The following is a 60,948-nucleotide window of genomic DNA, read 5'->3' as shown; positions in this document are numbered from 1 at the left end:
TGACCTGGGATCTTCAAGTAGGAGAGGCCAGAGTCATCCACAGGGAGCCCATGACAGTAGACCGCTCCCAGAATGTTCCCTAACCCCCGCCCAAGGGGGTTTCATGCTGGGGTGGAGGAACTAAGGTAAGCAAAAGCAGATGTGGTAAGCACTAACTTAGTCCAGGAACAATGCCATGGGCTTCAGCCATTTGCTTGACCCCCACACCTTGCCAGTCCTCTCCCATGATGTTTTGTCTCAATGAGGGGCTTTTGCAGTTTTGCAGAGGAGGGCAATTGGGGAAGGTCCCACAGAGCTTACTCCCTCCCCTATATACATATCCCTATAGAGAGACACGCTGCTGCTTGTCATGATCAGCCACTTTCTGCTTCCTGCCATTTGTGGAACCAGAGAGCAGAATTAGGCCCTGTACTCCCCCAGATCCCTGAAAGCACATGCTGTTTTTATATGGTTGCACATAGGAGAGAGGCAACATTCTGGCGGGGAGCTCTGTATGATGTGTGTCACCAAGGATGGAGGCTGGTCTCTGTCGCTGGGGCTGCTTGTCTGTACTGAAATCATTCAAGCAGGCTAACAAGCAGCCTGAGTAGGAGCGAATAACCTACCGAGTATCTGTCTTTATTTCCCAGACCTGCAGGTTCTGTCACATGAATCAGTTGATTAAAAGGAGAAAATAGAGATCTGATGTTTGGTTTTGTTCTTTAAATGCCCCTTGCTCCCTCTCCCAGTCTGGTGGGCTCACGCTAACAGCATTTGTTCTACAATCTGCCTTCCAACGCCACGTCCCTGAACCAGTGGTCTGTTTCAGCTGCTACCCCATCCGTGCTGCGCGGAGCTGCACAACTCTCGACCAACCATGTTGTGTCGACATTCTTCCTACGGAAAACTCCTTTCAGAAAGTCCCTCCAATTCAAACCATTTTCTGTGGATTAGCCAGATGCCTTGGGGGGGGGGGCTGGATTTCCCATTGGCTGGGCTGTGCATCAGGCTGTGTTGCTCTCCTGCAGATTCCAGGTGTGGATAGAAATGGCGTGGACAGACCCCAGGATGCCCTTTAGGGGGCAGCTTGAAGCTGAAAGCCAGAGAGGTCATGGTGTTCCAAACCGTCCCGTTGAAATGAATGGGAAAGCAGCACTAGCCAGGATGCAACTCTTCCCCTCTCACAGAAGGAAAGAGGAGCAGCAGTGCTCCTCTCTGTAGCTGTGTGTCAGACCCTGCTGCCACAACTCCAAAAACCAGGAGTCTCAATTTCCACTGCGGTGCCCCCGCCCTCCTCAGTGCTCTCCGGGTCTCCTCAAATGTTTGCAGATGCCTTGGGTGCTGCTGAGCCTCTTGCTCGTGACTGCCTTTCCACCAGCCTTGCTTTGCTCAGCTGCATTTTGTGGGTGTGTGCAAACTGCTGAGCCGGGGGGGGAGGGGTGGGGGTGTCTCGTTTTATTCTGTGGCCGCCATTTCCTCAGCAACTGCAGAAAGGGATCCCAGAAGTTCTGGAAGCAGGAGGCATGTTCAGGGGTTTTCCAATGCCTGGCCATAAAAGTTAATTGAAGCAAACGCCCGCTTTTGGCACGCAGCCTCTAATAAGGTCATAGAGAACTGTGGGGCAGGTGCTCCGGTCTCCCGTTAACCCACCTCATGGTATTAAAGGGAGCTGGCGGGGTGGAGGTGGGGAAGCAGGCAGCTGTTTTCCAGCTGCAGGGCAGATAAGTGGAGGGGAGGCTTCCATCAACGAGGCCCCGGAACCCATATCTGTGTTGAGATTTAAAGCAGAGTGGGGCTGATGGTGGAGATCAGTACATCAGCGGGCCTTTAGCTGTCCCGCTAAGGGGCTGTCATCCTGTGAGCGCTAATAAGCTGCACAGGTTGGGCCTACTCAGCATCTGGATACGAGAGAGATTCTCTTCCCCCGCTGGAAAATGTGGTTGCCAAGAGTGGTGTTGGTGGCTCAATCAAATGTGGTCTTAATCGGAGCCAGTATGGAGTCCGTGCCCCAACACTGTAGTGGAGGTGCCCCGCTGCCTGTTGTATAAGTTGTGATGCCAAGTTCTTGGCCATACATGATCATGTGAACCCCCGTGGATCTAAGTAAGGGTTTTGTATTGCTCCTCAGCACCTTCCATGCACAATGGGGGGGGCAGTACCCAAATCCCAAAGTAGTCTCCTATGGAATTGCTAACTCTTCTCCCTCTGCTGTGTGGGGGTGTGTCTGTTTTGGTTGGTTTGTTTGGGGTCTCTTTTTAGGTTTTTGTTTAATAACAAAATGAAGCACAGCGGTGTGAACCCCAGTGTTGGGCACATGGGGCTGTATGGTGAGCATTTTAATGGTGGCCACAGTGACAAACGAGGGGGGTGATCTCTATCATCCGTTGCAGAGCACTTGCTGCATGCTAGGTGCTGTATGGACAGCAGAGAAACCACAGTCCCTGCAATGAGAGGCTTACAGTCTAAGCAGGCTGCACCTCAGCACTGGGTGAGATGCATCACAAAGCACGGCAAGGAAATGGGGGCATCTGACACGTAACATCTTGGTTTTGTGTCTGTGCACTGGGACCCTGCCTTTGCAGCTCTGAAATAAGTCACTTCGCTAGCCTCTTTCTGCCCCCCCCCCTTGAAAAAAGGGAAACCACGGCGTGAGCCGGCTGCCTTCCATCCGGTGGCTCTTGCAGGGCTTGGTGGCTGCAGCTGTCTGAGGAGAACTTCCTGCCACTTGCAGGGGAAGGACCCGTCTGCACCTGTTTGTAATGGGGTCTGTCCAGCGCTCGGCCGCTTTGCTTCTCTTCGTCCTCGGTGAGTGTCGTGGAGCTTGTTGGCTTTCCTCTCCATTCAGCACTTGAGAGGGTGGGGGTGGGAGGGAGTGTAGGCAAAGGCCAAAGGGAGGGCTTAGACGTGCAAGCCATCCATCCCCCTTCTCTGATTTTCATCAAAGCCACCCACTCCTTTGGCTCCTCTCAGGGAGGGGACTCAGCCCCTGGGGTTCTGGGTGTATCTGGGGTTCTCTGTCGCGCTGGCCACTGAGCTGGCAATGAGGTGCACTAGGGCTCAGTCGTGGACAGAGATGCCCCCATGTCAGTGGCTTAGCATGGCCCATAGGGGTGCTGAGAGCACTGTGGAGGTACGTTAGCCTGGACAGGTGGGGCTGCTTTCTGTCACTCTCCTTTTAGTTGCTTCCTCTTGCTATGCTCCCCTGGCTGAGCTACTCCTGATCTCCCCCTTCAATGTTCCCGCTCCCTTCCCTTTTCTGTCCATTTACCTGGTCCCCTCCCAACTGAAAAAGCCAAACCAAAAACTTGTGGCGCTAACATGATATTTGCTGCCATCCCATCATTCACGCTGCTTGTGTATGACAGCCCTTCCCCTGCCCTGGCTTGGCTATTTGGACTGGAAGCACTCCAGGGCAAGACCCCCTACTACTCTCTCTGTACAGTGCCTAGCTCAATGGGGCCTTGTTCCTGGTTGGCCCTTGATTAATATGATGACGATCTCTCCAAAATAAATGGCAAAAACTCCTGCCTGTTTCACTCCATTTTGTACAACTGCTGAATGCCCGACTGGCACACGTTACATCACCTTACTGCATACCCCCATTTATCACTAGCTTACACTGGATCTGCATGTTGCACCATAAATTCCATCCCAACTTAATTTGGCCCACAGCCTCCCTTGGGAGCTGCACCTGCTGTTATTGGTCCTTTTGCTTATGGTGCTGTTTGTACTTTACTCAGGAGACTAAGGGCTTGTCTCCAAGGGAAGCTATTCCAGTATAGCGCAGGGTGTGACTATAAGGGCTGTAGTTATACTGATATAACTCTCCAGGTGGACACTGTGTTCCAGAATACAAACATCTTTCTCTGGGTTAGTGTAATCTACTTAATGGTCATTCTGGTCAATGTCTCTGTGTAGACAAGCCCTTTTTGGGACTCTCAAATAAAATGTAGATTAAAACCACTTGCTCTGTGAACTCCACTTGTAATGAGGGGAGAAAAACTACCAGCTGAGTAGATGACCCTGTTGCTTCCCATTCCCACTCCATTCAGGCCCCATGCAGACAGAAGGAGGATGGGCCATACAGCTGAGGGGTGAACCGCCCTTGCAGACTATTCACCTCTGCTGGGATGTCCTTATCTGTCTGCTCTGATGAGGCCTCCTTTGGCACGGCTCATCACCTGACATGTTCCTATAGCTGTTTTTCTAATGGCAAACCAGCCTTATCCCCCACTGCACTTGCAGCCCATCAGATGTGCATGCTGGCTAGTGAGATCAGTTTTTTCTGCCCTCTTTCTAACATCCCTTATGATACTGATAGGAAATTCGGATATCCACTCACCCCAGCTGTGTTATTCACAGGCTAATCACGCCCAGTTCTCTTAACCTCTTCATAAGACCCTACTGAAACCTGTTATCTTCTTTGGTGCTCTCCTCTGAACTGGCCCCACTTGGTCTCATTAGAACTGTGGGGCATCCATCTCAACCCCATGTCACTCTGCTCTCCCCTCCAAACAGAGATCTAAGCAGCACCAAGGTGGGCAGAATAATCATTAAAAGGACGCCATTCCTTAAAATGTGAGGCTCTCGGTTTGAACATGCAGTCACTGGAGCTGTATGTGCCACCTGGGTATCCGCACTTGTAAATGACAGTTGCGCTGATACTTGATACTTGATACTCTCGCAATTGTGGTAAATGCACAAGTGACTTAAGCCTGTGACTGCAAGCACCCCACTTCTACAACTCAGATTCCAGGTATTTTTAAATCCCAAATCCCCTCTTTTGGGATGTGCCTCTAGAAGAACTTGCATTGCCGCATAACACTACTGCTGTTTCATTATTCATAAGCAGGCCTCTGCGTTGGCCAGAGAGTAGTGCTGGTTCAGAAAGGACGTCTTTACCGGGCTAGAGGTTATCACATCACCATCTGGTGCAAGGTCAGTGGCTACCAGGGGCCCTCAGAGCAGAATTTCCAGTGGTCCATTTACCTGCCCTCTGCCCCAGAGCGGGAAGTGCAGATTATCAGCACCATGGATCCCTCCTTCCCTTACGCCATCTACACCCAGCGTGTGCGGAGTGGAGAGATCTATGTAGAGAGGGTACAGGGGGACTCTGCCCTGCTGCACATCACGGAGCTCCAGGATCGGGATGCCGGCGAGTATGAGTGCCACACACCCACCACCGACGAGAGGTACTTCGGGAGTTACAGCGCCAAGATGAACCTCTCAGGTAAGAACTAGAGAAGGTTGCTAGCCTCACACTTGCCATTCGGCCACCTTCTATCGGCTGCTCTGAGGCACTGGGTGAGGGTGGCGAGATAGGACGGTTCAGGTTTTGCTTTTCTTTTGCTGTTGACGCTGTCCAGCTGTGGCGGTCCCAAGTTGGCAGTGAAACCCTGTATGTCAGCATCCCATTTAGTAAAGGGAGAGGCCAGTGAAGTGCAGGGTCTAAAAAGCACAGAGACATCAGATGGCTGTTCTCCCCACCTCCTCAGAGTAGATGGAGGGACAGGTGTCTTCTTCCTTGAAGGGAAGGGGCAGATGGTGTGGTATTGGGAGAGGAGGTGAATAGGGTCTCTTAGCTAGGCCTTTCTTTCTTCCCCATCTGGGGCTTTTGCTGCTGCTCCACCCGGGGGACCCCTCAGCCAGTCACAAACCCCTCCAGCGGCTCCCACTTCATGTTCCTTTCCTGGTGAATCCTCACTTCCAGTAGGGAGGAGGAGCTGAGCTCCCCCCCCCCAGCCAGAAAAGGAGAAAGGAAGGGGAGCTGCCGCTCTGCTATTAGTTGAGGAAGGGGAGCCGTGTTCTCCACACCTCATTTCTTGAACCCCTAGTCATGACAGAGCTCTAGCAGATCACATCAGAACATCTCCATGAATACAAAGGCCCTCAAAACTGACCCTCAGCATCCTTTAGGCCATGCCGATAGGACACAGGGTCACTCTGACATACGTGGGATGCCCATAGATGTTCCGGAAAGGGTGACCATCCTAAGAGACATCTTTGGGAAGCGGGGAGAGAGCTAGGAGGGGGAAGCATGACTGGGTGGGAGAGGCAAAAGAAAACGCCTTATTCTGAACTCTCCTATGTAAATGACAGTGCAGCATTCCCTAGAGGGAGATGCTCTGTGGTAACTTTGGTGGGGCCTCTGGGGTACCTCCCCCTCCTCCACACACGTTTTCCCTTTATCCTTGGGGTGTACCAGCCCATACTCTTTGGCCTACACCTGATTCTCTTTGGAGTCAGTTAACACTGGCTCACGTTGACTGAAGAGGGCGCAAGAGAGCGTTGCAGCAAAGGAGACATGCTCTGCCCACCCAGGTGCTGAGCCCCTTTATGTATCGGTGGCAATCAGCAGTGAAAGCTGCTAATGCCACAGAGTGGAAATCCCTGCACCAGGAGGAGGGCATGGCTGATAAGCAGGGTATCTATGTCTAGACAGAGAGTTGTTCCACTTGTGACCAGCATGGCTGTGTTTTTGTTGTGTTTAGTGATCCCTGACACCCTCTCCGCCACCATGACACCGCAGGCCCTCATCCAAGTGGAAGGAGATCCACTAGAGCTCACCTGTGAGGTGTCAAAATCCACAGCTCAACACACCCACCTTTCTGTTGCCTGGTACCATCTCCAGGGATCAGGAGATGGTCAGGCCATGGTGGTCCTTTCCTTGTCCAAGGATTTCATCTTGACTCCGGGCTCCTCCTACACGCAGAGGTTTTTGTCAGATGTCCGGCTGGACAAGGTTGGGGACACCACATACAAGCTATCTATTGGCAGAGTGCAGCCCTCTGACCAGGGCCAAGTGTACTGTGAGGCGGTTGAGTGGATACAGGATCCTGATGGGACTTGGAAAGACATAGCTCGGAAAAAAACGGAAAAGACATCGCTGACCATCAGAAGCCATGGTAAGATGCATACAGCCCATTGGTGAGACGCACTGTCGTTATAAAATACCTCCGCTTCCATCTTAGGGACTGCAGAGGGATCCTAACTCGTGCTTACCCTTTCTACAAAGATGCCTTTTATGTAAATGAGAGTCAGGATTGTTGTGTGTCTCTAAAGCCTCTTCATCCACCCAGTCATTAAGCCACTGCACAAAATGTCATTTTACACAACAGCATTAATGTGAATGAGATTTCTGAAGGTCTAGGTCCTGTAACATTTGACTGACAGGGGCTCTAGACAGGAGACAGAATGGCTCCAGATGTACACAAATCCTGTGTGTGATGATCAGAAGTGCTTAAGGGAGGGATGACTCAATATTGCCTGGCCCAACTCTCCCATCATTAGTTAATCCCTGACAAATTTTAAGATCATCTTAAAAATCATGACATTTTAAAACAAACTTTGGGTTCTTATTTTTCTTTGGGCATCTGAGCCTTTAGGGTTCAAGTTTTCAAGCTTTTCTCTGCAACCATGAGGGCTAGAAACACTGTTTTTTTTAATTGAAAACTGAGATTCTCATATAATCACCTGACTCCACTAAAAACACCCAATAGTGTGAGACTTTTCATAAAATTGTGAGAGTTGGCAACACGAACACCTTCCCAGATACAAATGTAGGCAATACTCCCATTGACTGCAGTGGGTACAGCATTGAGGCATTGGTGACCAAGACAAAGGGGATTATAGCAAGCACAGAGGTAGCATGGAGGAAGGTGGGAAGGGAGCAAAGGCAGAAGGTTAGGCCTGGGGTGGGGTAGGGAAGTTAAAGCAGTGAGAGAGAAAGGAGCTTAATGGAGGATACTGGCCCTGGCGAGGACAAGGAGCTGGAGCGAGCCGGGGGATGCAGTGAAGAGGTCTGACTAGAAAGTGATGTGGTGGGAACGGTGCACAAGGAAGGCTATCACAGAAATATTTTGGGAAAGGGTGGCTGATTTGAGATGTAAGGGGGCCAGAGGAAAGGAGGATGTTGATCGCTGAGGTGAGAAATGACCATGGTTTGGGCCAAAGTTAGTGGCCTGGGTGGAGAGGAAAGATCGGGTTTTAGAGTGTGGGGTAAAGGAAGCTGGCATCTAGTAAAGACCCTGATTCAGAACAGGAAACCAAAGAAACAAATAGCTAAATCAGTGTTTTTCAACCTTTTTTCATTTGCAGACACCTAAAAAATTTCTAATGGAAGTGTGGACCCATTACCAGGGGTCCACGGACCACAGGTTGAAAACCACTGTTATATGGTAACAACTTTTTGCGGACCCCTGAGAAACAGTCTGAGGACCCCAGAGGTCTCTGGACCACAAGTTGAAACCCACTGAGCTAAATGGTTCAAACAGTTCATTAAGCTGTGGGCAAGATTCCATGCTGTGCACCCGTCAAACACTGCAAAAATTCTCTCTTCATGACCATAGATTTTAATTTGGAATGGCTGGCAGGTTTGACAACGTTTGTACCCCTCGTTCCCATTCATAGGAGAGGTTTTTGTGTGCACCATTGTTTGGAGAACAGCTGCAGTTCATATGAACATTCATAGCAGACAAGAATATTTGCTTTTCATTATTCTCCTGTTTAAAGTTTCGTCATCCAATCAGAAAGCAGAAACAATACCACGTAACTTCAATTACCAATCACATGCTATGATTCATGAATAGGGATTAGTCAAAGTAAAGAGTTTTGAAACTCCCTATAGGCTGAGAATTCTATTCTACTTAGATTAGTGTATTATACTCATCACCCAGGTACCTGAACAGTTTACACCATTGTGTGAACGTGGAGGCCTCTAGATCTCATTATGCCTATAAACTATTCAGCCAATATTTGGGAATACCAAGCATATGTGCAGGAATCAGGATGTTTCTTCTTGAATTGTTTATGAACCAAACATTTAAAACTGTAGGATAACTTATTTGCAATAAATACTTAAAGCAGCTGTAAATCTCAGGAGTTACTGTATTTTTACCTTTGGATGATAATGTATGGTATTTCCCCTGGAGCTAGGTGTTGTCTGTGTAGTATTAATCTAAGGAGTCAACGCAATGGTCATGTAAAAATGCGACCAGTATACAGACAGAGATATGTTCTGCGTTTGATTTTTGCGCAGAATTCTCATTGATTTCATTAGTTCCATGCATGGGAGTTTGGTAGGGGATCTTATTCCCTGCTCACTCAGCAGTGACCAGTTTCTATTAAAATCTTGTCCTGAATCACCTTTTGGGGCTTTGGTTCAAATCTAAGAATTCCTGGGAGATGCCTCAGCAAGGATGGAAGTTGGTCTACGTTGTACTAGACCTAAAAATACTTTGCCCTCCAAGAAGGGAGAATCTTATCCAAAGGAAATGGACTAAAGGACCCATTTGATAGAGGTCCCTTCTGACTCCAATGAAGCTAGTAATAGGAAGGGATGATTGAACAGGGCCTCTTGACATACACTTGCCTTGCTTTTGTTTTTCTACAGACAGAGATTTCCAAGCTAATATTGCTGCTGTTGAAAGTTCCCTTGCAGAAGGGGAGCCCTTGCAGGTAAATTGCTCTGTGAAAGCCCAGAATAGCCAAAACCGATGGTTCCAAGTGGTTTGGCTCTTCAAAGGAGTAGAAGTAGCTAGGATTGACCCACATGGGGTACTGGCCTTGAAGGAGGAGTATGAAGAGAGAGCTGCCTTGGGACATCTCCAAGTGGTGAAGAAAAGCAATGAACTGTATATCCTCAAAGTATACCAGGTGGAGTTAAAAGACAAAGGCACATACAGCTGTAAGGTTTCAGAGATGGAGAAGGCTTCCACAGGCTTTTCCACCACCCAGTTCAAGACATCGTCAGACATTGATGTCAATGTGATGCCAATAGGTCAGTGAAACTAAATGCCCTTTCTTCTAAGTGAAATCTGAAAAAGGTCCCTGGTCTGGGTTCCACTGCTATTTGGCCTCCTGCCTTGGCACAAGTAAGCCGTCCCCCAAAAGGGGTAGGTGGGCTATAGTGCTCGGTACAGTGATAGAAACCAAGGTATTCACACTGGCACACGTAACATTTCTACTGTAGCAAGGGAAGTGTGCGCTCTAATTCACTGTCTGCACCAATTCACCGGGTCACCTCCACAGAGTGTCCAGATGACCTGCTTCCTCTCTCCAGTAGGCATAAGAGTCTTTTCCCTCTCACCTACAGTCCCTCTTGCAGTTTCCACCACCTCTTCTGAGGCAGCTGCCTGTGCACACAGGGTGACTGAGATCCTACATTTGGTAGGATCAGTCCCAGTTTCATCAGGGCTCTCTACTTACTGCCTTTTTTATTGCCTATGCTTATGCATGGTACAATTAGTGCTTAAAATGTGGGGAGATGTGGGGGGAGAGGGCAGATTCCGCCCCTCCAAAGAAAGTTCAGGTCAAGCTGGGCTGTTGAGAGATGTACTTTAAGCACTGTCTTACCAAAGGTCCTGCTCCCAGATTGAGCCACCCCATTCCCCCCACCCCATACACATACTTTTCGCAAACCGCTTTAAGCATTGGCTACAATAGCCTACATGGTAATGGTCCAAAGTCGGACAGCTTCCAGTATTAATACTGCCGTGTTGGGGCTATTATAGTAGAATACTGCAGTATTTTTTTTAAGGCCTGGATGGCTAAATGAGCTTTACTGACACTCCCAATGACTTCTCCTACCATGGCATGCTGTTCTACCCAACATTGCAAAGGAGACAACCATCACCATGGTGTTCCTGTGAATAAACTGTCAGGGGTGGTTACAACATTGGACTGGGGCTCAGGAGATCTGGATTCAATTCCCTGCTCTGCTGCAGTGACTTTAAGCAAGTCACTTAATCTCTCTGTCCCTCAGTTTTCTATCTGTAAAATGGGGACAATAATACTACTCTCTTTCACCCTGCATTTGCCTGTTTAGATTGGAAGCTCTTTGGAGAAGGGGCTGTCTCTTACGCTGTTTGTGTGCGTGTGTGTATGTGTGTGTACGTGTGTGTACGTACACACAGGAGCACAATGAAGCCCCTGTCTTAATTGAGGCTTCTAATACTACTGGAACACAAATAATAATGAAGGTCATGCACATATAAGTCAGGAGTCCACTCTAGAAAAATATCCAAGCTAGAAGAGTTCTTACTGTTTCTGTATTACTTGGTTTTGTTCATACAATGATGCTGTGTGAATTTTTGGTTTCAGAGTAGCAGCCGTGTTAGTCTGTATTCGCAAAAAGAAAAGGAGGACTTTTGGCACCTTAGAGACTAACAAAGCATAAGCTTTCGTGAGCTACAGCTCACTTCATCGGATGCACGCATCCGATGAAGTGAGCTGTAGCTCACGAAAGCTTATGCTCAAATAAATTTGTTAGTCTCTAAGGTGCCACAAGTCCTCCTTTTCTTTTTGTGTGAATTTTGCAACTGTGCTAGGTGAAAAGAGGTATCTGACTGACTGATTTTGCTTTGACCATCCAGTTGTGCTTGGGATGCACCCTTTACTCCTTTTCATCCTTTGGTGTGTCTGCAAGTATTGACTACTTTTCCCTCATCATGGCTTGGCCCGACTTGTCCTTCCCTATTATCTCAGCTCCTTCTCCAGAGGACACCTCACTTTCTGTTCCAGTTCACCCATGCTCTTTAAACAGAGGCAATTGCTCTCGCCTCAGAGGGTGCTACATGCATTGTGACATGTAGGTAAAAGCTGGCGTGTGGAGTAGAAAGAACAGGAGGACTTGTGGCACCTTAGAGACTAACCAATTTATTTGAGCATAAGCTTTCGTGTGCTACAGCTCTCTTCATCGGATGCATACTGTGGAAACTGTTGCAACAGTTGGCCCAGCTTGATTATCATACACATTGTAAGGAGAGTGATCACTTTAGATAAGCTATTACCAGCAGGAGAGTGGGGTGGGAGGAGGTATTGTTTCATGGTCTCTGTGTATATAATGTCTTCTGTAGTTTCCACAGTATGCATCCGATGAAGTGAGCTGTAGCTCACGAAAGCTCATGCTCAAATAAATTGTTTAGTCTCTAAGGTGCCACAATTGCCACAAGTACTCCTTTTCTTTTTGCGAATACAGACTAACACGGCTGTTACTCTGAAACGTGTGGAGTAGGTGTTTTACTGCAGGCCTCTTTTAGCCGTGACAGCTCATACGTTCTATTTAATACCCACAGGTGCTCAAATGCCAGGGTGATGGGCATAGCACAAGAACCTGAAGAGAATAATTTGTTTTCTTTAATATATTTGTCACAACTCTTCTTGTGTCTTTTTAAAAAAAAACCCTTTTAAAATGAAAGTTAAATGCATCTGGCTCAGTGGTGAAGAGCTGACGCGATGTGTCCGCACTGGAGCCCAGAATTTGCCTGTCTCAATGCAATAGGCAAGACTCTGCCAACTGAGTGTATTCACTGACACATTCCCTAATGCTACCACTCCAGGAATGCCACTGGCAGAAAGAAATGTACTTCAGGGTACTGAAAAGATGGCTCCAAATTTCAGGACAACTCCCCCTACCCTTTACATTGAGATTTACCTTGTCACGAGAATACTCCTGACTAGCTTGGAAAGATAATTGCTGCTGCTGTTGTTCACAGAAAGCCACATGCATGTGTCTGTGCTCGGCGGTGAAAGTCAGATAGTGGAAGGAGACACCTTGATCCTTCACTGTGAGGTGAGTGGAGCAACAAGCCCACTCTTGGTGAATTGGTGGCACCTGCGAAAGAACGGAGATCAACCGGAGCACATAGTTGGGATGGAACAGGATGGCATGCTGAGGCCAGGCCCCTCCTACCAGGAACGCAGCGCTAATAGGGACCTCCGACTAGAGAAGATGAACTCTACCACGTTCACTCTGGCAATCTACAACACTTCAGCCACCGATGATGGAGGGTCTTACAAATGTGAAGTGACAGAGTGGTCCAAGGACAGGAGCTGGAAACAGGCACAGGAAACATCAGTAGCCATTAGCCCTCTCAGTAAGTTGATAGAATCCCTTCCTTACGTTAAAGTTGGATGACCTTCTATCATAGGTAGGGTGGTCTACTGGTTAAAATACGGGCCTGCGAAGGAAGAGACCTGGGTTCTGCTCCAAGCTTTGCCGTTGACATATTATGTGACTGCAGAGAAATCGCTTAACAGTTGTGTGCTTTGGTTTCCCCACCTGTAAAATGGGGGGATACAACCTGCCTGCCCGCCATGCAAGCTGTTTTGAGAGGTTATCAATGAACACTGGTAACGTGCTCTGAGACCCCTGAATGCCAGGCACTGTGTAAATACCAATTACTACTCAGCAGGAACCCTTTTGGATCGTCAGCTTCTTGAAACGAGAAGGGATTAATCTATTGCCACAATGGTATATGGAAATGAAACTGAACAAAAGGGCTGGCTGAGTTGTACTACAAGAGTTCTCGGTGGGGGGTCCTTGATTTTGGAGCACTCTTTGCCCCCCCCCCCAGAGCCTCGTTTGGTTAACTTTTCCAGGCAAGCCCCTTTTCTTTTTTCCCGTTTGGCTGTTGAGGAGGGTTTGGGTTGACGTGGATCTATTTAGGCACCTTTCTTTCTGTCCACGTGGTGACTCTTAGTTTATGGGCTAGTTTAGTTTAGACTTTTAGTTTACGGGCTAGTATGGGCTAGGTGCCTGTAGCACTGGATGGGCCATTGCATTTTAAAAAACGAAATAAATATGTAAATAAATACTGCGGATGGTCAGTGGGGAAAGTGTGCTTGGCAAAATGAAGCACCTAGCATTAATCGAAAACAGACCCTTCCGTTAGCAGAGCTGTGATGGAATTCCAGACTGTCCTGCAGGGCAGGATTGAAGTATGTTGTTGGCAGAGCTGCATGGGGGACCCAAAGCTTTATCTACATTGAGGAGCCTGTGCTGGCAGAGCCCCCTAGTGTAGACGCAGTGGATGCTGACAGAGTTTTTCTACCGGTTCAGGAATGCCATCTCCCTATTACGGTAGTTGTGCTGACAGGAGCCTTCCTCTGTTGACATAGCTGTGTCTGCTCTGGGGGTTTGTCCATGTAGGTCTGTCACTAAGGGATGTGGTTTTTCACATCCTGATCCACACAACTATGCCTGTATAAAAGTGTAGCTCAGGCCTGAGCCTGGAATAGCAGGAGATGCTGCAGCTCAGGATTTAGGCACAATGCCAGAGCTGCGCATGGGATCAGGAGTGGAATAGCAAGGTGCACGTCAGGAGTGAGATGCATTCGGAGAACTGAGGGGCACAGGAATGGGAGAGCAGGGGATGGATGACTTTAATCAGGATCGAATTGTATTGGCAATGTTTGTATGATCCAGAATAGCCTGGGCGCTCTGTGTCATGACGGAGGCACACTGACAGCGCGGGGCAGCCCAGATTGAAATAGCATTGAGGGGTAAGGAAGGAGCAAGGTGTGTTATCAGAGCTGTGGAATGGCAGGGAAGCTGGGTCAATGCTTCCTACATAATGATCAGGACAGAGCTATTAGTTTCCCAGTATCACGACCCCGAAGTTCACTTGTAAAATAAACAGCTAAATCCCAAATCACCCAATCAGTGTGGGAACAGCTCCCGGCAGGGGAGGATAGTGCTGCATGTGAAGGGATAAAAGCAGGGAGAATGACTGTACAATCTCTGTTATAATCTTACAAACCCAGTACCAATGATGTGCTTCCCTGTTAACAGGTCTGAATTTGAGAGCCACACTGAGAAGCCGAACAGCAAATGTCAAATTTACTCAGGATTTTGAACTGTTCTGCCAGGTCTCTGCCACCCATCTCGTCTCCCAAGTGCCAATATCGGTAACTTGGCAATTCAAGACCATCCCAGAGGCTAATGGTTATCAACAGCTGGTCAAAATCATGCCCTGTGGCACCATCGAGTGGGGGGCTGCCCAACCTCACTTTCAGAGGAAGACCAGAGTCACAAAATCTGCATCTTCCTCCGAACTTCTAATCCACAGTGCCACAGAGCAGGATGCGGGCAGGTACAGGTGTGAGGTGGAGGTCTGGAGGAGAAGCTGCCAGCAAGCACGACACCCAGCGATGGCAGCAGCTGCTGCTGTGAAGTCTAACGTTGTGGAGATAAAGGTCAATCCACCAGGTGAGCTGCAGCAAATGCTTTCCTCCGGAGCAGCTTCTTGCTGTGCGACTTGCATAAATCCAAAAATGTAATTAGCAGTTACTTTGTCTCCATGGTCCTAAAGCTGCTAGAATCCCTCCGGGCTGGATCATGCACCAAGGCCACAGCAGCAGGTGCTGCTTGTATTAATTCTGCCTCATCCAGTGTGGCTGTTACGCATGTTAAAGTGAACTTAGTGCTGGTGAGTGCAAGCCTCTGGTTATCCATAGAATGGGTACAATGTGGGGAATGGCTGTTGAAGATTCTCCCCACCCTTCCCCCCCGACTCAGAGAGAGAGAGAGAGAGAGAGACACACACACACACACAGCCTTGCTGGTGGGCTTTAAACCTAACCTCTGGGGCAAAGTGAGAGTTCATTCCGTGGCCTATTCAGTCTTTGGCCTCTCTGCTCACACTGTCACAAAATGGGGCCAGTGGAGGAGATTCTGAAACATGAACACCTCATTTCACTAGATAATACTTAGACTGGACTAGATGACCTACTGAGGTTTCTTCTAGGCTACATATCTATCCTAGGCCCCCGAATGGCTACCATATGGTCACTACTGCTTTGGGTTGGACAGGAACCAGTGACTTGGATGTAAAAAGCTCCATTCCCTACTACCAGTCCCTTGAGCCTTCCAGTCTCCACTTGTCCAATGTATCCACAACACGTTCTTCTCTTCTTACCAGCCTATATACACTAGAGGTCAATATAGCCTACTTGGGAGGTGTCATGGCTTGTGAAAAAGAAGCTGAGTGGATCTGGGTGTTTTGTACTTTTTACCCTTCTGACTCCAGTGGCTGGGAAGGATCCCTCTGAGTCATGGTACATCCTGGATTAAACAGCATCTGTATATCTGATTTTCTGTCAGTAACCAGAACTTTGATAGGGATCTGTACTCTGTGTCGTATCTCTCGAGAGTCTCCCAGTATCTTGTAGGAAGTCACAGACTGAAATTCCCCATATGGGACCATTGAATGTTGTTAGTGAATTTAATTCCTTGTGCAGATCCTCAGCTGGTCTGTGTAACTCCATCAAAATGGATAGAGCTACATCAACTTACAGCAGCTAATTATCTGGCCCCTTGAGAATACATAGTGACTGTCCAGGCCTGATCCACTAGGCCATTGAAGCCCAAGCCGAGGACTGTGTCCCTGTTACCATGGGGATTTCCTAGTACCAGTTCTGTTCACGAAAAATCAGTCTTTTTTTGCTTGAACTATTTCTAATTTTTCCACTTAACCTAAGGCTGTATCTACACTTAAACTGGACAGGAGGGATTATCCCATGGCTATAGTTAATCCACCTTCCGGAGAGGCAGCAGCTAGGTCGATGGAAGACGTCTTTGATCAACCTTGCACTGTCTACACAGGAGGTGGGGTCAGTTTAATTATGTCCCTCAGGGGTGTAGATTTTTCACACCCCTAAGCTACATAGCTGGGTCAACCCACTTTTTAGTGTAGACCTGGCCTTTGGCTAATAGGGAATGCAGTCCCATGAACTGAAATCTTGAGCTTTCTGCGGTCATAACTGAGGGGCTTGCTGTAGTGTATTTTAATATGTCCTCTCCTGTTCAGCCCGACTGCCATGACTCCCTATAGGTCCATAACTTCTTAGAACACAAGAACAGCCATACTGGGTCAGACCAAAGGTCCATTTAGCTCAGTATCCTGTCTTCCGACCAGGGTGCTTCCTACGGGGCTGCCGGGCCCAGGACATAGGCGCCGAGTTTCTAATCTACGGGGGCTGGGGAGGTGCTCCGCCCAGGCCCCACCCTCACCCTACTACTTCCCACTCCACCTCTTTCCCACCCAGTTCCGCCCCCCCGCCCCCAAGCGCGCTACACCGTCGCTCCTCTCCCCTCCCCCCAGCACCTCCTGATGCCACAAAACATCTGATCCGTGGCAGGAGGTAGGTGCTGAGAGGGAGGGGGAGGTTCTGGTAGGGGGGCTGCCGGTGGCCACTGGTAGTCTCCTCTCCCTCCCGCCCGACTGCTGCTCTCCTCCTCGCTATCTGCCTGCCTGCCTCCTCATCCCTCTCCTGCCTGTCTGCCTGCCGCTCGCCTCCCCGCCTGCCTCCTCACGATTTTACTGAAGCGCGGGTTCCCCTAAAGTGCAGGGCTTGGGGCAGTTGCCCTGATTCGCCATACCCAAGGGACGGGTCTGCTTCTGACAGTGGCCAATATCAGGTGCCCCAGAGGGGATGACCAGAACAAGTAATCACCAAATGATCCATCCCCTGTTGCTCATTCCCAGCTTGGCAAACTGAGGCTATCATTGCTCCCACCATCCAACATTGCTGCCCCTTTTCTTTCCCCAAGGATTTGGCCATTGTGACTCTCTGGTTTGCATCTGGAATACAGACTTTCAGTGAGCACGAGGACCCAGGGAAACAGTAACACTGAAGGGGAACAAGGGGTGATAGTGAAGCAAACTTAAATTTTTTAATCTAAAATGGCCACAAAAAACACCAGTGGAAGGCTGTAGGTTACTTATGCAGACATATCTTGGTCATGGAGCAGGAAGAGGCTAGGCTTGCTCTGTATGCTCCCAGGATGTTGTGTTCATTCCTGGAAACTGCAGTACAGGAAAGATACTAAAGTTGAGCGGAGAACAACAAAAATGATCAGGGGGATGGAGGGATTGATTGGAAAGCTAGCTGTGTACTGCTTTGGTAAGAAAGTCATCGGCTTATGAGTCTATCTGGTGGACAAAAGTACCAGAGAGGATAGTACAGGGGCTTGGGGAAGGGAAATTAAGCTAGGCATAACGGAATGAAACTGAGTAACAGAAAAAGGAGGCTGCAAATCAGAAAAAACTTTTGCAATGAAACCTACTAGGCTAAGTAATATTATCAAGTGGGAGATGGGAGCCCCATTGTTTGGGACACTTTAAACGGAGACTGGGCAAAATTCCCTAGAAAATGAAGGCTAAGAAACAATCCTTCCTTTGCAGGAGGAGGCTAGATTATAAAACAGATTACGTCCATATCTAATTTAGGCCCTGACAGTTCAGCATCCTACCTCCCTAGGGTTGCCCATACCCATTGCTTCAGAAGAAGTTTAAATCTACCCATAATGCACCTTAACACTCTACTGGAGAGAAGGATAAAGCTCCTTTCTAGCTCTTGCCCAAATGGATTCTTCCAGAACCCCGAGAGATGCCCTTCTGGTGGTGCTGTTGCTGCTGTGTGTGTGTCTGTCTGTCTGAGAGAGAGCGAGAGCAGGTAGGTTCTTTTGCATACTCCAGCTGTTCCCCAGCTTGTCAGAGCAGAAAGTGCATTGTCAGCAGACAGGGTTCAAAAACGAGACCATCAGTGGGAGATTCTGCTTAGTTAATTAAATTGAAATTGGTTCTGTTTTTGTGTTCACATCTTTCTATAGAGGGAAGTGGCCTGTCTGTTTTTTATAGTAATTGAACTTTAGCAATGTGGTGGTGAGAGACAGAAGCTTAAAGCAAAAGGGGTGGGGCTTTAGCAAGCACTCTGCTGCCTCTTGGGGACGATCTTTAGAGGAGTTGCAACAAAAATTCCTCTCATGGGAATCAAGTGTCCCTTGTTAATAGCAGGCTATGTGAGCAAATTCCCTGTGTGAGCTCTGCTGAACCCCCATCCGTTTCTCTGGAACATTTCCTGGGAGGAGACTGCCAAGCCACACACATTAAAGTGAGGTCCCCTCCCACTCTCAGGCTGCTGTAATACTAGCTAGGACTAACAACCCATCCTGACATTTTTGGAAAGGTCCCAGTTTTCAGTGAGTTCATCTTGAATCCCATGGGGCCGGATGGGCTGCATCCGAGGGTGCTCAAGGAGTTGGAGGATGTGATTGCAGAGCCATTGGCCATTATCTTTGAAAACTCACGGTGATCGGGGGAGGTCCTGGGTGACTGGAAAGGCTAATGTAGTGCCCATCTTTAAAAAAGGGAAGGAGGAGGATCCGGGGAACTACAGGCCAGTCAGCCTCACCTCAGTCCCTGGAAAAATCATGGAGCAGGTCCTCAAGGAATCAATCCTGAAGCACTTAGAGGAGAGGAAAGTGATCAGGAACAGTCAGCATGGATTCACCAAGGGAAAGGCATGCCAGACGAATCTAATTGCCTTCTATGATGCGATAACTGGCTCTGTGGATGAGGGGAAAGCAGTGGACATGTTATTCCTTGACTTTAGCAAAGCTTTTGGTATGGTCTCCCACAGTATTCTCGCCAGCAAGTTAAAGAAGTATGGGCTGGATGAATGGTGGATAGAAAGCTGCTTAGATCATCTGGCTCAACGGGTAGTGATCAATGGCTCCTGTCTAGTTGGCAGCTGGTATCAAGCGGAGTGCCCCAAGGGTTGGTCCTGGAGCCGGTTTTGTTTAATATCTTCATTAATGATCTGGAGAATGGCGTGGACTGCACCCTCAGCAAGTTTGCAGATGACACTAAACTGGGAGGAGAGGTAGATACGCTGGAGGGTAGGGATAGGAAACAGAGGGACCTAGACAAATTAGAGGATTGGGCCAAAAGAAATCTGATGAGGTTCAACAAGGACAAGTGCAGAGTCCTGCACTTAGGACGGAAGAATCCCATGCGCTGCTACAGACGAGGGACCGAATGGCTAGGCAGCAGTTCTGCAGAAAAGGACCTAGGGGTTACAGTGGACAAGAAGCTGGATATGAGTCAACAGTGTGCCCTTGTTGCCAAGAAGGCTAACGGCATTTTGGGCTGTATAAGTAGGGGCATTGCCAGCAGATCGAGGGACATGATCGTTCCCCTCTATTCGACATTAGTGAGGCCTCATCTGGAATACTATGTCCAGTTTTGGGCCCCACACCACAAGAAGGATGTGGAAAGCGTCCAGCAGAGGGCAACAAAAATAATTAGGGAACTGGAACACATGCCTTATGAGGAGAGGCTGAGGGAACTGGGATTGTTTAGTCTGCAGAAGAGAAAAATGAGGGGGGATTTGATAGCTGCTTTCAACTACCTGAAAGGGGGTTCCAAAGAGGATGGATCTAGACTGTTCTCAGTGGTAGTAGATGACAGAACAAGGAGTAATGGTCTCAAGTTGCAGTGGGGGAGGTTTAGGTTGGATATTAGGAAAAACTTTTTCACTAGGAGGGTTGTGAAGAACTGGAATGCATTACCTAGGGAGGTGGTGAAATCTCCTTCCTTTGAGGTTTTTTAAGGTTAGGCTTAATAAAGCCCAGGCTGGGATGATTTAGTTGGGGATTGATCTGCTCTGAGCAGAGGTTTGGACTAGATGACCTCCTGAGGTCCCTTCCAACCCTGATGTTCTATGATTGAGACCACCATGCAGGTTAGCCTGAATCTGTGTTACAGTGTGAGACATCTTTTCCCTTCTTTCAGTTCAGATTATTGACCCTGCTATAGCTCTTTGTCTCCAAAGGTCTCAGAGTGCGTTGCAAATTGTATACAACAATCAATTTGCCACTGCTGCAATAGCATCCACTCTGGTGTGGGTCACAAGCAGCTGCTTTACCATGCTCAAGGCTGCCATCTAGAGGAAGATTATTCCAAATGTCTGAAGCCCACAAGGAGTTTGAATCTCAGATGATGAGCCTACTCTTATGAGACCACAGTTATGGTGGCCATCACAGGGGATTGAACCAGGGACTTTCAGAGCTAACCATGAGTTGTTATAGATTGAGCTAAAGAGCCTGTCTCTCGAGCTGAGAATGGTATCTTCTGTGGATCAGACACAGAAGGGGACACGACACACTGACCAGCAGGATACAAAAGTCACAGCCTTTCAGGAAAAGAAATGAAGAAGAATAGTGTAACCCTTTGAAAGTGGAGGTGGAAATAAATGGAATCAGAATGCGATTGTATAAATAGGCTAGGAGTCTGGAATTCATAGCCCTATTCTAATAAGGAAGCCTAGTATCTTTAATGACCACAAGTGATATCACAGCCTTTGCCTTTGTCTCATCTAAGAAATGGCTCACTATTCCTCTGAGATTAAGGCAATTAACTCAGTATTGAACAGCACCCTCTATTAAGCCATCACACCACTTCCTCTGATATGCAGGTGTTCTCATGCCATTGACTGTGGCATAATTTTGAAAGCCCTATGGTTTGGGTCCTAGCTTCCTGAGGAAGCAACACCTTACCTCTGCTCTGCCATAAGAGCTGAGATCCGCTGGTGCTCAAGTCTAGATTTAAAAGCCTGCTGGCAAGGTATTCTCAGTGGATGCCTCTTAACCCTGGAATTTCCTTCCACTTTTAGTTAGACGGTGGCAGAGTCTGTGTTTGGCCTTCAGGGCACAGAATAAGACTTCCGGATCTGGGCTGGGGGCAAATGACATTTCTGTTATATTTAGCAGTTAGGTTCTGGGGTTGAATCCGTTTTAGGTTATGAAGAGTTAATCTATGCTGCATTAGATCTGTGCTAATACCCAGAGCTGGCTCTGAGGGGTGCCATTTTAAGGATGGAGAAATAAACAAATGAAGTCAAATCCGAGTCCTGCCCATGCTCAGCTCTGCTTAGCCCATGGGATCTGATATGGAACAGTCAGAGGGGTGCATGGCAGCAGGACAGATGACTAAAGTGGGTGACCCTTGAGACAGAAATGCATTTGCTCCTCTTTGCTTCCTAGCCATTCTGTGCATTCACGCAGGAGCAGCCCTAGCTATTGTGCTGGCCAGGGTGGAAAATGTTTTTTAGCAACTATGCCTCTTTCCTCTCCCCGCAATCCTCCCCCTCAGCAGTCGAGCCAAAAAAGTCAGAGTTAAAATGGTCAGCCAGCCGGAGCAGAGCAAAGAATGAGGGGGAAGGAGGAAGGCTAGTGGTACGGCACCCCCCGGAAGTTGGCGCCCCCAGAGAAGCTGCCCTGCTTGCCTGCCCCTAGAACCGTCCCTGCGTTCACAGCCCAGCTTCAAAGCACAGATGTCATCTGCTGGGAAATACAGAGCAGCAAAGCATCCTGCCACCCCATTTAAAGCAGCTGTCTTTTTTCTTTCCATCACCCCTTTATGACTCTTGTCACAGTAGGACCCAAATCCTCGCTGCTGTTCTCACTCTGACGTGGCAGCCTGCAAAGAGTCGGGCTGCGGAACATGCCTTTTCCACCTGCCTGAAACATTTATGAGGCTGATCCCCGTGTATTGCGTTTTCAATTTGAGAGCGACATGTGCTAATGTCTCCAGTGGGATTTGAGATGCGGGGTGGGGAAGGGAGAGAGAAATAGAGAGTAAGACATAGAGTTGAGGGGGAGGGGAGGATGCAGATGCATTGAATAGGGAAAGGAACACAGGGATAAAGGCAAGAGAGACTTGGCTAGCAGATGTGAGAGGGAGGCAGAGGCACCACCCAAGCCCCAAGAGGGGTTAGGGAGGCTATCTGAGTCAAGAAGCGGCAACGATGAGCTCTGAAGGGAGACACTCCTCTTTGGCCGGAGAATTGAGGGGCTGTAACACCTAGGTTTAGAAGGGAGAGGCACACAGTGGGGCTGGGGGGGAATGTGAGGCTCTTGGGGGGCACTGGGAGATGTGCAGAGGAACTCTCGGAGGGAAGGAAGAGGAGAAGGGGAAACATGAGGTGCTGGCATACATGAGGGGCCCTCTGGAGACAAGGAATGTCCATAGGTTCTGAGAAGGAATAGGGGTGCTGAGGGGATCCCCAAAGGAAAGAGGAAATGTGGGGGGGCTCTGAATAGTGAGGGACCTCTGGGAGAAGATAGGGTGTGGGGGACACCAGATGTAGAGAGGGATGTTAGAGGAGCCTTCAGGGCAGTGGGGAAGGAAGGGAGGAGGCAAAAAGCCTTGCTCCTGAGGAATAGGGGAAGATGCCAAGCTCCTACATCTCCCAGTAACATCAGTGGGAGCTGAGGGGACACAGTACCTCACAGGATCAGAGCCATAATTCTTACCTCGTGAATTAATAGTTCCTTGATGCAACCGTTCCTGACTCTCACTGAAGTGTGTGTGCATGTGTGTTTGTAAAATTGTCCTGTTCCCAGGGTGGCAGGATGTTGAATGCCATGCACCTCATCTACATCTTCACAGGCAATTTCTTCTGCTTCTCCTGAGATCCCACTGACCATCATAGCTGGGATTAAAGACCCCAGAGCTAATTTCCGTCCTCCGCAGTCCTCTGTATGTTCAGTATATGGCAATGCCATTCAGTTCTCTTTGCCATGGTGGCCAGCAAAGAGAATAGTGTCCCAGTTGAATGCATAAGGGGGGGCCTCTAGGACAGGATGCAGGAACCATCTATATGGACAAAAGAGTCTCCCTTGCTAGCTCCTCAATCCCACCCCAAAATGATGATCAGATCCCAACTCTAAGGCAACAACTCCCCAGTCCAACCCACCCAGCCCTGCAGCTTCTGGGATGGGATAGTTTTTCTATATCCTCAGCACCTGCTGTCTATATCCTCATTCACCTGCTGTGAATGAGAGCCTGAAAAGGGAAAGAAGAGAAGGAGAAAAGTCCCCAAAGATGTGATCTCCCTGCTTTGTGGCTAGTCTTGCCATCTAAAATAAACGGGCCTTTAGAAAGCAGGATGTGGGGTATGTATGCATGGGGGATGGGAGGATTACGTGAGAGACCTGCATGTTCACATGCTTTTTATTGCTTTCCCAATCGATTTAGCAACAGGTGATGCAATCGGAACTAAGCCCCATAAACAGAGACTGCATTAGCAGGATACACCTCAGTATCATTCCAGTGGGAGATGGTTGCAGAATTGAAGACGGATTAGGATGTTTCTTTTGTTGGCACTAGAGACATTCAGCACTTAATTGAACAATTACCAGGTATAATGACTAGGGACATTCAGAAACACATTACCACATTTCTAGTTATTAACCAAGGCAGACAGATGAGGCAGGAAGTGTTAGTGAAACCCACGCAGACTCTTTAGTTTGTCTGAGATGAAAGGCCCTCATTGTTCAGTTTCCAAAGCTGCACTTTTGTGTTAATTCATCTCTTCCTCCCTGCCCCATTGCTTCACCGAAGAGGACTGGCACCAGTGGGATCTTCATTCCCGGTTTGTCCCCCTCCATTATCAGCTCGTGCATCAATCCCATGCCAGTAATGCCGCCTGGAGGGCCCACCTACTGCTGTGTGAAGGGAGTAAACCTCAAGAAGGCAGGTGAATTGTTTGGGATGGTACACAGGGGTCTGACTAGAAGTAATGGGTTTAACTGGCTGGGGAAATTTTCAGACAGTGAGATAGCAGAACAGTCTCCCAAGGGAAGGACTGGAAGCCCCGTCGCTTGAGAAAATTTAAAACTAAACTGTATTGGCGTTATTAAAGTATGGGAAATATGCCTGGAAAGGAACAATCCTGCCTGGGCAGGGAGTTGGCTGGGTGACTGTAACAGGGTGACCGTCCCCTTAAGGGTAGTAGGGCCTGTAGTGGTCAGTCAACACCTCTTCAGTGGTGTGACCCTTATGTTCTGGGACTTTGCCTTCCCTAGGTCTTCATCCACTCTACAGAGCTAGCTGTTGGGAGAAGGAAAATGGTCCCGGGAAAATAGTTAAGGCTTGGGGAAAACCCAGGCTGTCATTTTTTTAAGGGCCTAGGACCAGGAGCCTTACAGAGTGGGCGAGGCAGGGCTCTGTGCTTTCCCAGTGAATTGGGACGCGCTCTGGGAAGAGGATTGTATATGTTTGGTTTCTACCAGGGGCAGAAGGTTTTGCCTGCTGAACTCTCCTAGCCTGCGGGTGAAGGGGACTGACTGGGGGAAGGGCCAGCTGGAGGGGAAGCTGGCTGTGGCTCTACAGCTGGCCTAAATTATAACTCTAGCTCCTGTCTTAAGGAGAGAGAGAGTCTGAAGTATAAGCCAGCTCTGGGAAGAGGGTGAGAGCCTCCTGAGCAGGGAAGAAAACTGGCCCCAGGACTCATGGGCCCAGAGTGGCTGTGAACTTCAGCAACTAAAGAAGTTACCCTCTGTAGAATGAGTTAATAAACTAGCCCCCACAAAGGTGGTATATGTTTGAACTCCTGTGGTCTGGATAACTGACTGATCTGGTCTGAAAGAACAGAGGCAGGGTGCTGCGGAGCCACACTTGGCCAGCAGGAGGTGCTGCAAGTCAGGCAAGTCCTTTGACAGTGACCATGGAGTTCTTCTATCTCTGACTTCTGTGATTCTCACTGGTGCATTCCTTTAGCCCTGGTGGTCGGATGGGTAGGTCTGTGCAGATTGGTTTGCTGTAGGATTGCTCCTGAGTGCTTGAACGTGTGTGCGCAGGCTTATTCTTGTAGGGTTGCTTGTGAAGGCTGAGTTGGACACACATCTTGTTATTGTAGGATTGCTCATGGGGGTTCTGCAAAGGAAAAACGTGTCCAAAGATTTTTTTTTTTTAATTACCGAAACATTGCAAGGACTCCTAAAAGAAAGGAGATTGAAATTGGGGCCGGGCATCCTTCAGAATGCGGGGTTTCTAACACCTGAACAGAGCCTTTTATGTGTAATTTCAGACTTGTTCCCTCCAGTTTCTCTTCTCCTAAGGCTTCGTAAGCCATCATTTCAAGAAATCGATCCCTTTCCTGCTGGTGTTCTAGTACTGGTAGCTGCCATAGTAAATTCTTCTTTTTTTTTTTCCTGTTGATTTAGAGAGCAAGCTAAGAGTAAACACAGAAGATAGATCCCTGGAGATCTCTGGTGGCGCAGACACAGAAATCGAATGCAGAGTCACATCACTGACCCAGAGGGATTCTCAGTTAGCCATTACCTGGTACTTCTTACCGCCTTCTCCAGCTGATGCTGCCCCACTGCAAATCGTGAGGGCCAACTATAGCAATATCCTGGACTACGGGGCAGAGTTCAGCTCTGCTATACAGAAATCGAAATTCCACAGTGAGAGGGTCTCCAGCAACCTGTTCTGGCTGCATATTCTGTCTGTGAATCATGGTGACCGTGGCAGGTATTACTGCCTGGTAGAGGAGTGGCTGTGGTCACCAGACCGTGGCTGGTACAAACTTGGAAAGAAGGAATCAGGAAAGACCATGCTGGAGTTCAAGGTTTCCGGTAACTATGCTGTCCTAGAAGGGATCCTTTATCACAGCATGGATGTCCGTAAGAAGCAAAGGCTGGATCTCCAGCTGTACTGAGCTCATGCTAGACACAGCTCTGGTGGAAGGCCTTCCTTGATCAATTATGCAGGCTGGAATGGTCCCTCAGGGATTGCTTCTTCCAACCCCCGTCTTGTCCTCTCCCTGGCCTGGCGCGTCCTGCAGCCCGGAGCCCTGAGTGAGCGATTAGGAAGCCTCTGAACACTGTGGTGCGGAGGTCACCTGCCCAAGTGAGCCGGTGGGGCTGTGGAGGCAGGGGCTAGAGCCGTAAGGGTGGGAGTTAGGACTTGCAGTAGAAGGAGCCCCGAGCGCCTCACACAGGAGCCAGTTACATGACTTCCCATCAACCCTGAAAAGAATGCGATTCCAGTTCTTAAACAGGGGCCCTTTAACAGGCCATCCACACTGACCCCTTGCCCCTCAAACCCCCCCCCCACCCCCCACACACACATACTGTATGGAGACTCAGATCAGCCTCGAACAAGCCTGTGTGTGTCTCTTTGTGCTGTGGAACACAGTCCCTAAATGAAGGCCTCTTCCACTTGCCTCCCACACCAGAGAACAAACTCCATGTTGAAAAAACAAACCACAGCATCACAGCCACTGAGAACAAGGACGTGACCATGAGCTGCCTCCTGCAGGGCCCTTCCCAACCAGCCTCTCTCTTCTCTGCCATCTGGCTCCATGGTTTGGAGCACTCCGGGATGAAAACCCTGGTGAAAGTCCACGCCAACGGCATGGTGGAGTATGCTGAGGAGAAGATGGCGGGGAGGCTGCACCTTCGCCGCCCATCCTTCGGTGACTTCAGCCTGGTACTGCGGAGCGTGGAGCCGGGCGACGCAGGGCTGTACTGCTGCCAGGTGCAGGAGTGGCAGCAGGACAGCAGTGGCAGTTGGGTTCAACGGGCGTCGGAAGTGTCGGGGTACACGAGGCTCACTGCGCTGCCTCCAGGTAACGCTCTCCCCCCCACCGCCCCCCGGCTCATTCCCAGTTCCCCTGCATATGACGTTGCCCATCTCCAGCAAACATCTGCTGCCTCTCTGCAATGTTCCCATGCAGCCAGGGTCGAGGGGCACTGCAGGGTCTGGAAAGGGGAGCACAGCTGGAATAGCAGAGATGACTGCAAGTTAGGGTTCAGCTGTGCTGGGGTCAGTTGCAGGAATAGCCTGCTGCAGGGAAGGGAGGCAGAGCTATGTTGGGGAGGGAGGGCCAGAAGTGCATGGAGTGCTGCTGGTTGGTATGTAGGGAATAGAAAAGAAGGGAGGAGTGCCTGCCAGCAGAAAATATACCTCATGATGCTTTTGTTCAACAACCACCCAGTTCCCTGAAGCCTCTCTTCTCTCTCCTTGTGGGATAGCTGATGACCTGCAGGTGCAGGTTGCAAGCTCAGCAGCTGTGCTGCAAGAGAACCAGGGGGACCTCCACCTAGACTGCAACTTCATCTTGGGATCGCCCGGCATCGGCGGCACCGCCTTCTCCGTCACCTGGTGGAGAATGACCGGGGGAGGCAGAGAAGAGTTATTTAGTGTGAACCACAGCTCTATGTTTCAGTACGGCCCTGCCACCACCAGCACTGTCAGGAACCGGCTGCGGTTTGAGAGGCCTGGGGAGCTGCAGTACAGATTGACGCTGCTGAGGCCTGAGGTGTCTGACAGCGGGGACTATCAGTGCCATGGGGAGCTGTGGGTGTTCGGCCCTGGGCGCGGCTGGTATCAGAGGAGTGTAAGGCACTCAGGGAACATCACTGTGCTGATTCTTCCAGCAGGTAACCAATGAGCAACTTTCTAAGTCCTTCCAAAGCCTCTCCCTTGCCTCCAGCCCTGCAGGGGAAGGAGTGAAGATGGGGCCCAAACCAAACCCCGGAACGGAATGTTTTGGAATTTACTAAGGGGGGATCCGAACTCAGTCCCACAGCTGTCCCTTAGCTCTCTAGTGGGCCAGACCCAGGAGCTGGGTACCTCAAACTCTGGAGGGGAGGGGGTTTCCAGGTTTGGCCTGCAAGGTGCTGAGCACTGACTCCGATCCAGCAAAACACTTAAGCACATGCTGAGCTTTAAGCATGTGAACAACCCCACTGACTTCCAAAGAACTATTCTTGTGCTTAAGTGCTTTGCTGGATTGGGACCGAGCACTCAATGCCTTGTGAAATCAAGCCCTCACAGTCCTAACCTGAATCTTGGAGCTTGAACCTGTGTTCTCATTAGGCTCATTTTTTTTTTTTTTTTTTTTTGGAAAAACTTAGAAAAATCAGGGCTTTCATTCAGCTTGGATAAACTCTTGGGTGGTCATCCGAATCTCTAGAGATTGCAGAAAGCCCCTGGAAATCCTCTGGGAATAGGCTTTCATGGTGATGCTTCCAGTCCTGTCTGTTCTCATAGTTGGCCCCACTGGAAACAACCTTCCTTTGGGGGGTAAACTGGGGTGTGTTGAAGGCCTGGACAAAATTCGGAAATGCAGAGGGATTCTGCAGCAATGAAACTGAATAAACAGAACCAAAGATTTCAAACTTATTTAGTGTGTTTAGGGAGGTGCTGAAGATTTGTCATCACCCATCTGCGGTTAGGATCTCAGTCATCCTCGTAACTGGATGCTAGCTTTCTGTTGTACTGGGATGTTTCTTTCACTAGCTGTTCCTTTGTGTGGATTATTTATTAACCCTCCTTGTTGTTGCTGAGTGAAATAGTAATTGCTGAAAATTTCCCATGGAATTTGGATATATATTTTTGCCAAGTAGTTTTGCATCCTCAGTGTTTTGATTTCCGTAAAATTCCAGGAGACTGGATATTTTTCACAGCGAAGCACACAAACTTGGAAGTGCCATTCACTCGAAAAATGTGTGTGTCCTGGTGAGGATGCATCCCACAGGATTTATGATCTAGAGGAATGATATCTTAAATTCTAGACCCTCTGCTAACACTCCCTGGCCTGAAGAATTCTTATATAGTACTTTTACTTTTATGGAGTAGGGTAAATTCCTCCCATTTTACAGATGGGAGAATTGAGCCTCAGAGTGATGAAGTGACTTTCCCAGTGAAACACAGAAAGTCAGTGTCAGCACCAAGACTAGACATCAGGTTGCTTGACTCCTAGGTCCTGCCTAACTCTCTAGACCACATTGGCTTCCAGGCTAGTCACTTCCTGAACAATCCTAGATCAAAAAAACAACATATACAGCCCCAAACTCATGAACAACCCTATAGCAGCATGCCTGGGTGTTTTATGGCATAAAGGGGAAAACTAAAGGAAACAAACAAAGATACCAGGAATACACCAAAGGGACCATTCTGACCATCGGTGCTAAAGCAGGCCAGAGATGACTTTCTGTGGCCTGTGTTATGCAGATCGTTGGAAACTGCTGATTTCTCAAACCTGAAAGTTTATTGTGAAGGGTGTAGGAGGGAAAGAGAGACTCACACAATTGGTTGAGCTGGGATGTGGGAGACCTACATTCAAGCCCCTGCTCTGAATAAGGAAAAACATGGACATGAATGTAGTTCTCCCATGTCTTGTGCAACCCAGGTGAGTGCCATAACCACTGGGCTGTTAGCTATAATCCCCCATTAGTGCTGTGAATATTGAACAGCAGGAGGAGTAAGTATAATTAGCTGCTGTGTTCAATTGTTTTCTGTTTTTTGCAGAGTCAACAATTTCTTCCAGGGTCTGTTCGTCTCCTTCACTGCTCCACTTCATCCTTATCTACCCCCTGATTCTGTTCCTTGGCCTGATAGCTGCTCTCCTCTACTTGTATGTCAAGAACAGGCAGACCCACAAGGAATCGATCTATCAAAGGAAAGGAAAAGAGCTGTGGGTGGATTTGAAAGGGGCTGGAGATGTTGAGCCCACTTATTCTGACCATAGTAATCTGGAGGAAGAGATGAATAATCTGAAGGAGGAAAAAATGGACTGAATGCTCAGGTGGCATGCAGGGGGAAAGGGACTGTGTGCTGCTGTTCAGCATCATATGCTCTGAACCTTGAAAATGTATGTATGGAAATTTTCCTTCAGTCACCTTAATGTGGCAAAGTAAGAAAGTGATAGGAGACAGATTGGATGGCTAAGGTAATTGGGACTGGAGCTTTCTTGCCTCTCTACTTGCATAGGTGCCTATGTGGATCTCCTCCCATAATGGTAGTTTCTGTGGCCTTCATAATATTAATCAATTTATCCTTACAAAATCCCTGTGAAAAAGGAAGGTACGATGCCTATTTTACAGATGGAGCCTTGACACTGAGAGATCAAGGCTGAGATTTCAAAGGGACTTGGACATCTAATTCCTGTTAACTTTAATGGGAATAAGGCATCTAAATTCGAGATTCGACTTTGAAAATCTCAGCCTAAGGGACTTGACCAAGGTCCAACAGGAGGGCTGTAGTAGAGCTGCGACCTGAACTCACATCTCCCAAGTCCTAGTCCAGTGCCTTAGCCACCAGACCAACTTTCATCTTACGTTAGCTGGCTCTAGTGCAGTGGTCAGTGGCTAGGGGCCAAAAGTCATTACCAACTACTTACGCTTGAATGGTCTATGAGAGATGAGTTGGTGGGTCTCAGGGGAAAGGAGTCCTCGCATCAATAATCACAACTCCAGCTGCCACCAGTTTGCCTCCTTGTTGGCAATCGTATCTGAGTGGGCCCTGGAGACTGGACTCCCCTCCCCTTTCAGAGAGTGGTCCCCTCAGGGCAGGAGGGAAGCACAGTGGCAGAACAGCGTGTGTGTGTAGGGGGGAAATCTAGAGTCGCTCCTATTACTGGGCCTCTGCAGTGCGTAAGTAGAGGCCTTCACTCTCCAAAGCTGTCCATCCAGCATTAAATTCACTCCAAAAACATAAATGTAAAAATCCCCTCTATTTCCCATCCCATCCCACCCCACCCCACCCACTGGAACGCCTCTGTCCAATGCATGCTATGAATACCCCTCTTTCCGCTAGCCGCTCAGTGCAAAACGACCTGAGTGCCCTGCCCCATCTGCTAATTAAAACTCCAGTTGTACCAGCTCTGGCCCGGAACAGAGCTGATAGGCTCTATATTAGGTGAGGGCTAGCTGAGACTGAAAAGATGTCCATGTGGAAAACACCAAGCGCCTTGGAAAGGTGTCCAAGAAAAGGTCTTATTGTCCCAGCAAGGGAGTTATATGGAGCTGGGCATCACAGAAAGAAACCGCAGCTGCCAGGCTAGCTCTGTGTCACTCATGTAATCACTTTGCTGTGCCAGACTTTCTGTTTCCATCCTTTTATTGGTTGACTCTGGAGAAAGCTGCATATAACTCCCCATGGCTGGCAGGATGGCTGGGATGATGCAGCACCTTTCAGCAATGACTTCAGCAAAATTAATCTCCAGTTCTTTCAATGCAATGCACTGTATGTGTCCAGACTAGCCTGTAAACTGCTTAGGGCAGGGGCTGAGCACATAATTAATACATAAGTGGCAAATCGGGAGATCCTGGAGTTGTCTGGCAGTGTTTTAACTGTGATTCTGCTACCACATGGCTACTCCCACCAGTCTACACTGGTTATTTGGACAGCAGCATTCAGAGCCAGTCAGGCATGCCTCAGAGCCCTGCAGCACAAGAAAGTGAGAGATCCCAGAGGTTCTAACCTAAATATAGAGAATGTCTGTCTGCTCTTTACACCGAATGGACAGATGGACCCACAAAACTACGGTCTTGGAACACTGCCCACGTGTATGTGATCGCAGATTTCTCATTCTCCTGCAATATCACCTGTGCCCTGATTCCCCGCAGTTAGTGTTAATTCTTTTTAAAAATGAACAAACAGGGTTTTATTATATTTGCCTTACAATTACATTTTTCACACCATACACTCAAATCAGCATTAAAACCAAATAAGGACCAGCTGGCTCAGGGGACTGGTACTAATGGAATATGGAGCCTTTTTTTCTCTAGGTTGCTGGCTCCAATCCAGATCCATTTGGTCTTGACTGAAAGTCTCTGCCATCTGATTTGTCTTATGAAATGTGTGTGTGTGAGAGAGAGCTTTCAGCCCAATTGTTCGTGGAGAAGTGTGTCCGCTTCCCAAACCCCTCATCACAATTTGCATTAACTTTGGTTGGCTCTAGGCCATGGTCCCAGTGGACTAGGCACATTAGCAGGGGCTTGTACTGGGGGTGGCTTGCCCTGCTGCTTCATGTGCTAATACCTATGTGATAGACAAACTGGTTCCAATCTCCAGTTTCTGAATGGAGAGACGTGAGGGCTTTAGAGGCCCAGTGACCGCTGGGCTTGTTGCATTCTTACTGGTATTTAAATAGCAGATCCTAACATCCCATTGGCACAGTAGCTTCCTGGAGAATTCCACAGCCAGGCCGGGTGGGCTTCTTTGCTGTGGTCCGATGTTTGTTGAAAATGTTTGAAATCTGCTAAAATAAAACTGCACCTGGTATATCCGTGTTTATTCCAGTGGGGGGAATTATTCCCTTCTTATTGCCGCCTCGCCTTTGCCTGACTAGCTACAGGCCGACCCTCACAGCACTTCCTTCATCCCTGGGTTGGGAGGCTTAATTAAAGCTTGTAAAGTGCTCTGAGAGCCTTGATTAGATGGGGCTAGAGAAGCACAACACCTTGTGTTTGAATTTCCTGGTTTTGCTGCATTTCAGCCAAACCTTTGACTTTATTTTAACAAATTTGATTTTCTTCCGCGAGTGAACTGACCTATCACTCCTAAAAACCTCCAAAACTTTCCTATTTTTAAAGAGACCATTTTGCCCAGCACTGTCTGAGAAGGAAAGAGACAGAGGGCTGCCAGAACCCTACTTAGCACAGGAATAGAAATAGGGGAGGAGCCAACTTTGTGCATCCCCCTGTTCTGGCCCCTGGTGTAACTTAGACTAGCCTCCAGGCTTCTCTCACTTATGTTGAGCTGCACCTGCCCCCTAGGGAGCATTGCAGCAACTAAGAATAATCAGAGAGTGTAACGGTGCTTCTGCCCCTCCATGCTTTCTGTCCCACCTTGGGAATTCCCTGGGCTAGGGATGTAACACAGTGGGCCGATCTACTGACTTTATGGCCCTTTTACACCATAAAGCAGCATAGCGGTGGGGATGTTAGAGGGCAATGGAGAGTGCGGCCAAAACAAATCAGTCAGCTGTTAGTCAGGTTTTGTGAAAGCTGCCAGAGAAATACACTCGCTTCCCATCTTGCTCTGATAAGCTTATCTCTCGACTTGCCTGTCGGCACAAAAAAGAAGAAATCAAGGGAAGGTTTTCTTCAGTGAGCAATTCCCTGTTTTCCAAGCTCTTTTTCATGGGGTGTGAGGAAGAGGGTGTGGATGTCCGAGGAAGCAAGGTGGAAATGGTAGTGGGAAGGAGAGAGCCAGTTCGCATCAAACAACCAGACCCAGCCCTTCAACTGTCAGCCCTGAAGTTCAGCTAGCGATTTGCAAGCTGCGTTCCCTTGTTGCAGTTGTTAGTGGCAAGCTGGCTTTGGAGAGAAGCAGAAATGCTACAATGGAGATCAGCTTTACGTGCTGCCACCCCAATGGCTCTTTCTTGGGGTGGGGCAGATGATTGCGGAGGGTGAGAAAGGAGCTGTGGGGCATGGGGTGCCCTGGACTGCAAAGCTGAGGAGGTAGATGGGCAGGGTTACGCTCTCAGCAGGGGCAGCACGGGGTGCAGTTTGCCATGTTGGTGAGTTGGTAGGCAAGTAGTGCATCCTGGAGCTGATAGATCAGTATTTGCTTCCCTGCCATACAGAGCGGGCACTAGGCATAATTTCTAAACAATTGCTTAGGGCCTTAAGCAGCTCAAGGGCCCCCGTTCACTTTTTATTATAAGAACTTCCCTGTTTTAGTATGGTGGGGGGAGGCAAAATATTCCTGCTTAGGGTCCCCCGTGGGCTAGCACGAGTACTGCTGCCATATTCAGGAAACAGGGAAAACCTCACCAGCGTGCTTCCTGACAGTGCCAAATCCAGGGCTCTTGGAAAAGCTGCTGAACCTTCAGGTACTTCTCAGAAACAGCAGAGGGGCTTTCCTATTGCTCACCTTGTAGGGTGTCCCTCTGGGCCTGTCTCAGCTCCTAGGCCAAGTATGGTCTCTTGGTTCCTTTCCATCAGCTCTCCAGGTATTTTGAAATAGGGTTTGTTTTAGTTCCTGTGATGAAATGTTTTAAACTGCAGATAAAGTGTCACAAACAAGGGCATGTTTTCGAGTTTGCTTTGGTCTTACTCAGACTTTCAACATCCTGGGCTTGGTTTCCTCAGCCCCCACTGGTCTGTCGTTCAGGGAGTCCTTCCGTTTATTAGACCTTGGAGCACCAAGGCAAGTAGATTCTTTCCTGAGACTCCAACATTCTCTTGGCCACCAAGCAAGTGCCTCAACCCCTCGCAAAGGCTGATCCCTTCCTCCCTGCTGCTGGAGGAGAATTGGAAAGAACCTATTTCAACTCTCTGTCACTTCCCCCTACAAATCCGGCTGATGTTCGTTTTTCAAGTTGCAGTGGGGGAGGTTTAGGTTGGATATTAGGAAAAACTTTTTCACTAGGAGGGTGGTGAAACACTGGAATGCGTTACCTAGGGAGGTGGTAGAATCTCCTTCCTTAGAGGTTTTTAAGGTCAGGCTTGACAAAGCCCTGGCTGGGATGATTTAACTGGGAATTGGTCCTGCTTCGAGCAGGGGGTTGGACTAGATGACCTTCAGGGGTCCCTTCCAACCCTGATATTCTATGATTCTATGATCAGGGCCCCGTTGCACTGGGCACTCTATGCACATGCAGTAACAGGACAGTCTCTGCCCCTGCAAGCTCACAATCTAGGTTATGACACAATGTAACTGGTGGACACAAACAGGGTAGGAGGGGAGAAGATGCAGTGACAGGAAGGTACCCTAGTGTTTGCTCAACACGCAGGAGGTCCGAGCTCACCGCCCACCTAGCCAGGGTCAGTTCTGCCTGGCTTACCTCCCACTGCTGGTTTTCAGGCTGATGGTCAGGTGGAGCGTCAACAACACGGAGGTCAGGAGACCATGCCTGTGGGGCTCAAGGAACACTGTCTAGTCATGAACAGGCCACAGCTGCAAGTGTGAGAGTCTAAGAGGGCTAAGCGAGCTGCAAATAACTGCCCTGTGGCTGTCCTCAGGCGCCCACGCTGTCAGTGATGTTGCTGGCCGTGTGTCTTATTCCAATAAATAATCTCCCATAGTGCACAGGGGGCTAACTGGAGCCTATTGGCTAGAAATGCCTGCCAGTGGATGAGGTGGTGATAGTGTTGCACCTCGGCAGAGAGGGCTGCGAAGTGCTCCTGAGCAGAGAGAAGTTATTTCGGGAAGCTGGTAACATAGAGCTCTGGGTCGCTCCCTGCGAACCTGTCTCTCTGAGATGAATAAAAGGCAGGTGAACAAGGCAAAGAAATCATGATGGGAGCATTGTGACGCTTCAATGCACACTAGCGTTGGTCTCTGGAAAACTGAGGGAAAGGGGTATTTTTGTCTCCTACCCCTTTGATTGATTTTCCTGTTACAGCCCTGAGAATACTAATCCACAGCTCCTTATCTTCCCTCCCCACAGCAAGCTCTCCTAGCTTCCCCTTTGAGGCTGCTGAGTGGCCCCTCTTGACCAAAGACCTAGGCTCCTTTCCAGCTGGTAGTTCTCCAGACCCGCCCTGAAAGCAGCCCTGATGCAGGTATACCGGCTCCCACTGGTCCAACAGGTAACGCTGCTGGTGGTACTAGTTGCTCTCGTGGCTCACAGGTGGCGAAGACAGGGTTTGGAAGTGCCCAAATAACTGGGTGCATTTTGAGCAGCTGCTAGTCTCCTGCGTTCCCAATAGATTAGGGCGAGCACATTGGCCGTCAAAGAAGTGATGCGTTTCTGAGGTTTGACATTCATGTCCATCCAGGCTGAGAACATGATTTGATCTTTCCTTACATGCCAACTTGGTAATGACAGTTTTCTAATGACCTTTGTCCTGCCTGCACCATCCTGAGTACCAGCAAGCAGCAGTGTGAGTGGGTTAACACAATATGTCTCAACCTTTAGATACCAGAGACTGGCTTGCTGCTTTCCTAAACTGTGGCAGGCAGATCTCGGGGACTGGCACCAGTCCATGGACTGGCTGTTGAGAAACACGGGGTAGTACACTTGCACAGTAATGTTTTCATTTCTGTTTGCCTCTCTCCCTGTGGTAGCTGGTGGCACTGCACTAAGTGGTCTCACTGACCTCAGTAGCAAAACTTTCATTGGCCTTGTTGAGATCAGGACATGGCCTATTGAACGACCAGGCATTGGTTCGGCAGCATTAAATTGTCTTGAGGAGTGTTCAGATTCTTAAACAAACAGAGTTCGGGGCCACTGCCACTAGTTGTGGTTGGGAAGATTTCCGGCAGTGGGAAGGTGGTGGAGCTCAAACCAGAAAAGGTGTTCGCTCTGTCCCACCCTATGGCCCCTCTCCGCATCTCTAGACTAATGCCCTCTAACTCAGGGGTGGGCAAACTATGGCCCACAGGCCCATCAGATCTTTTAATCCAGCCCTCGAGCTCCTGCCGGGGCGTGGGGTTGGGGGCTTGCCCCACTCTGCCTGCCCGGTGCTCCCCAGCCCCCAGTGAGCACCATCTTCCTACACCCAGAGCCACACTGCGCAGGCACCTCTTACTGAGACTTCACGGCGCTGTTTTCGGGATCGGAACCCCGCCCCTACCCCGCACCGCACCCAATCCCCGAAGAGCCGGCTTCCACCCAAACTAGCCAATGATCAAGGCCAGCAGCAATGCAGGATGCCACCCCTAATTGAGTCCAATTAGGAACCACGAGCTACTTCATCGACCAATCCCTGAGGCACCGTTCCTCCAAGAGACTCCCCTCATTCCTCATCAGCCAATCACTGTGGCCCAGACCCTTCCAGTCTCCTACGGCCCCACCCTCGAGACTGTCAAAACTGCCCAGGGGCCATCCCTGTCCCAGCTAGGGTGTCTCCTTCCATGGCGGTGCCTAGTAAGACAGCCTTGCTGTCACTGCTAGCAGAGCCCCTAGGAGTCCCTGGGACAGCTCCTGTAGAGCCCCCCGATTCACAGCCCCATGAGTTCCTCCTCCCGCACCTTGGTAACATCCCTTATAGGGCACCCCGCCCCCCCACGCCACACCCCATGAGTCCTCCCGCCACACCTCAGTAACATCCGTTAATTTTGTGAGAATTCATGGCCCGCCATGGAATTTCCATAGCCAGATGTGGCCCTTAGGCCAAAAAGTTTGCCCACCCCTGCTCTACTGAATACATTCTAAAATCTACCACTTCACAGATGTCACAAGTAGTTCAGTCTCCCAAAGGTTCCCAGCTAGAAACGCAAACAGGAAAGCCACCCTGACACCAGACAGCACAAACTTCTGCAATCCACGCAGGGAACTCAAAACCACAAATGAGAAGTTTGAGGACGAGCTTCTATTTATACTTTGCACAACTTAGATGGTTGCTTTACACCTTGTTGTTAGGGGGCTTATTCCTTCACCCACCTACTTCCCTGGTCCTTCTCGCATGAACAGAGAGCAACAATACCCGAAGTCCAAAGGTGCAAAGAATTCGATGTTTATTGGGGTGAACTTCCAGCAAGCATGATTCCAGTTTCTGTCCTTCGTGTCCCCCTTCCCAGCTCTGACACCACAGAGCCTTACGCCTGTGTCCCTGTTCCCATTCCTGCCCTTAGCCAAACATGATTCCAATTTCCTTACCCCCATTCCCTGTTCCCATTTCCCCTTTTAGCCAAACATGATTCCAATTTCCACACCCCTGTTCCCATTTCCCCCACCCACACCCACCCACTCACCTGCTGATTGACTACAGACTATATAGTAAAACTTGAGTTCAGCCTAGCTATACCTTAACCAATCATTTTCCTGAAATTTAACTAACCAATCCTAACATATTGTAACATGATTATGTAACCAATTATATCCCACCACCTTAATTAGTTTACACCCAGCAAAATTAATTATACAGCAGACAGGAACAATCACAGAACCAGACAGAGATTATACAGACAAACAATAGCAAAGTGGGAACTATAATGACAAAACAATACAGATATGAGGATTTCACATCCCAACTATTGATAAGTGAGTTCTTGCCAGACAGGATGCTATCAAACTAAGTTTCCTTTTACATTTTCTAGGCCCTTCCCTTTCTCTGGAGGTGATAGGCACTATCAGGACAGAATTGTATTCCTAACAGCCCAATAGCACCTTCTTTCAGTGTGACTAGTTTGGAATGTGAGGATGTGACCGGTCGCTTCCCAGTTTATGGCTGCCTCTGTTGCTTAGCCAAAGGCCTTCGCCTAAGAACAGGGCCTCAGACTATCACAGTAAGAGAAGGCCCTTACACTGGCAGACAGTGATTTTGATTCTTTCTTTTATACCTCTATAACTAGCCAAGTGATAAGAATACAGCTAAATTCTTAGAGTATAGGCCTTTACAGACAGACCTGAATATCTATATCCTAACACTTGTCATTTACACTGTGAGAGAGATTTACATGTTTATAAATGACTGCAACAGGGAAAGGTCCTTTCCAGATAAAAACCAGCTCCTTCCCAAAAGCCCTAGAATGATGAGAGTGCTGGCAAGCAGTACAAACAGTTGCAAAACATTCACCTCCATTTGCGACCTCACTGAAAGTAATGCAAGTGTGTGTTCATAATTGGCAATGTGCTTATTACTTCTGTAACCTTACAGGAGCGGGTTTTGTGCCAGAGATGCTCCGAAAGGAAAAGTGTTTTGGGGAGGGGCTCCTGGCACAAAGGGCCTTATATATTCTCCTTTCACCCCTGGAGACCTCAGTTCACATGAAGTGAGTTTAGTGCTCTCGCCCTAATCTCTTCATTTGCAAATATCACCCAGCTAACCCAGTATTTTGGCTGGCACAATTTGATAGAACTCAAAGGGCAGAGAATACTGTGAGGTTGGACTGATGTTCGCTTGACAAGCCTGGGTGACGATTATTCTCAGGCCTGGATTAGTGGGAGTTACTGAGAAACATTGGCACGGCTGAGTGAGGGCCAAGGCCTGGGCTAGCATAAGAACATAACAGCGGCCATACTGGGTCAGACCAATGGTCCATCTAGCCCAGTATCCTGTCGAGGTGCTTCAGAGGGAATGAACAGAACCAGGCAATCAGCAAGTGTTGTCCATGCCCAGCTTCTAGCAGCATGCGTTGTAGTTCAGGATAGTGGTGCATTGATGGAGCTACGTGTGTGAGGCCCTGATTTGGCCAGAGTTTTGTTAGCCCCTCAATTTCATGAACACCAAATTCTGTTCAGAATTCTACAAAAGGAAAACAGCAATCCTATGTCCACCATAAACTATGAAGGAAAAAAATGCTTCTCTGCTTCCATTTTGCTCAACACAAATGCCTGCAGGCCTGGAGGGGAGAAAAGAACGTCAAGTATTCCGAATTTTGGATGTGGCCCAGGGTGGTAGTGAGTGACCAGAAGTTATTATCTAATGGCTGTTCAGTGGCCTGTGAATTGAATTTGGTGGGGCTCTGTCCAATTCTTAGTGGGCAGGATTTCTTATAACAAGGAAATACACCAGCACCATATCTGAGGCTAATCTAGAACTCTTGTCAGCACTCTCTCCGCAGGACCAGGGAGACTGAATGGACCAGGTAGCCTGAATTCACAGGTCAGGACTGAGTCCTGTGGATGAATAGGGCCGGCACTATCTTTTCCGTACCAGTTCTGCAGATAGAGTGAGCACTGCCATTTCTGAGCACTGCAGATAGAGTGAGCACTGGTGTCAATAGAGCATGAAAACTGACAGGCAGGGGAAAAAAAGTTGTATTATTTTTTAAAAAGCTCCTGGGAATGAATCCGTGAATACCAACAGCGGTATGGAAAGATAACCGGGGTACCAACTCTTTGTGTCCGCCTTGTGTGGTGGTAATGCCAACAAGAGGCATGCTGTCAAATTTGAAAGAGAAGGGCCATGACCAATCAGTGTGAAACGTGGCAAGAATGCCTCACGCAGCGGCCAGGGGCTAAAAGGCTGAACTGTAAGACTTTTCATTTCTCCAGCAATCAGTGAGACACTCTGTGGCAATGAAAGTGGAGTGAGAGAGACTGAGATATTCTAATTGCTGTTCCCGCTTCTGCTGCTTTGATCTGAGGCATATGCCCATTTTAAATTGCAAACGGCTGTCAGTCAGATACCATCAGCCACTGGCTTATGGGCTTAACGAAGTGGGACGTACACTTCAGTCAGATAACATTATGAGAGGCAGGAAATCCAGAGAGGAACGACGGAAGTCTGAAATGATGGGAACTCTGCAGCGTAGCTCTCACTGGCATCAGTGTGGGCTGTGTCACGGACGTCCCCCCTCACCATTCTGAAAATTCCCTCCTGTGCACCAAGTCAATCCCATTGTGCCAAAGGGGAATCGCAGAGTTTACGGTCCTGTTGCCTTATCCTTGATTATGCAGATACTGGTTTGTGCTGCAATATGTAGGCAGAGGGAGGCAATGCAGCTTTTCTGGCTCGGAGCATGAACACTGCTTAGCGCTATTTCAACCTGCTTGCAGTGGGGTGGATTAGCTGGCAGGAGACTGGCTGGGGATTCAGTCCTAGCTGAGGAACAAGATTTTCCCTTTGTTTCAGGGAACAACCGTGGGGATTACAGGCGATGCCGGCCACCTCGTGAACCAGGTCCCTGCCTCCATAGTTCTCACAGATCTGGTACTCAGGGCTGCCCCTGCGTGGTGCCTGACTCTCCCCAAAGACAAATGCCCTATGGCACTGAGCACTCAACGCTGCCTATCCTGAGACTGAGATGCCATGCTTGCAGGGTGTGTTGTTCACCCGCCAAGAACACTTTCACCTTCTGTTTCTAGCTGATAAGGACACTGGGCATCTGGGACGTAGGATTGGTTTTTCATAAACCTTCAAGGTGCTTTTCCTGGTATTAGTAGGGATATGCTGTGGAGTCAGCTTCTGCCAATGGATGGATCTTCGATTGTTAAGCGTATTAAAAAAGGTGTAGAGTAACGCTCTGGTGAGGGTGAGAGTGGACAGTTTGGATGCTGCCTTGTCCCTTGCCCTCAACAGTAGGGGATTCACCAAGCGGCAGTCTTGAGCCTTCTGTTCAGTTTATACTATTTTGGCTGAAATTGTCCCAATGTTAGGAGATCTCAAATGTCTAAGTCTCGTTGGAGGGCAGCAAATGCCAGCTGGTGCAGTCTTACTGTAATTAGATCACTTCATTAGACTTCTGCAGGGTAACGGGGGCTTAGGACTTCAGTAGCATCGTGAACAAGGTGAAAGCAGCTGTGTCTGGTTGTTGGAAGCCTGTGTGCATTACTGCAGATTACCCAGGCTTCGGGGGTATTCAGTGGCTGCTGGGTCATTTTTGCTGCCGCATCAGACTGGGTTTGGCATGTCTAGCTAGTCAGAGAGCTAGTTGCAGGGCTCTGAGGGCATGATAAGTTTCAGCCACATGTCAGAGGGTGGGCTGGTGAAACCTTTTCGAGATGTTTGTTTAGGCAAAGGTCCAAGTTGTGTGAAGACAGAACTGTAGAGTATTAGGCAGCCTAGCTAGGCATTTATACCACACTCTGCACTGTTAGGGGCTCTAAGGTAGAAGCAGGCTACAATTCCTTTTTAGAGCAGTACACAATGTCTTGAACAGACCTGTGAGCTGTTGTGTAAGATCGGGGTAGTGTTTTACATCTACTTTGCACTGGATTTGTACGGAGATAAATAACTGCACAAGGTGTAAGGCAACGGTATATCAGCTCCTGCTGTCTCCCTTTCATAAAGGCTTCATTTGAATGTGAATCCTATTTGCATAAAGTAAGGAATCCTAGTCTGTGCGTCACTAGGCAAGGTTAAGGTCTGAGAGATTTATATTTCGCTGTTCTATAGCACTTTCCATTTAAGGATCTCAAGGTGCTTTGCAAACTGCTATTTAGTTTCCCAGTACACTGGTGGGGCACATGAATTTATCCCCATTTTTCAGATGGGGAAACTGAGACACTGTGACTTGCCAAAGACCCATGAGTCAGTGGCAGAGTTAGACAAAGAACCTAGGAATCCCTCCTCCTCTCCACAGAAGACCTTAAAAGAAAGATGCAGGAAGAAAATCTCTGCCATAGCAGGGAGAACCAAATAGAATCTCTCTCTCTGCTGCATCTAACATGAATTTAGGAAGAAGTGTCTGATCCTGGAAGCTAATTGCTTTAATATAAAATCAGGAGCCTATGGCCCCTGTTTCTTCAAAACACTGAAGCACGTGCTTATGTCTAAACCTATTCAACAAAGTATGTAAGCATGTGACTTCTATATATGTAAATTGCTTTGCTGAATAGGGATAGACCCAAGCCTGAGCTTAAATGCTTTGCTGAATCCGGGCCGAAAGTTACTTGAGAATCCTGATCACTGATCAACTTGCTGCCCTGTTCCTTGTGATTCTACCTGCTGCTTTGCTGCTAACCCTACAGCCCTGAGTAGTTCAATCAGGGAGTTGAGCACAAAGTTCTCATAGACTCTCCCCTTTAATGGGGAGTAGAGTCACTGGAGTGCTCACATCACTGGGTATTTTGATCCTTGCGTTAATTAACTCTTACTCTATTTACATGCAGATTTAAATTTACACGGGGTGTTTATTTTGCAAATGTACGCTGTGGTGATTATCAGATAATTAACTTGAGAATTGATGGCAGAAGAGGTTGAGATTTGCTCCTAATCTATCCTTCATGCATCTCTATTTATGACCCACAGACTTTTTAAGATGGGATAGGTTTTTAATATCGTGCATGCTAATTGCTTTTATTATGACTATGTGCCTGTATATAATTGTTTTGTTTCAGCTGGTTGGACCTGTTTTTTCCCTCTGTTATGTTGTTTATCTCAAGCTGAATTAATAGGGAAAATAAGGTCTGACTCAGTTTTATTTTAATTTAATATACTAAGAGTAGAAAAAGGTTATATGTACTCAGAATTCAGCTACCCCTGATCCCAGCAATTTCCTTCCTCTGAGTTCCTTTGTCTCATAGACAATCTTTTTTATGCATGACGCTTACAGAAACTGTGACATTGTCTAGTGGCCAGTATAAAATCTCAGGACAGTAAAACAGTGCACTTAAGGGGTATCATCTTTTAAAATGAGATTGCTATTAACTTGCTGTTTGGTTTATAAGAGCAGCTTACCCTAATAAACTGACACATCTGCTCACCAACCCTGCAGACGGTCACTCAACACTTTCCTTCTCCATCCTGAATTGCCTCTGCAGACCTCCATTGTAGCGGTCTCATACCATGTACGGGAGCCACAGAGCCATGACCAGCAGTACAGCGTGGGCCTAGTTAGGATTTCAGTGTTGGGGGACCCAAGCTTATAAAAGATCCTGCTCTACAGCAGTCCCTAGATTCCAGTTTTCCTGCCTTCAGAATACTTCAGCACCATCTCTCGCTCCCATTTCCTGCACTCTCACTTTTCGAATGAATAGATGAAAATAGGTTTCAGAGTAACAGCCGTGTAAGTCTGTATTCACAAAAAGAAAAGGAGTACTTGTGGCATCTTAGAGACTAACCAATTTATTTGAGCATAAGCTTTTGTGAGCTACAGCTCACTTCATCGGATGCATACTGTGGAAAGTATACAAGATCTTTTTATACACACAAACCATGAAAAAATGGGTGTTTACCACTACAAAAGGTTTTCTCTCCCCCCACCCCACTCTCCTGCTGGTAATAGCTTATCTAAAGTGATCACTCTCCTTACATGGCCCAACTTGATTATCATACACATTGTAAGGAGAGTGATCACTTTAGATAAGCTATTACCAGCAGGAGAGTGGGGTGGGGGGAGAGAAAACCTTTTGTAGTGGTAAACACCCATTTTTTCATGGTTTGTGTATATAAAAAGATCTTCTGTACTTTCCACAGTATGCATCCGATGAAGTGAGCTGTAGCTCACGAAAGCTTATGCTCAGATAAATTGGTTAGTCTCTAAGGTGCCACAAGTACTCCTCTTCTTTTTAGATGAAAATAATGTCAGTTAGTGGTAGCTATGTTTTAAAAGGGGCGGGGTTCCATGTTTAGAGTCCAAGGCCATATCTACACTATAAAATTACCATATGTCAACCTAACTTACATCAGCATACAGCCATTGGCATAGGTAGCGTCTTCATGTCTACGCTACAGCGATAAGTCAACCTATGTTAGGTCGACTTACAGCCGCCGCATTAATTACTGCGGTGACTGATGTCCACACTATCCTCCTTCTGTCCATGGCGTGCACCCTCACCAGGAGCACGTCCACCCATTGAAGAGGGGCAGTGTGGGGGGTGGAGAGCCAGAGCTTTCAGCTCCACGCAGCTCCTCACCAGGAGTCCTACTGCCCCCTAGGGTTTCTTGCCTCCACACTCCCAGCATGGGGCAGCCACCCAGGGCTTCTCACCTTCAGCGGTGAGATGTGAGCCCAGAGTCCAGTTGGCTGCCATGCTCCCAGTGGGGAGCCGTGACCCCCGTGACTGGGGAGCCGTGACTGGGGAGCCTGGGCAGCAGCCTGGCCTGGAGCAGAGACTGGGCAGCAGGCCAGCTCAGGAGCCAGCTTCACTGGAGCCATGAAATTGACAAGAATGACAGCCAACCGCCGATGTAAGGAACTAACTACACCAGCCTAAGCCCTATGCCTCTCGTTTAGGTGGTTTTATTATGTCAGTGTAACAGGGGAGTTACATCGGCGGGAGGAGCTTTGCAGTGTGTACACCTCCACTGTTCTGTCAACAAAAGCTGACTTTTGTCAACAAAACTGTGTAGTACAGACAAGTCAGTGCTATGGTGGCGGAATCACACCGATGGAGCGCTGCAAGTGTACGCAAGCCCTTAGTCAGCAAGGGCCAACAAAACTGTTCTATGAATACATCTTTTGTTGTAATTTTTACATAAACACCAGCTCGCACTCAGCCTTCCATTACTTTCCCTGTGAGATTATTTTTGGACTCTGCAAACCCATGCTTCCCTGTGACTTGATCTTCAGGAAGCAAGAACCAGCTAGGCCTCCTGTACCTACAGAGGTGGGTGATGCAGTGGAGTCTTACATCAATGACCTGAGGAGAGCATTCCAAAAGGTGGAGCAAGAGATGAGCTGGAAGCAAGTATGCCAGGTACAGGAAGCCAGGAAAAACAAGAATTATGTGCCCATCCAGGAAGGAAATAAGATGTGGCTATGTAACTGGAAAAAGCAGCCTGGTTTAAAAAAAAAAAAAATTCCATACTTACTCCTTTTTGGAGGGGACCTAACGAAAGAGTTAAGAAAACAAACAATATATCCTTGCTGATATAAAAAGCAAGAGCTCCTCCCTTTCTGGTGCATTGAAAACCTAGTGCACAGATCCATTGAAAGAAAGGGGAGGGCAACCACTGAGCATGCTCAACAGCCATCCCGGGGGATGCAGAAGAAGATTTGGAGTTACCTCAGCAGAATCCTGTGGCTCATGGTAGGAGACCAGTTGTGGACGAAGAATTGCTGGGGTGTTGTTGGTACCTCAACCCACTGCAGTCTTCAACAGAAAGTCTGTCTACAACTGGATAAGCCTAACCTGGAGGACAAGAAACCTGTATATACTGATAATCTAGGTCCAACTATGAGTGATAGCTCCACAACTGAATATAGGACTCAAGTAAGTAAAATTGTCGGACACATAGAAGAACATAAATTGTTGCACAAAAGTCAACATGGTTTTTGTAAAGGGAGATCATGTCTTACTAATCTATTAGGTCAGCAGTTCCCAAACTTATTCCGCTGCTGGTTCAGGGAAAGCCCCTGGCGAGCTGCGCCAGTTTGTTTACCTACGACGTCCACAGGTTTGGCTGATCGCGACTCCCACTGGCCACATTCGCTGCTCCAGGACAATGGGGGCTGCGGGAAGCAGCGGCCAGTATGTTCCTTGGCCCACGCCACTTCCAGCAGCTCCCATTGGCCTGAAGCAGTGAACCGAGGCCACTGGGAGCTGCGATCGGTCGAACCTGAGGTCGCGGCAGGTAAACAAACCGGCCCTGCCCATCAGGGGCTTTCCCTGCACAAGCGGCAGAACAAGTTTGGGAAACACTATATTAGAGTTCTTTGAGGGGGTCAACAAACATGTGGACAAGGGGGATCCAGTGGACATCATGTACTTAGATTTCCAGAAAGCCTTTGACAAGGTCCCTCACCACAAGCTCTTATGTAAATTAAGTTGTCATGGGATCAGAGTGAAGATCCTTTCATGGATTGAGAACTGGTTAAAAGACAGGGAACAAAGGGTAGGAATAAATGGTAAATTTTCAGAATGGAGAGGGGTAACTAGTGGTGTTCCCCAAGGGTCAGTCCTAGGCCCAATCCTATTCAACTTATTCATAAATGATCTGGAGAAAGGGGTAAACAGTGAGGTGGCAAAGTTTGCAGACGATACTAAACTGCTCAAGATAGTTAAGACCAAAGCAGACTGTGAAGAACTTCAAAAAGATCTCACAAAACTAAGTGATTGGGCAACAAAATGGCAAATGAAATTTACTGTGGATAAATGTAAAGTAATGAACATTGGAAAAAATAACCCCAACTATACATACAATATGATGGGGGCTAATTTAACTACAAATAATCTAATAATAATAATAATAATAATTAATAAAAAGATCTTGGAGTCATCGTGGATAGTTCTCTGAAGACGTCCACACAGTGTGCAGCAGCCGTCAAAAAAGCAAACGGGATGTTAGGAATCATTAAAAAAGGGATAGAGAATAAGACGGAGAATATCTTATTGCCCTTATATAAATCCATGGTAAACCCATATCTTGAATACTGTGTTCCAATGTGGTCCCCTCATCTCAAAAAAGATATACTGGCATTAGAAAAGGTTCAGAAAAGGGCAACTAAAATGATTAGGGGTTTGGAACAGGTCCCATATGAGGAGAGATTAAAGAGACTAGGACTTTTCAGCTTGGAAAAGAGGAGACTAAGTGGGGATATGATAGAGGTCTATAAAATCATGAGTGATGTGGAGAAAGTGAATAAGGAAAAGTTATTTACTTGTTCCCCTAATATAAGAACTAGGGGCCACCAAATGAAATTAAGGGGCAGCAGGTTTAAAACAAATAAAAGGAAGTCGTTATTCACTCAGTGCACAGTCAAGCTGTGGAACTCCTTGCCTGAGGAAATTGTGAAGGCTAGGACTATAACAGAGTTTAAAAGAGAACTGGATAAATTCATGGAGGTTAAGTCCATAAATGATTATTAGCCAGGATGGGTAAGGAATGGTGTCCCTAGCCTCTGTTTGCCAGAAGCTGGGAATGGGCGACGGGGATGGATCACTTGATCATTACCTGTTCTGTTCATTCCCTCTGGGGCACTTGGCGTTGGCCACTGTCGGTAGACAAGATACTGGGCTGGATGGACCTTTGGTCTGACCCAGTATGGCCATTCTTATGTTCTTAAGTAAGCAGACCAAGATGGAAACCTGTGTGGATGACAGACTACCTGGATTCCTAGGAGTCGCAACAATATTAAAACTTTCATTATTGTTTTAAATTCTTATTTAACTAGAGGGGGGAAGTTGTAATGATCAGCGTAGGCAGCAACTCCACCAACAGGTGGTGCTATATCTTTATTTTAGTGGTGTTGTCTTGTATGTTGTATGGTTGGAAAATGGTTTTTTGTAGTAACTCTGAATCTTACCGGTGTGTGCTGGAGTTGTTACTTGCAGTATCCCAATAAATCCTTAGAGTTAGAATCATAGAATATCAGGGTTGGAAGGGACCTCAGGAGGTCATCTAGTTCAACCCCCTGCTCAAAGCAGAACCAATCCCCAATTTTTGTCCCCAATCCCTAAATGGCCCCCTCAAGGATTGAACTCACAACCCTGGGTTTAGCAGGCCAATGCTCAAACCACTGAGCTACCAAAGCTCAGATCTCTATGGAAATATTGAGCCTGGATTTCACGTTTTTAATCCTGGAAGGTGCTGAGCATCCTCAATTCCACCAAAATGACCACTGCACCCACTGCCAAAATGCAGCCATTCTTGTGGACATCAAAGCCACATGGGCTTGAGGATCATACATGATCACAGAACACTAATAATGGGTGGGAATAGCAGGAATTTCAGCTATCATGGCTGGAAATGTCAAATCCCATCAGTTGAGACATTTACATTTGCACTGAATCACTGGGGATTATTATAAAAGGGCAAGTTCTTGTCTGCTCCGAGTGGATACTAGGGGTGTGTCTACTATGTGGATACTATGGGGGTGTGAAGTGCAGAGCGCACCAAAATGTTGTGCTGTAACTGCCCTCTGTGGATGTTGCTGGTGTGAACTACAAAGATAGCTAGTTCCTATTAATGTAGTCCTGAATGAAAGAGGTCTACACTAACCTGAACTAGTTACCTTTTACTCCATGCCAGCAACACCCATATGGGGCAGTGACAGCACAATACTTTGGGGCACTCTGCCATTAACACCCCCATAGTGCGGACTGCAGAACAGTGTAACCGTAGCCTGAGATTCCACAGCCTCTACTGGAAGAATATCCAGTGTCCTTGGTCAACATTTCTTTCTCTGCATTGTGCTGTGCACCAGCTAGGTGCTACCCTCCACATCAGAGATGATGTGCACATGGTATGCAAAGCTCTTGTGAGACAGGAAAGGGACCATACAAAAATGAAATGTTGTTTTTGAATGGAGCCAATGAGCCAGTTGTCCTGGGAGATCTTTTCTGTCTCTGATCTATCCCCCACAGAATGGATCAGACAGGCAAAGGACAGTTCTAAAGGAGACAGCATCTCTCTACAGACCTGTAAGCTAGGTGATGGAACCATGAGGAATGATGAGAGACAGGAGATTTAGAAATGTGGCAGTTGAACAGGGTTTTGATAGAGGATAACAACATGCAGAGGGAGTTTTGCCCACAGGTGACAAGAGTCAGTGCCGCAGAGTGAAGTGGGCCTTTTAGATGAGCTCAGGCCCAAGCTCTCACCTGTGCCTGATTTCCCCTGGGTAGGCTGAAAGCAAGGCCTGTTGGGAAGTGGGAACCAGGATAAAAGCCAAGCCACTTTCTCAATGGCTGTGACCGGGGTCTGTATCAAGGCCACCCTCCTATCCCGGCTGATTAGGGGCTGAGGAAGGAGTCTGACAGGGGCTTTGCTGTATGGCAGAGGAAGTGGCCCTGGGGAAAAGGGAAGCAAAGTAGCTTAGAGTTTGGGCTGGGCAGCTGCTTCGCTGTTTAGGGTCCCTGGGCCTGTAGCAGAGGGAAGGAATGGGCTTCCCTACAGCACCACTGACTGGTGGCATGGAAATCCCTGCAACCATGGGCAAGGACTTGGAGGGGAAATGGTCACGCAGCAAGGAACTGTCTGAGAGAGAGGTCATACGGGGGCCATGACTAATGGGTTGTAGCCCAAAGAGGGTGATTAATTCCATTGTGAAAAGCCATTGAGGTGTATTTGGACATCTGTTTGCTGAACAAAAGGAGTTTTTGGTTTGGCTGGAGCTCTAAATCAGCCAGCCTACCAGCCACAGGGCGGCCTGTGGCCAGGGAAGGGAATCAGAGGCACAGCTGTACTCAGACAGTGGATGAGGTAAGTCGCACTATCAGTCAGGAAAATCTTGACTGACCCAGGCAGCTGAGGGTATCAAGATGTGTGAATCTACTCTTACTGGAAAGTTCCTTCAAGTTTAGGGAAGTGTCATAAGCTTGTGGTCAGGACAGCAGTCAGCAACTGGCTCCCTGGTTCCAGCACTGAGGAACTGGCTTGTTGATTGGACGGCGCCCCAGGCCTCATGCTGCAGCATTGGCCTGGCTGTGGTTTACCACTCCTGGGGCTTGTAGTCAGTGCTGCCTGCTCCCACCCACCTTCCACTGATTATTACTCCAGAATGGAACGGTACTGCTTTCAGGCCGAAGTAGTTTCTTGTCCACACTGAGTTATTCTCTCGTTGTGGGCTCTCCCTCCAGTCTCAGGGTGTATCAGCTGTTGGGAATGGGCTCAGGAATCTTAAATCCAGACCCCCATATATTTAATACTGGCAGAAGTGTGCCTGGTGTGAAACACTGTGTGTGACAAAATGGTGTTTCACTTTTGTGGCACAGGACACAGTGTTGCCACTAGCTGTTGGGACAGGCCTGTGCTGAGATGGTGCAGACCCCTGCCCACTGAAATACGTGTTTTATATTGCACTTTTCAACCTAAAGGCGCTCAAAACACATTATGTTACAGATTGTAGGCCAGATCCTCAGCTTGTGTAAATTGGCATAGCTCTGTGGAAGTCAGCAGAACTATGGTCGTTTACAGCAGCTGAGAATCTGACATGCAAGTATAAACAAGAATTGCATCACCCCTCTGTGAAATGCAACCACCTTTTAGATGGAAACATAGGAATGGTACACTAGCATGCATCAGTGTTATGCAAATTTAGAACTGGGGTGGACAATAATATTTGTCCAACTGGCAGTGGCATCTGAGAAGTTTCCCCTAGAGAATGTGTGAGAGCCTAAACCATCCATTTCCTCAAAATTTAAGCTTTCTTTTTAATTCCCCCCACCCCCCAACCCAATTATGTATCCCTTATGACTGCATAGCAAGCCTTACAGTGTCATCTTCTTGAGTCCAGTCCAGGGTCTGCCTTTCCAGTTGTTTATTATCTTGCCAAACCCTGAAGCCTGAAATTGACAAGAGCCTGGTCAGTTTCACTAGCAGCTACCTAGATCCTTGTGGGCAGCTGGGACACTGCCAAAAACCATGTCAATTTCAGCACTTTTTTTGGTGAAAACTCTGAGCACCAGCAAAGTCAGGTACTAGAGCTGTTTGGCTGCAGACTCAGGAAGTTGAGCAATATCTGGCACTGGAGCTATCTACTGGGGAGACGAACCAATAAAATTGAGGCAAGGGGGAGGGCTAGAGTAGTGGAAAGGAGAATCCACCCATCTTGTAGCAGCCAGTGGGTTGTGGAGGGGAGAGAAGAGACTGAAGCACCTTCTCTTTTTCATCAGATAGATGGGATGGAAGTTTCAGAGGATCAGACACCTACTAGCCACAGGAGGGTGACAAAGAGGGAGTCCTCAAACAAGGCTCAGAGGTCCAGCTCCGCACAGCCAGGGATGGGAAAGGAGGCTGGGCTTCTAACCATGGTGTTGTCCCTGCCAGGACCTTGTTGTGCACCCCTTTCCTGAGACATAGGTATCTGGTTAACTTTAAGTTCTGTTTAAAATGAATTGAAGATAAATACTGTAGCCAACTGAAACTTTAGGGGAACTCTAGTGAAGCAGAATGTACTGATCTGTATTGAACAACAACAAAGCTAATGCTTTTTCTGTGATGATCTGTACCTCGAGGGAACTCCCAGCACACCCATGTTCATCCTTATAATATGATTGTAGTCCCAGACTGACCAAAGGAAGGGGGGTTATTCACTTGAGAGTCCAACAGATCCTTTGTTGTAGCCTAGGCCAGTGTCCTTTGTTCCTGTGAGGCTGGGCTAGGTTTGTCCCATATATGCCCTGATGAGGTGTGAACTGCCTCTCTGATTCTTGACAGTTTTTGCCGGGGCTTGCTTTAAGTCATGAGGACACATTTGCAGCCTCATAACTATATACATGAAATTACAACCTACAACATTACTATAACAATGATTACTATAACACTACCATAACAATCGTCAATACACCACGAGCCTTCCAAAGACACCCAATATGACAAACTTTGCTGTGATGAGGTAATAAGAACATAAGAATGGCCATACTGGGTCAGACCAAAGGTCCATCCAGCCCAGTATCCTGTCTGCCAACAGTGACCAATGCCAGGTGCCCCAGAGGGAGTGAACCTAACAGGTAATGATCAAGTGATCTCTCTCCTGCCATCCATCTCCACCCTCCAACAAACAGAGGCTAGGGACACCATTCCATTTATGGACTTAACCTCCATGAATTTATCCAGTTCTCTTTTAAACCCTGTTATAGTCCTAGCCTTCATAACCTCCTCAGGCAAGGAGTTCCACAGGTTGACTGTGCGCTGTGTGAAGAAGAACTTCCTTTTATTTGTATATTCAGAGGGCATAACTGGACACTGCAAGATAGAGGTTCCTAGGGTTGTGTCTGGGACTGGAGATATTGTCTAGTGTCATTCAGTTGCACAATCCAAGGAGCAGCTTACTTGCCAGAGGCTGTGTGTGAACAGCCCGGGAGTGAGGGCTCTCACAGCAGAGCAGGGTAAGGCTGGCTCTCAGAGTCAAGGATTGGAGTGACCTAGCAGATCACCAGTCCAGGTAACACCAGAAGGGAACGTCACATCTTCCCCCTGCTAAAAGTGTCACAGGGTCTTTAAGAAACATAATAGGTCAGGACCTTGACTTTGTGTCTTATTGAAAAGGCGGGGCTTTGGCTCAGGGTTGATTCAGAGGGGACAGCACCACTTGCTGAGCCACACACACTTCCTGGACTTTCCTAGCCAAGTCTTGCCCAGATCTGAGCCTGCTTAACATACACTTTTGGGCAAGATCTCAGGACATCAAGATGGCAGTTGTAGGATGCAGACTTGTCTTCTTGCTCTCAGTGTTACTCTTGTCACAAAACACGTCAGTTTTTCCATTTAACTGTGGCCTCCAATCAGCATCTCTAGACTAGCCCAGCTACATTAAGATCTCTCATGTCAACCACAGTACAGCATTTATGTCACATCAGAACTTCTTACCATGTGACCTTTCAAATGAGCTGACTTTCTCATCAAGCTTGCAGTGTGTTTTTCAAACAGAAAAACCACCACAGCCACTCAGACGTGTGTGCTAACATCGAGGCACAAAGTAGCGTGTGGAGTAGGAAACCACTGCATGAGACAATGAACAGCTGCAGTCACCACAAGGCCTGACTTGCCAGAACATGGCTTCCAAATGTCACTTGTTCAAAAATTCACCACTATTTCCCCGCTTCTGTCAGCAGATGCATGGCAACGTGCCATGGTTTTGTTATTCACCTCTTAATAGTTTCCTAGTAGGCAAGTGTCCAGTGTCTCCCTGGCTTTTTATTGTCAATTAAATAAAGGAACAACACTATGGGTAACAAAATAACCTCCCTTCTGATTCTGCCTTTGGCTTGGAAGCGGGGGTTGGCGATGTGTGTGCAAGTGTGTACTTACTGTACCTTCTGTTGAATGAGCATGAAGGGGTGGGTGTGTAGATTTTTGCTCATAACACATGCGCATCCTCTTTGAACTCTAGCACTAAGGAGCTCTGGCGGCTGATTGGTACGCAAGACTGACAGAACCATATAGTCGCCTGTCCTCATTGTTTACTTCCAATAAGCACAAATTCGAGCTGACTGTGTAGCTGTACCAATAACAGAGTGAGAAGCAGTGGAGAATTGCCTCCCACTTTCAGCTGGATATTCAGAGGCAATGAAAAGAGTGACACCAGTGAAGCTTGATTAATCATGAGTTCAGGCATATGGGTTAGGGACATTCTCGCTGTTTCAGGATAGCTAGATGCTATGCAGGGATCACATTTCTACACTAATCCTTAGAATACCAGACAGTCTCCACTTGGGTAACACCTCGGAAGCAGCTGTTTGTTAGTATGGGTGTGTGTTGGGTAGAGGTTGCATTTGGAATTCATGGATTTTAAGGCTAGAGGGACCATTAGATCATTTAGGTTGACCTCCCGTATAGCAGAGGCCAGAGAATTTCACCCAGCTACCGCTGTATTGAGCCCAGAAATTTGCCCATCTAAAGCACGTCTTCCAGCAAGACACCCTGTCTTGATATGAAAACACCAGGAGATGGAGAATCTGCCATTTCCTTTGGTAGTTTGTTCCAGTTCTCAGTCACACTCACTGTTAAAACCGTGTAACTTGGATGTGCCTGGCTTTAACTTCCAGTCACTGGTTCTTGTGATGCCCTTTCCCTCTAGATCAAGGAGCCCTTTAGAAACCCAGTATTTTCTCCTGGTGAAGGTACTTATACACTGTCATCAAGTCACCCTCCATCTTTTTGATACGCTAAATAGACTGAGCTCTTGAAGTCTCTCTGGAAGGCTTTTTTTAGTCATTTTTTGACTCCTGCAGGCAGTATATAAAAGGGAAATCAGAAGGGTCAACATGGATTTTGAAGAGCAAAAAGCTAAAAGTGTAAAATCAAACCAGATTCTTTAAGTCTATGTGAAGCAGGAAGCCTGCAAAAGAATGAGTGGGTCCACTAGATCACCAGTGGTTAAAAGGGAGCATTTAAGAAGATAAGGGTGACGAGAATGATCAACAGCCTGGAAAAATGCCATGGTGGCTGAAAGTTGGGAAGGGAAGTTGGGATGGACAGCTGCCAGTTGGGGCAAAGGACAGAGTGGAAATCTTCTCTGAGTCCCTGTGTCCCCATCTCCAGAAAGCCTCCATGATGCTTGGACACCTCCACATTCCCACTCCCCTGCGGTCAGTTCCCAATCCAGAGGATTTGATTGTGAGGGGAAAAAGGGGGAGCCGTAGAAGGTCAGAAAGGTGAGAAGGTTCATTTATATATAGGCTGAGGGGGGAAGAAGGGAGGGATCAATAGTCTGAAGGGGATCGAGGCTTATGCTGGGGGGAGAGAGGAAGGAATGAGGATGAAGTAAATTCTTGGTGAATATACTGCAAGAAAGTGTAGCTTTTCCTGGTGTTCTAAGGCTCAGCCTCCATCCCTCCAGGTGTCGATGTGAAGGAAACCAGCAGTCGTGAACGGAACGAGAGACTTAGAGAGCTGCTTTGCACTAGTAGCCCTCAAGGACTCTAGCTGAAGGAGATGGGCAGAAAGAGACCTGCAGCAGGTGGAAATCTGAAGTGGGGACGATCCCAATCTCCATAACGATGAAGTGAATAATTCCAAAAGCAGCCAGTGAGCTCTCACTGAGCCATTAAAATGCAGCAGATCAATAACTCAACGTCTCGACTGGCACATTAGCACAGTCAATTGTCAGCTCTGCTCTCAGCTTCCTTGATTATTATTTCAGCATGTAGCAGCTGTTTTGCAAGCGTTATGGCCCATCACACACCAAAGGGACTTAGTTAAATGCAGATTATTGACCTGTGAGACTATAAGAACATACTGTAGAGTATGCCATCGTGCTGTCCCAAAAATCCATAGCAAGAGCATTTATTTTTGTGAGCGGAGTTTTCTGTGTCACTGTTGGAGCCTTGAGAAACCCTTTCCCTCCCCATTTCTGCATTTAAACAGCTACCCCTCTTCTAGCCTGACTGTTTTTATTGGCATTTCATCTCCATGTGACTGAACTGGTTTTGTTTTTTTTCTAGCTTAACATTTTGTATGTGTATGATTTAGGATTCCTGGGTCCTGTGTTACACTGTACGGGGGCAGACTGCAATAAATATAAGGTTGAGTTTCAATTTCCATTCCAACTCCACTTTTTCTGTGGCTTGTAAATTTCTCAAATTCAGTTTTGGCTGAAAATTTCCATGCTTGGTCTCAGTCTATGTTCTGGAGAATTTAAGCAGAGTTAATTATTTTTCTTGACATGATCTAATTTTATTTTTTCCCTTACGTTTCAATCACATATGTTGGGACAACAAATCCCTGGATCAAGGGATGTAGAGATATTAAACGTGACTTGTTCTGTAAATCTCATTGAGCTCTAAGAGTCAAAGCAGGTTTTTTTGGGGGGGAAGAGTTTTAAGGGAATGAACATTTACGCTGGGGAATGCTGTATGTCTGGGTTAGAATTTTGTCTATTTTTGAGAGGTTTTTAGTGTTGCTCAAAATGGTGGCTGTGCTCAGTAGCACACTAGCTGCACCATACCCTGAATCTAAAACTTGGTCTTGATTGGGCCATTGTCCAAACTAGATTATTAGTAGTTGATTATTCCGAGGGTAATCCATGCTGCCACTGTGCGGATCTTTGTCCCCCTCTAGTGGCTGGACCATGTAAGAGGTTTATGATTCTGCTACTGCCTCCAAGCTGATGGATCCAGTCCTTTTAGCTCAAGTGGCAGCATTTCATGCTCTTAGATCAAGGTGTTCTAGTTTCCATCCCTGTGAGTGACCCATCCAAGAGTGTTATTTACATAATCACTGGGGGGGGGGGGGAAACAGTGACTGCAGCTGCTTTGTAGTGTATATTAACAACATGGGTAATTCCAGTTATGGAAGGTTTGGTTCCAGAGGTATCAAGCCAAACAGCTCCAGACCAAGAAAGTTAGGAGCTCCATGAGCCTAATAACCAAATTATGGAGCAATAGCTGTACATTTTCCTGCATTGAGTGTTGGCTTTTTGAGGATTGAGCGGACTACTGCATTTCTCAGGGAGGCTGGCAGGTTTGCTTCCCAGCGGGGGCGGTTGATTTTTGTTACTAGTAGCCATAGTTGTTCTTCAGTGGTTTTCAGCAGCCAGGAGGGGGGTAGACTTGTTGAGTAGGTAGTTGTGTAGCAACTCAAGTGTGGCTCTGTCTCCCTCCAGTCATGGCTGAGCCACATATAGTGGTTAATAAGGCTGCAGTAGGGCTGAGTCTTTTAGCTCAGGCAGTAGAGGCTCATGCTTTTAAGGCACCCCTTCAAGCAGAGATCCCAGGTTCAATCCCTGCTGTTGACAACTCACTTCAGGGCATGCAGTGTTACCGCTGCTGGAATATGAAGGCTTGTCTCTCTCCCCAACAGAAGTTGGTCCAATAAAAGATATTACCTCACCCACCTCCAGTCTCTAGGTCTGGAGCATGTAACTTGCCTTAAGCAGAGCCATTTTGAGATGGATATTTCAGACCCTGGTTGAAAACAAAACATACATATACAGATATATGAACCAAACCACCCCTCAGCAGGGTCAGTCTCAGAGGGTTTATATTAAGGAGCGCTTCTACTTGGAGTAACTAGAACAACCTCAGAGAATCCAAATTACTACAGCAACTAAATTGGTCAGTCTCTAAGGTGCCACAAGTCCTCCTTTTCTTTTTGCGGATACAGGCTACTCTGAAACCTACAGCAACTCTGTAATTCACACAAATAAAAGCCCTCAAGGAGGGGTGGGAGGCAGGGCTTCCTCACTTTCCACCAATGTTGAGGCAGCTTTTAGATCATCCCCCTCTTGTGAAGAAGAATTCGATTGTGTGTTTGTCATCTGACACTAACAATTCCCTCCCCTCTCCCCCCTCCCATCCTGGTGCTTTGAGAAGACCCTTTGGTTCTGAAAAGATCACGGTCTGTTCTGGATATTTGTAGTGGGAGCAGGATCATGGAGAGGAATGAAGTTGAAGCACTTGTGCCTTGATGGAGTGTGGGACTTTAGGAGAAGATAAGTGTTTCTCTGCTGCCACCTAGTGGTAATGTTTCATAAGAAGGACTTTGAGAAAAACAAAGGCTGTGTGGTATAGTGGTTTGGCTATGCAGCTGGGAGTACAGAGCTGGGGGGAGGGGGGGTGTGGTCCTGGCTCTGCTACTGACTCAGTATGACCTTGGGTAAGTCATTTAGTGTAAAATTTCCAAAGGCCCCAAAGTCCAAATCTGACCCATTAACCTTTCTGCTTCAATTGACACTGCTGCAAAATTGACCGAAAAATACCCACCTCCCAAGGGAGCTGAGTCTAACTGTGTGTCCAAGTGCTTGGAGGTCCTTCAGGAAAGATGGTGTAGCTTTGTGACGTACTGTTTTCAGACGTGGCAGACCTGTCCCAGGGTACCTCCTGTGCTCATGCTGGAAATGTCATCTTACACTCTTTTCCTGCTTGTTGCAGAGGACCCAGTAGCTGGCAGTTAGTGGTGTTAGACGTCTACGGGGATGTATTTATGTGGCCCACCCAGCACAGTCAGATTCTATAACCTCTCTGTGTTCACTGAAATAGAAAAGACAGGTTTGTGGCTCTCATGACCGACAGCAAAGGAAACCCTCCAGATGTGAACGAGTATAAACCGATGCAGTGTTATTGTCTGCAGGCTGCAGAAGCCTCCATTACTTTGCTAGGGTGAACAGAAGGGAGGGATGAAGGCTGCACAATTCCAGGATCAAACTAAAATCTGAGGTCACAATGCTGCATCTACCCTGGATTATTTTTTTAGGACTCTTCCCCCCCCCCCCCCCACCTCCAGTGGTAGCCCCACGGGTGGGAGTGCAGCTGTAATACTGGCAGCTGCCTGCATTTTTATCCCACTTCATTCAGCCTGGTGTGGCTGGCCATGTCTTGCGCTGTCCAGATGGCACCTGTGGGACAGCAATGAGGACATTTTAGGGACGTGTTCAGTGTAGACACAACCTTAAAGTATCGTACCACGGGGTCATTACTCAGCACAGCGCGTGAAACAGAAGAGCAGATATACTCTGTGCTGGGCCTTGGGTTCTCACCCCAAAACACCCCAGAGCAAATCTGCAGAAAAGCTAATGCACCTGCAGGCTGTCCTGCTTTGTCTGTGACTCCTCTCTCTCCGTCTGCACTAGATCCCCTCTCCCCTCCTAAATTGTGTTTCACTGGCATGAAGATCTGAGCCGCCGGGGCAGGCAGGACAATTACAGATGTTCAGTGCATGGATTGGGGTGGCAGGGTGCTGGCTGAGAAGCCCATAATCAGCTCCTGCCACGCCAGCCCCGATCAAGGGGAATGGATTGGGGTGGGGTGAATAGCCCTGTGCCTGCCTGCTAACCGGCTGCACCTGCCAGTCTTCTTAGCCCGGAACTGTAAAGGCTGGGGGGAGCCAGAGAAGTGGGGAGAGGGAAAGAGAAAGGTCAGGCACAGAAGGAAGCGGGAGCCTCCTAGTATGTTGCTGGCCAGGCCTGTGATAGGCAAAGTAGCTGTGAAGCCTGTATCTAGTTGGGAACCGGTGGTGGCTTCTGAGAATAAAGAGCATGGGTGTTGCACCAGACTGAAGTGTGCCTGGCTCATTGACGAGGGAGGCCCAGGGGCCGAATACCCAGGGGCGCAGCGTGAACCCTGTTACAATTGGTTACAATAGCAGTACTCTCAGTCTCTGCTTCTATGTCAATGCCTTAGAGTCCCTGCTTTATTTTTATTTTTTTGTTTTGCGGAAGCCTGTTTTCTTTAAGTCCTTTTTTCCCGTTTGCTCATTTCACACAAATGACACCTAGCCCCAGGGATCCTGTTCAGAGCGTGAAAAAGCTGGCATCAGACCCTGTGTGAAACTCCCAACTGCACTGAAACACCTTCGTTTAAATGCCAGCCTGCTGAGAGGGCTTTGCTGGGGATTCTGTTGACCTCTGCAAGTCGGGCATTATTATGGGATGACTGAGTAAAAAGAAGGTACTCGGAGAGACTCTGGGAAAGGAACATCTTGAAGGGCCCATGTCCCAGGAAATGGGTCTGTTGGGGAGGAGGGTGGTATAGGGAAAGAACAATTAGTTATTGAAAATATTTACCACTTGTAACTGTTAGAGATATTTGCCAATATTGATTGTGTGTCTTCCTTATAAATCTGGACTATAGAGACCTAACGTAGTCTCTGTGTGTATGTTGATGCTAAGTGCTCTGCTCATTTTATAATGGGGTGGAGGGATAGCTCAGTGGTTTGAGCATTGGCCTGCTAAACCCAGGGTTGTAAGTTCAATTCGTGAGGGGGCCATTTAGGGATCTGGCCCAAAAATTGGGGATTGGTCCTGCTTTGAGCAGGGGGTTGGACTAGATGACCTCCTGAGGTCCCTTCCAACCCTGATATTCTGTGATTCTATGATAATGTCAAGTTGTACACAGACACCCTCCTGGTGTGGGATATAAAGACTTCACTGACATGCCTTTGGGGTGGATGCACTTCTCAGGAGTGGTGAAGCCATGAGTGAGTTAGGCAGCTCCTCCCAAGCACACGTCACTAAGCCCTGTGCCCCAGCACACCATCCAGGATTCTGTCCCTGGCATGTAAGTTACGGGGAAACTATTTCGGGTGTAAAGTCAGGTACCGCCATTGCTATGGGCCAGACACTCTGGCGGTGTAACCTGATGTCGCTCAGTTGAAGTTAATGGACCCACCCCAATTTCCACCAGCTGAGAAACTGCCCCCATCGTCCCAGTTTTCAAATGTGGGGTCTAATTTGCCTTCCCAGGAAATGTGCATGCTCCCTGGGCTCACGCAGTGTGCATTTGAATGCCGACTGGGCAGCTGCACACGTTCACCGTTGGGCATACTGTTATCTGATGGTTTCAGAGTAACAGCCGTGTTAGTCTGTATTCGCAAAAAGAAAAGGAGTACTTGTGGCACCTTAGAGACTAACCAATTTATTTGAGCATGAGCTTTCGTGAGCTACAGCTCACTTCATCAGATGCATGCCGTGGAAACTGCAGCAGCTGTGTATATATAAAGTCTGCTGCAGTTTCCACGGCATGCATCTGATGAAGTGAGCTGTAGCTCACGAAAGCTCATGCTCAAATAAATTGGTTAGTCTCTAAGGTGCCACAAGTACTCCTTTTCTTTTTGTTATCTGATGGGTATGCCAAGCACATGGCTACACAGACTATTTTGGAGGTGCAATTTATGTTCACAAATGGGCCCTTTAATGTCAAGAGCGGGGCCCAGTGAACCTGTCACTGACTACCTGCTGCCCAACTGGGCTTAAGGGAAGGTACCTGGGCCTTATAAAGAGAGAGAAGAGCTGCCAAGAAGGCTGAGGAAGGAAGCAGCTGGGGAAGCTGCTGGAGGAGCGGCCTGAGTCCAGCAAACATATGCCCGAGAGCAGGGCCTGTGCTACCTCCTGGCCCACAGGGGAAAGACTGAGCAGAGCCTGGGAAGGGTTAATAACTGAGTCTAGCAGAGGAGCTTGGAGCCAGACAGACCTCAGGGAGGAGGGGCTCTGTGCCGTGGGAAGCTGGGGTAGAAAAGATTTTGGGTTTGGGGTTGTTTCATATTAGTAAACCAGTCCCCAGGGAGGCGGAGTTATTGAACATAAGCCTCTGTGGATTATTCCTGTGGAGGGGAAACTAAGGCAGGGTGTCGCAGCGGCCAGCAGGGGACACGAGAGGGCAGGTGTGCCCGTTTACAGGCTCCCAGGGGCTACCGCGATACAATCAATACATAATAATGGC

At 48.0% G+C, this 60,948-nt stretch overlaps 1 protein-coding gene across 1 annotated transcript; it reads left to right on the top strand.

Moving 5' to 3' along the window:
• Positions 1 to 2,738: 2,738 nt before the first annotated feature.
• On the top strand, positions 2,739 to 30,460 carry LOC140905428 (immunoglobulin superfamily member 2). Its single transcript, XM_073328765.2, has 10 exons — positions 2,739 to 2,784; positions 4,829 to 5,209; positions 6,471 to 6,884; positions 9,371 to 9,757; positions 12,474 to 12,854; positions 14,552 to 14,968; positions 25,553 to 25,966; positions 26,569 to 26,961; positions 27,368 to 27,775; positions 29,649 to 30,460. The coding sequence occupies exons 1-10, from the start codon at positions 2,739 to 2,741 to the stop codon at positions 29,915 to 29,917; spliced, it is 3,510 nt and encodes a 1,169-aa protein (XP_073184866.2). The 3' UTR covers positions 29,918 to 30,460.
• The last annotated feature ends 30,488 nt before the right edge of the window (positions 30,461 to 60,948 follow it).

This window comes from Lepidochelys kempii, chromosome 1 (genome assembly GCF_965140285.1).
Source record: "Lepidochelys kempii isolate rLepKem1 chromosome 1, rLepKem1.hap1, whole genome shotgun sequence".
In the NCBI taxonomy this organism is placed as follows: domain Eukaryota; kingdom Metazoa; phylum Chordata; order Testudines; family Cheloniidae; genus Lepidochelys; species Lepidochelys kempii.
The sequence above is the reverse complement of the archived record's forward strand: the minus strand, read 5'-3'. Positions and strand labels throughout refer to the sequence as shown.

Bases quoted from the DNA above. Each gene is read 5' to 3' on its own strand.
- LOC140905428 (XM_073328765.2), top strand. From the start codon at position 2,739: ATGGGGTCTGTCCAGCGCTCGGCCGCTTTGCTTCTCTTCGTCCTCG. The intron at 5,210-6,470 runs GTAAGAACTAGA...TGTTGTGTTTAG, and splicing joins CGCCAAGATGAACCTCTCAG to TGATCCCTGACACCCTCTCC. The intron at 6,885-9,370 runs GTAAGATGCATA...GTTTTTCTACAG, and splicing joins GCTGACCATCAGAAGCCATG to ACAGAGATTTCCAAGCTAAT.